This window comes from Astyanax mexicanus, chromosome 14, assembly GCF_023375975.1.
Source record: "Astyanax mexicanus isolate ESR-SI-001 chromosome 14, AstMex3_surface, whole genome shotgun sequence".
NCBI lineage: Eukaryota > Metazoa > Chordata > Actinopteri > Characiformes > Acestrorhamphidae > Astyanax > Astyanax mexicanus.
In genome coordinates this window covers 40,204,215-40,276,303 of record NC_064421.1, presented here as the reverse complement: position 1 = coordinate 40,276,303, position 72,089 = coordinate 40,204,215, and the positions used below count along the sequence as shown (strand labels likewise).

At 39.5% G+C, this 72,089-nt stretch overlaps 2 protein-coding genes across 2 annotated transcripts; one reads left to right on the top strand and one right to left on the bottom strand.

The window, feature by feature from the left end:
* The first annotated feature begins 19,178 nt into the window (after positions 1–19,178).
* Positions 19,179–26,290, top strand: ikzf5 (IKAROS family zinc finger 5). Its single transcript, XM_007230624.4, has 5 exons — positions 19,179–19,574; positions 21,127–21,290; positions 22,668–22,841; positions 23,400–23,776; positions 24,904–26,290. The coding sequence occupies exons 2-5, from the start codon at positions 21,158–21,160 to the stop codon at positions 25,471–25,473; spliced, it is 1,254 nt and encodes a 417-aa protein (XP_007230686.3). The 5' UTR covers positions 19,179–19,574; positions 21,127–21,157; the 3' UTR covers positions 25,474–26,290.
* A 1,442-nt stretch (positions 26,291–27,732) lies between these two features.
* LOC125781001 (deleted in malignant brain tumors 1 protein-like) lies at positions 27,733–63,446 on the bottom strand. The gene is made up of 12 exons (XM_049463634.1): positions 63,281–63,446; positions 63,113–63,217; positions 55,485–55,580; positions 55,352–55,393; positions 53,719–53,817; positions 49,302–49,337; positions 47,092–47,242; positions 39,479–39,687; positions 32,956–33,131; positions 31,950–32,341; positions 29,917–30,161; positions 27,733–27,770 (listed from the first exon to the last, which is right to left on the bottom strand). Exons 1-12 carry the CDS (start codon positions 63,444–63,446, stop codon positions 27,733–27,735), a joined length of 1,755 nt encoding a protein of 584 aa, XP_049319591.1.
* Between the last annotated feature and the right edge of the window lie 8,643 nt (positions 63,447–72,089).

Here is a 72,089-nt window from a genome sequence, read left to right as displayed (position 1 = left end):
ATACGATACTTTGCAGTTACATCTGTGTTACTGAAGAGAATAAAAAAATCCCATATTTTTCACCGCATATGGAATTACTCTGTAAACAGTGAAAAGAAAGTGTTTGTTCTCCACAATCCCCTGATCTAAACCTGAAGAACTGAGATGGGGATTTGAGGTGGTTTGGGATGAGCTGAAGCTTCACGGCGTGAAGAAAAAACAACTATTGTTCAGCACCTCCAGGAACTCCTTCAAGACGCTGAGAAAACGTTTTATTCCAGGTGAGACACTGAGATTAAAATAATAATCAAGAGTGTGCAGATCTGTCCTCAAAGCTAAATGTGATATTTAATCATATTCTGGCTTGTTTAAGACTTTTTGTTTACAAAATAAGTTCCTGTACAGCTTTAATATAGTCTTTAATATTACATTTACGAAATTTTTGAGACACTTTCTATAGTTTTAGACAAGATATTAGATCCTGATCCAATTCTGACAGATAACGTTAATTGGTATGTTTATTGTTTGTGAGTTACTGTACTATTTGTGTTATTTAAAACTCGGGAAGACACATTGTACTATTTGTAAATGTTGAATACATATATACTCCTGTTTAATAAACAAATGTTAAAAGAATATTACATTTACAATGTAAAAAAAATCATATAAGAAAGAAAAAATTTATCTTCTTAGCTCTTACTCACTTTTTACATTTAAGCGTTGTTACATTTGTTATATATCAGTTCAGATCAGGTCACTCAGCTCCATATCCACAGTGTCCTGGGTGACCCTCATGCTCTGTGGTCAGTCCGGCCTCTCTGTCTCTGTCATAAAGGTAAATAAGGGTCGTTAATGACCTCCTTCACTTTTGGTCTGCTGTGTGTCGCTTTTAAATTCCTCCCCCTGTCTAGCAGCCCACAGGAGGCCCAGCTGCACACGCCGTGCGGATCAATAAGAGGGCCAGGGGCTCAAAGGTCATGCCTCCCTCCCCTTATGAGCCCAATCGCTCGCCTCATTTCGCACCTAACGACGCCTGTTCGGGGAAGTGGACGGGCCAGAACACTTTAAACAGGAGTGAAGAGCACCTCGCCGAGTCTGTTCACCCGAAAAAAATACAGCCCCCACCTTAAAGATGTCATTCCATCATTTTTTCTTATTTATTTTAAAATGTTCAGTTGTGGTCTCTAGTATGAATGAATGCCAGGTGAGACAATTTTTGACTCCTGTGATCCGGTATTATACCCTGCTTTATTTCATTGGATTACTGGTCTCTGAAGAAAGACAGGATTCCGGCTCTTGCTCATGAATATTCATACATATTCAAACATATCACCTCTGATTGGCTAACAGCACTGCAGCACAGAACACGACCTGCCTTCCCCTACACTCAATTTTACAGCTCTAAAACTCAAAGGACAAAATGTTTTCAGAGATACAGCCTTAGTTATAAAGATCTAGCACTGAGTGCTGTAAAGTTAACCCTTAAACTTCACTTAACATCAGACTCTCAGCATCCCTGCGGCCAAAAGAAATGTTACCCACCACAGCGCCACTTTTGAGCGGCTTTTCGGACCCCCCGCAGATGAACTCACCAGTTGACGTAGACATGATGATTTTCCTGATCGATTAGTATTTTCTTTCACTAACTACTGCAGACAATGTAGGCTACTTTCACACCTGCCTAGATTGGTCCGAACTTTTGGACTTTTCAGTTTGGTCCGAACCAAAGTAGCAGGTGTGAAAGGGACCAAAGGACCAGATTTTGGTCCGACCAAGAGAGGTGGTCTCGGTCCGGATCTTCTGAACCATGGTCCGGTTCGCCTGCAGTGTGAAAGCGCTTTTCTGAATGGTTGGAACTTTCGGACCAATTGCAGGAAGCTGAGCAGGCGTTCCTCAACAACGGCAGCAGAAGAAGAAAAATAACCATCTATTACTGACTGCAGCCTGTGGGAAGGCGGAGTTAGACGTCCAGCGCGTCCAGTCCCACCCACTTTGTCCACGCCACCCCTTGTCAGTCTCGCGAGCTTGTAGTGTATACACAGTATTTAAGCCGGAAGACGCGGCACATATTTAAAGTCTGTTAACTGCCCTGTACACTGTTTACTTCCGTTCAGAGGCGGAGCTAAGACATGTTGCTGACAAAGTGGGTGGGACTGGACAGCATGACGCTAACAAAGTGGGCGGAGCTGGACACACTGGACATCTAACTCCGCCTTCCTGCAGCCTGCAGTCAGTACCCTCTCAAAATAACCAGAAAAGCAGGAAAAATGAGCCGTGGATACAGCTGCTTCAGGACGAGCACGTTCGTTTGGTGAATTTGAACTAACCTAGAGTACTGTGCCTGAAGTTGCTGCTGCTGCTGCTGGTATTAAAACCACAATAGCAGCAGCTCTACTGTGGAGACGAAATGAATCTGTTCATTCATTTTATCCTGATCCTGGAAAGGCTTTCCACTGAATTAACCACCTTCCCGCTGAATTGTCAACACGCCAACATCAGACGCATGTCCTTCTAAAACTAATCAGCGTCAAGTTAAGGAAAACGCATCGATACGTAAGTGATGATGAAAGGATGTAGGAGTATCACAGAAAGGTCTTTGGTGCGCTTCCTAAACTGCAGTGTGAAAACAAAAATAAGCAGACCAAAGATATACAATTCTTAGAGAGTTAACACTAACATTCATAAAACATTTTACTAACCAAACCATATTAGCTGGGGCTGCCTGAATACACTATTCACTACAGAGTTTACACGTGCACCTTATGATATATGAGGTATTACTTTCTTTATATGGGAATGGTCATGCTTGATACTAAAGCATCAAAAGTAGGATTAACTTTTAAAAACAGAAAGTGGAAAAAGAGATATGATCCAGGTTTTAAAAGGTAAAAGAAAACTCAGACCAAACATGTAGAAGACTTTTCTGATATGGCTTTTTCACATTGATATCCTGTAGACAGAGGTGTGCTGATCCAATACGCAGTACTGAAGATTAGAAACATTTTTACACAGAATCGAACAGATGGAAAACTGCCAAACGGCTCCACTGCTTTGTGAATAAGTCATTATGCTAAATAGCATAGATGGATGAACTGGAGATCATTCTCCTGCTGATTGGCTATTATCAATAATCAATACCTTCATGGATCAATCCTCTCATTAGTTCACATTAGTGTGAGACTTCCTTTTAGTCGCGCCTCTTAGGACTGTGTCATCTTTCAGACATGGACAGGGACAGTGCAGTCCAAATACATTGTTTTTTAACGTAATCTCTAAAAGCCACATCTGTATCCTATTAAACTCACTAATCTGTACTTACAGCAAATCACTGATACTTAGATTAACCATTTCTATTCCACCTAAACCTTTAGTTTAGGCTATAAATGTTTTAATTTGTAACTAAATAAAAAAATGAGGAAAAATCCAACTGTTATTCCATTTAACAATTTAAACCATTGTTAGCATTAGCATGCTTAGAATTATTTTTTTTACATTTTTAAACATTCTGGCAATGTTTTGTTTTGGGAATGTTACTTTTATCTTCATATTTCCAGGACAAAAAAAATGTCTGAGCCTGTTAGCATGCTAACTTATTATATTAGTAAAATCCGGTTTAAAAGTGTGAGCACAACACACAGTACTACTACTAATAAAAACATATTAACCTTTATTTCCAGAAGTTTCTAGGGTTTTCCTAGAAGCCCATAGGATTCCCTACTGCTTCTATAAGAACCAATTTTTTTAAATCAAAAGGTTGTTACTTGCATTTAGCTACCATGCTAACTTGCTAACTTTGTGAAAATAAAGTGAGAATTTGAGCACGAGCATGATAATGTTTTTACTCCGCCACATACAGATAACCTAGCAACAATGCAGCGCTTACAAGCCAAACAGCGCAGCTACAAACAGAGCAGGAACCTCTCGTCGCATTTTCTCGTCTTCTTTAACTCAAAATCTTTCAATAAACAGCGGTAGTGGAACTGTGGTATGATCGCAATAATACACTTGAGGTTTGTGCTATAATGTGTAATATTGGCGCCGCTGTTCTAATCTACAACTGCAGCACAGCAGTGCCAATATAACACTTTATAGCACTCCCTGTATTGTGTATTATTGCTTAATTAAGAACAAGTTAAAATATTATTTTTTCTGATCCAGGATGTTGTTATGCCTTTCTAGGAATACCTGAGGAATTAAAAAAAATATATATTTATTTTTTTAAGAGGTTCAAAACATTGTTTATGTCTGTAGTACAGTTCACTAAACCATAATGTGGCAACTGATGCTAGCTAGCTCTGATTAGCTTGGAAATGCTGAAGAGGTCCCGAAGTACAGGGGTTGGACAATGAAACTGAAACACCTGTAAGTTTACTCTGGTGGCCAATCTTCATCAATTGTACATTGCACCAGTAAGAGCAGAGTGTGAAGGTTCAGTTATCAGGGTAAGAGCACAGTTTTGCTAAAAAATTTGCAATGCACACATACCAGGGTGACATACCAGAGTTCAAAAGAGGACAAATTGTTGGTGCACGTCTTGCTGGCTCATCTGTGACCAAGACAGCAAGTCTTTGTGATGTTTCAAGGGCCACAGTATCCAGGGTAATGTCAGCATACCACCAAGAAGGACCAACCACATCCAACAGGATTAACTGTGGACGCTGTAAGAGGAAGCTGTCTGAAAGGGATGTTCGGGTGCTAACTTGGATTGCATCTAAAAAACATAAAACCACAGCTGCCCAAATCACGACAAATTCAATGTGCACCTCAACTCTCCTGTTTCCACCAGAACTGTCCGTCAGGACAATAAATTATTGTGGTCTAAAACCAGGTGCCTCAGTTTCATTGTCAAACCCCTGTATGAATTATATTAGCATGATATCTTTAGCATGACAGTTTAAGTGTGGCAGTGTGTTGCATGTGCTTTGCAGTATCAGCCGTGTAGCACCGGACCTAAAGGTTTTTTTGACAAGGGATGCTCTAAATAGTCCGTCCTCAGACAGCGCTATCCATTAGCCCCTTTCAGCTGTGAGTTTGAAATGCGTGCACTGGGGCAACCGTGCGTTGGGAGATATCATTCAAGACGATGAGCTATGGCCCGGCGATGACAGGCACGAAAAATGCCTCCACTTTTCAGGCTGTACAAATGGCGTTTGGGCGTGATAACTCAGCGACGGACACTTCATTCCCCGTCCGGAGAGAGCGGACCCAGTCAAAAGCTATTATAGCATCTTCTTTATTAGTGGCCTGTGGTTTTGATGCTTGGGCCCCTCAGATAAATACAGCGCAAATGCCACTTCACTGGGAAATATTGGCCCATCGCTCTGGCGCATGACCGGGCCCGGATGGCGGCCTGTTTCAGACGTTATAAACCTTTCTAAAGTCACACAGTGCCGCTGCCGCGCATCGCTCATGCTGGAAGGACCATCATTCGCAGGCCAATAGAAGTGATCAGTAGCGTTAGCCCCCCTCGGGCCTCGGCTAGGCATCGTAGTTGGAGGAGCTGATTATCACTTCATCATTGGACGATCGCTTGCTTTGAGGAATAATAACTCACATTAAAAGGGCCGAATGGCTTTGCATAGATCTGCAAACGCCAGCCGTTTAAGAGGAATTGTGTAATACATCAGCGCTGAGGCTGTGCTGCGGTCTCTGTGCGTCTGTGAGCAGTAAGCGAATGGGAGCATCACCTGTGCAGCTGGAATTTCTCTGCGGGCTGACGGGGTGCATTCAGGCTTCATAAGGTGACAGAGGTTTTATCGCGCGTCGCCTCGTAAAGTCTCGTCACGACACTTTTATTAAACAGCTATAGCTATTCCCTCACTCTGTGTGTGTGTGTGTGTGTGTGTGTCTTCATCTCCCCTTCTCTGTGCCTGTCGCACTGTCTCTCTCTGTCTCTCTCTCTCTCTCTCTCTCTCTACCTGCATGTATGTCTGTCTCATTTATACTATGTTTATATATGTGTCTCTTTCTGTATATTATGTCTCTCTCTATATATGTGTCTTTATATCCGTCTCTCTCTGTATATTATCTTTTTGTGTCTCTCTATGTCTATATGTATATGTGTCATTGTTCTGTATGTGTCTATTTATGTGTGTCTGTATGTGTCTCTCCCTCTGTGTCTGTCTCTCTATGCATGTCGCCGTGTGTGTCTCTCTATGCATTTCTCTTTCTCTCTGTGTCCCTATATGCATATGGCTGTGTGTGTCTTTATGCATGTCTGTGTGTTTGTGTGTGTCTCTATGCATTTCTGTGTGTGTGTCTCTATGCATTTCTCTGTGTGTGTCACTCTCTAGGCATGTCTGTGTGTGTGTGTGTGTGTGTGTGTGTCTCTCTATGCATTTCTTTGTGTGTGTCTCTCTCTCTAGGCATGTCTGTGTGTGTGTGTCTCTCTATGCATTTCTCTGTGTGTGTCTCTCCCTAGGCATGTCTGTGTGTGTATGTGTCTCTCTCTTTATGTATGTGTCTCTCTATACATGTGTTTCTCTATATATGTATCTCTTTGTATGTGTCTCTCTAAGCATTTTTCTGTCTGTATGTGTCTTTATGAATGTCTTTTACTCTGTATGTGTCTCTCCGTGCATGTCTTTCTCTGTATGTGTCTCACTATGCATGTCTCTCACTGTATGTGTCTCGCTATAAATGTCTCTTTCTCTGTGTGTGTCTCTCTGTGCATGTCTTCCTCTGTATGTGTCTTTCTATGAATCTGTGTGTGTGTCACTTTCTATGCATGTCTCTCTATGCATGTCTCTGAGTGTGTGTCTCACTATGCATGTCTCTTTCTCTCTTTCTCTCTCTGTGTTTGTGTCTTTCTCTATGCATGTCTGTCTCTGTATGTGTCTCTTTATGAATATCTCTCTGTGTTTGTGTCTCTCTATAAATGTCTTTCTCTGTATGTGTCTCTTTATGAATGTCTCTCGCTTTGTGTATATGACTTTACAAGTGTCTTTCTCTGTATGTTTCACTTTGCATGCCTTTGGGTGTCTCTATGCATGTCTCTGTCTGTGTGTTTGTTTCTCTATGCATGTCTCTCACTGGATGTGTCTCTGTATATGCACGTCTCTCACTCTGTGTCTCTTTCTGTATGTGTCTCTTTGTCTCTCTTAGAATGTCTCTCTGTGCCTGTCTGTGTGTGTGTGTCTCTTTCTGTGCATGTCTCTCTCTGTGTGTCCTTCTATAAATGTCTGTGTATGTGTCTCTCTATGAAAGTCTCTTTCTGTATGTGTCTATTTGTCTCTCTCTCTGTATGTAAGTCTCTACATTTGTCTCTTTGTATGTCTCTGTATATGTTTCTTGATATATATTATTTCATGATTCTCATAATTTTCCCTACTTTGGCTCTTCTCGCCATTTTTAGTTTTTTTTCACTGTTCTCCAGCAGTTATTTAAACCAGTTTACTACTAAAAAACAAAAGCAAATGTACTAAAAGATATAGTCATGAATAAGGAAACGTGAGTGTGAGAGTGTGTGTGGTGCTTCTATCACTGCTAATCTGTCCCTTTGTCCGATCGTATCATGCCTCGCTCATTTGCGAACCCCCCACTTGTTCTGTCTGGCATAATGAGGGTATCTCATAGCCGCTGTGTGAGTGTGTGTGAGGGAGGGGTGAGGGAGGAGTGTGTTGTTTGCCCATTTAAAGTGTGATTCACATAATAGTGTTCTCATCAAAAGGTAGCAATTACATTCATTACACGGGCGGCGCGCGAGCGCGGGCGAGCAAATGAAGTGGCACGAGAATGAAAAGCTTAATAACACGCTTCCTTTCTCCTCTTTCTTTTATTTGTCCCTCTACCACACGCCCCCCGCCGAGCCAGGGTAGGGGGGCGGCAGAGAGAGCGATAATTAGAGGTGGTAAATCCAGGTCCAGCAAGTAAATCCAGTAAGTGAAACACTGGGGTGGATTTTCACTTTTAGGACTTGCATTCGTTTGTAATAATAACCCCGTGACCTTCAACCTGTAACGGTAATGATATGCTGTTCTTCTAATTAAAAAATTCCACCCCTAAAATGATGTTCCAGTACAGTGGATTTTTACTTAATGGACCTGGATAGGCCAACATTGGTAATAATAAACAGTCCTATACATGCAGACACTTCCAGCATGTAATGGTAATGATGTTCTCTTTTTCACTAAGTAAAAAAAAAATCCACAATTTTTGTTTATAAAAAATGTCTGAGAGAATTTTTTTTATTTTAAATTCACTACTGTTGGGGATGAGCTTATAAGCAACAAGCTTTAACCTGTAGCGGTAATGATGTGTTGATCAACAAAGTAAAAAAAAAAAATCACCCCTAAATTTTTGTTTAAACTAAATTTTCATTGAGATTTTTATTTTCTGGACCTGGATTTGTTATTATTGGTTTTAATAAACAATGACCTGTGATAATAATAGTAAAGTGTATTACTTACTTTTAGACCTTTACCCTGTGGCAGTAATGATGTGCTGTTTTCTAAAGTAAAAATCCATTTTACAGCACAATCCTGAGGTATATATTTTTTTTCCATTATGCGCTTGGATTTGCCATCACTGGTAATAACAAACACTTCCAGCCTGTAGTGTTAATGATGTGCTGTTGTTTATTACAGTGAAAATGCAGAATTGTGTTTCAACAACATTTTGAAGGTGAATTTTAACTTCAGGGACCTTGATTTGCCCTTAAAAGACCACTGAAGTTGTGTCTCATTTTTCAGTCGGCACCATGTTATTTATTCCCATATTTGGGGTTCCGTGTCTAAGAGCAGCAGAGAATGCGATACACTGTTTTGGATTCTTCTTCTTCTTCTTCACAGAGCTGCATTAAAGTATTTAAACAGGTGAAAACTATATCAGTCTGGTGATTTTGAGTAGTGTTAGACTGTGTTAGAGTTTATAAAAGGTAGATAATAAGAGAAAGTGGTTCTCAGTTCAGGAGGGAGCAGCGTTTTACCGCAGGTTTAGTATTTAATTACGGTAAATAGTAAAACATGCTACACAGTGTTTAAAGCTGGTTCTGGGTTATTCTGTGCCGCTGGGTTAGTGATTTCCTGCTGTAACACTCCCAGCTCGCCTCAGAGAGGGCAGTTTGTTCATTAGTTGGATCAGCTGTGTGTAATATGCAGTAAAAATACAGTAATGTTGCAGTAATGATGTGCTGTTCTCCCATCTTAAAAACTGTACCTCTAGAACTTCAAAGAAATTCTAAGGGGGATTTTTTTAATTCTGGTCCTAAATATGCCAGCACTGGTAATATAAAATAATCCTACATGTGCAGAGTGATCCCTAGCCTATTATGGTAATGATGTGCTGTTCTCTAAGATAAATATTTAAACTAAAATTTTATTCCAACAAAACCACTGGCAATATTAAATGGTTCCGTTTGTACATAGTGATCCATAGCCTGTTACAGTAATGAGTGAAAACCAACTGTAGAATTTTGCTCAAAATTTAAAAATCTACTTTTTTCACAAATTATTCAACAAAGAAATCCTACAGACTCAGATGCACAGACACTCCCAATATGTTGCGGTAATGATTTGCAGTTCTCTAAAGTAAAAATCCACACCAGGATTTTTTTAAACACAATCCTGTTGTGGATAATTACTTTATGGAGAAGAATTAGCCATCACTGTTAATAACCAACACTTCTGCACATGCAGAGTGAATTTGTAACGATAATGATGGTCTGTTCTTTCAGGTACATATCCACTCCAGGATTTTGTTTCAACCAAGTCACTGTCAACAGTGACCTCCTGCAGCGGTAATGATGTAAAAATCCAGCATATTATTTCCACCATAGAATTTTTAACAGTGCTACAGATGCAGAATCACCTGCAAAAAGGTTGATTTTTAATTTCTGGACCTGGATTCGCCATCCCTGACAATAACAAACAGTCCTGAGTGACCCCCCAGCCTGTAGCGGTAATGATGTGCTGTTCTCTATAGCTGGCCTTTTCAGGCCGGATTAAAAAAGCCTTTCTTCGGGACTAATGTCCTGCCCAGCTATTTAAAAAGCTCCAGCATACGACCACAGGCTTCAGAAAGGGTACTCAAGTGTGTGTGTGTGTGTGTGTGTGTGTAAGTAGGTACTGAGGGGTGGGGTGTGATGTTGGGGGGTCTTCTCCAAATTAATATCCAATTCCTTCTCTCTTGTTAAGGTGGAAATGAATTGTTTCAGCTTCTTTAAATCCACAAACAGCACACAAATCAACGGCTCTGGAGAAGACCCCCCCTCCACCCCACCCCCCACCAGGTCATTCAGGAGCTTTTAAAAGTGAATTAAGGAAAAGGAAGAGAGAGAGAGAGAGAGAGAGAGAGAGAGAGAGAGAGAGAGAGAGAGAGACTGACTTACAGTCATGAGCAGGTGGAGGCTGTAGGCCGGCCTGCTGGGGATGTAACAGATGCTAATTGAGAACAGCTGAAATGAAACTAACACAAATCAAACTGAGCAGCCCCATTCACACACACACACACACACACACACACTTACACACATGAGCCAATTCAGGCTATATGTTGAAGTGGCTACTTATACAGCCCTTATAAGTGTGTATAAGCTAATAATTACAGTATATATATTTTTTATGTATTAGCCTCACAGAGCTAAATAAAACAAACTACAACAATTCTGTTATACTGTTTCTTATATATAAATACATCCGATAATATAATATATAATATATTTTGTAACACTAATTGTTTTAAACATGTGATTTACATTAAGCATATCACTTACCTTTACATCTAAAATCCTGGGAGGAAAACGTACACATGAACCATAAGAAATATATAATTTTACAAAGCATTGCATTCCCTACAATTCATAGATTATATTGCATTTAAACAGCTAATTTAAGTAACTAATATCTTTGACATGGAATATACTACATTTATGGGATTCACAGAAAATTATCTACCTATATAATATTCATTGCATATTATAAACAGTTTATTGAATTATAGTCATTCATATATATATATATATATATATATATATATATATATATATATATATATATATATATATATATATATATATATACATATATTTATTCATTTATTTTTGTTTTTTTTTTTACATTCATATAAAACCAAGAAATAGGCTACAATGTTGTTGCACTGTTTTTACATTGAATATTATGGAATAAATACATTTTATAGAAAAATACACTTTTACAACAGAATCCACTCTTTACATTGCAGATCGGGGAGTAAAACCAGTAAATTACAGCAAAATACACTTTTTGGAATAGTTTTGGAATAATGAGAAAGATGGAATTAAATCCATTCATATAAATTTACATTCTCCTCAATTACAAATATACATAAATAAATACATATCATTTTCACGGAAAATCATGCAATGAAAATCCACAGTGGAATACATGGATTTCCCAATAAAAAGTGTAAAAAATATATTATTATATTAAAATATTATTTTATAGCTGAAAACACTCTAAAACTTTCTTTTAAAAAACTGTAGAGCAAAACAGTAAATAAATCAAAATAAAACACATATAATATATCTGATATAAAAGCACAATAAATTTAAAGAAATGAGTGTACTGGCACTCAAAAAGACAAAATTCTATTTATTTATTTTTTTTTTGCATTTTTTTGTTCGCTTTGTATTTTGAATACTACAGTAGAAAGCACTCTTTTTATATATATAAAAATTGTAATCTAGTTTTATACCAAGTCAATCTAGATTAAAGTGTCTGGTAAATGTGAATAAATAAATAAATAAATAAATAAATAAATAAAATAATAAAAACGTCCTCAAAATTGAGGCACAATGTTAAATATGTTATTAAAGTAACTCTTACAGCAAATATTGTGGTTAATGATACGTCAAATGTAAGCATTAAATATATATACATATGGAGTTGCATGCAAAATAAAGAGTAATGATCATAAAACTTCATCATTTAAGTATTGCATTATTTGTTATTAATGAAATCTATTTATTTTACATAAAAAATAGAAGAATAGAAAAAATTACTTTTAACCATGGATTGTACGTATCTTATGATATGACAAGTGTTAATATTAACACTAACCTTAATCACTAAGCATTTAACCTCTTCATATTCTAGCTTTATACGTAATGTAACACCACAGTAACATAAGAAATGAGCGTCTCAGAAATACCAGGTTCACAAACATCATTTTATTCATTTGTTTTGGGTATTTCATAAATGTGGCGTATTTTAAGTCGGAAGGCCAGAAGGCCCTCAGAGCAGCTGCCTGTGTGAAAGGGCTGATTAGTGTAAATTAAAAGAGTCAGATCAGCTTTAATGGTGGGGGTGGGGGAGCTCAGTGTAGCTTCGTGTAATGCTGAACTCCTGCTTTAGACAACAATAAGTTCACAACAAAAGAGCCCCACTTCACAACCCAATTCATCTCTTTCAACTGACAAATTATTGTCACCCTGCCTGAATTATTTAAAGGGAAGTGGCTTCGCAGGAAACCTGAGCATAATTAAATTGCTATAAAATAACATTAGTGTTGACAGGCCATTAGGGACTGCTGTAATTGACTGCTCCAGGGGTCGTAGTTCAACTCTACAAGGCTGGCTGTCATGTCTGAATTTGTCCCCAACAGTAACTTAAAACCTGCACACAAAAAAAGAGGACATTAGGTCTCATCACACATCTGCATGAAATAATAAAATAATAAAAAACTAAAATTCCTCTTATACAGTCATTAAACAGCATTATACAGAAATACAGCACTAATTTCACCTATTTATACAGGGCCTAACTAAAGAGATAACTATAAAAAAAAACAGATTAAAATATATTAAATAGTCCTTAAATAAAAAAAAATACATTGATATTATAACAGCCAGGATAACGTTCACTGAAAAGCTCACTTTACAGCTAATAGGTTTCATTACAGGCTTTCTGAAGCGCGCGCTGTTAAATCCATAGCTTGATTTTTCCTGCCATCTAGAGGCCAAAGAGCAAAACTGAGAGCTAGATTGTTCTACATAAAAAATATATATAATTTTGACAGTTAAAGCTACATTTTGTGAACAATAATTATTTTATTAAAGTCATATTTTCTGCAACTCAAGGTCAAAACAGCAAAAAAATGGTATATTGATTAAAAGAAATATTTAAAAGATTATTGATTTATTAAATATACAGCTAAAATATTAGTCAGCAACAAATTTGCTGTATAAGCTGGTGCATGAGTGAAAACACTAAATTATTTATTTATTTATTTATTTTAAGTCATGTTGTTCTCTGTTTGCATCATTGTTCAACACACACAGTAGCAGTCAAAGTTTAAACCTTAAACCATACCTTTAATTCTGTGATTCCTCGTGTCTTTTAAAATGTTCTGCATTGTAGATTAAAACTAAAGTTATTCAAACTATGAAGATATATAAGGAAAATATAAGGAATTTAAGAAAGAAGTTTAAACAAATTAGAATATGTTTTATATTTTAAATTATTTAAAGTAGCCTTTCATGAACTTGTTAAGAATTAATTACTTGAATTTCCTGTCTCTTAATGTGTTCGAGAGTGTCAGCTTTAAAGTTGATTTACTGTGTGTTTGAGTAATGTTCTAATCCATATTATGTCAAGAACTATTTAACTAAGTAAAGAACAAAAATACTGTAAAAAATGAGTCAATATGAAAATATCAAGAACTTACAGTCTAGCAAAGACTGTCAAAAATGTTAGGATGAAACTGGCTCTCATCAGGACCACTCCAGAAAAGGAAGAGCTAGCCAGAGTTACCTTTGTTGTACAGGATAAGTTTATCGGATTTACCATTTGTAGAAACCGCAAGTTAAAAGCACCCCAGATAAGAGCAGCTAAATGCTACACAGAGTATTTTGGATTGTTTAACAAAAATTCATTTAGGGGATGAAGTTGACAAAATTGTGGCCAAACATTTATTTAGACTAGTTTATACACTACAAATACAATTATATGTATATTTTCATATATTTAAATTGGTTTTTACATTTCAACATTTAAAGCACTAAATTGTGAAATCCCATCATATATTAAATTGTATGAAATATGCAATCGTGAAATTATGCAAATTTGAATTCATGTAACGGTGGGGACAGACGGGAGGCGGATTTAAACAAATAAACAAACAGGGAAATAACGAATAAGTAAATGTACATAAACAAACAGGGAAAAACGTGAAACAGATAATAACAAAACAGGGCTAGGGATATATACAGGGATAAATACGTGAATATGTACAAAACAAAGAATGAAACAAACAGGAAATGAACATGGCTAGAAATAAACAAAAGCGTGAAAATACAAATAACCAAGGAACGAGAAATCAGCTATAACGTAAACGTGGCAAGACAGACAACACGGGAAGGTGCAAAGACCGACGGATAAACATGGACTAAAGTGTACTATATATAGGAACATGAAACACTGAACACCTGGGGAAGGGGCGGAGCTACAAATTAGACACACATGACGGAAAATTACAGGAGAAACAGAGGGGAACAGAGCGAGGCCGTGACAATTCAACACAATATTTGACAATATTGTCAGCTCTATCTTTTTTACTTACTTCAAGTCTCCTCAAAAGTTTTAAATTGTATAAAATATAAATATCAGTGATTAGGGTCAGTGATGGGAGCAGGAGGGGTTGAACATGGTCTCATCTGTGGTTCTTCACCGCACACAGGGCTCAGATGGGACATGTGTGAGATTAAGGTGGGCTGTAATGATGGGGCCCAAATTAAAGGCACAAATAGGTCCATGTAACACCACACAGTAAGAAACCCACTCAGAGACAGTGCCCACCTGAAACCCACCTAAAACATATGTAGACTAGATTCCACCCATATTAGGTCACATGAGTTAGCTGAGGAGTTAGGTCCAAGCCCTGTGTTGCTAGTTGCTGTGTCACTGATTGTCCATGTGTGTTAGATCAAGCCTATTTACACCTCTGTTATATATGTTTGCCTCAGAACAATAATCCTGTGTTCCATTTACCTTGGATGTCAGAAGTTACAAGTTCCAAGAAGGAACATCCTCACAACAACAGAAGTTGAAAACAAAACCAAAACATTTTCTATGCCCTCTGGTGGTTGGCTGCAGTAACTTCTAAATTCTACACAATTTTCTTGATTCTCCTTTACAAATCATTGGTTGTACAGATCAGCAATTACAGTTAAATATAACATATAGCAGATGAACACAGTGATATTTAAGAAGTGAAATTAAGTTTATAAGATTTACCGAAAGTGTGCAATAATTCTTTAAACAACATTAGGCAGGTGCATAAATTTAATCGTTTTATTGATTAGAATACCTTTAGCACTATTTATTGGAACACAAAATTAGTTTGGTAAGCTCATTGACCTAGATCCTTGACCTTCATACACAGGTGGGTCCAATTATGAGAAAGGGTTAAGGAGCCAGTAGGACATTTTTCTCCTCTTTGCATCTTCTCTGAAAAGTGGCAACATGGGAGCCTTTAAAACACAACTCTTAAATGACCTGAAACCAAAGGTTTTTCAACATCATGTTTTAGGTGAAGGATACAAAAATCTCTTTCATAGATTTCAGCTGTCAGTTTCCTCTGTGAGGAACATAATGAGGAAATGGAAGAACCACAGACACAGTTCTAGTTAAGGCCCCAAGTGGCCCCAAGAGGAGAAGGATGGTGAGAACAGTCATAGTCAACCCACGACCAACTATTTAGCGCACTTTACACATGGAGAGGCTGTATGAAAGAGTAATGCAGAAGAAGTCATTTCTAATCGCCACAAACAGAGTTGCATGAGGTATGCTAAAGCTAAAGCACATTTAGACAGGCCAGCCTAATTTTGCAATAAGGTGCTGTGGACTGCTAAAATTCAGTTATTTGGAGGGCAGTATGCATGGTGGAGGTCCCATGGGGGGCTGGGTGGTCAGTGCAGGTTCTGGGAATCTTTTTAAAGTTGAGGGTTGAATGGATTTCAGTCAGTATCAGCAGATTCTTGAGAACAATGTTGAAGAATCAGTGAGAAAGTTGAAGTTAAAGCGCAAGGGCTGGATACTTCAACAAGACAACAACCCTAAACTCTAAACACTGCTCTAAAACTACTAAGGAAGTTACATTATGGAATGGCCATCTCAATCCCCAGACTATTAATGAAAATCTGAGGTGTGATTTATGCACCTGCATAATTTTGTTGTCCTTTAAACTTAATTTCACCTGCTTTCACAGCTTTTTCTCTCTGCACTTGGGTTTGTTCACTAATCCTGCTGTGACAAGCACATGGCTGACCTCATACTTCTTCAAGCTCTGCAGCAATGCTGGCAGCACTCATACATCTATTTATTAGAGCCAACATTTGGATATTACACTGAACACATGGACTCAACTTTAGAATTGTTGCTCTATAAAGATGGCCTAGGCTGTAAGAAGTTTGCTGACACCCTGAAACAGAGATACAGCACGGTGGCCAAGGTCATACAGTAGTTGTCATTCAGAACAGGCCTTCTCTGGGTCAGCCAAAGAAGTTTGAGTCCACATGTTCAGTGTAGCATCCAGTAGTAACGAATCTCTAAGTAACACACTAAAGGTAAGGGTGATGGACTGGCCAGGCCTCTAGACTTAAACCCTATTAAGCACCTTTGGGGCATTCTCAAATCGAATATGGAGGAGCACAGAGTCTCTAACATCTAGCAGCTCTTTGATTTTGTCATGGAGGAATAGAAGAGGATTCCAGTGGCAGCCAGTGAAGCTCTAGTGAACTCCAAGCCCAAGAGAGTTAGGGCAATGCTTGAAAATAATGGTGGCCACACAAAATATTGACAATTTCGGCACAATTTGACCATTTCTACTTAGGGGTGTATTCCATTTTGCCAGCAGTTAGCCAGCAGTTAAACAATATTGTATTTTTCTTGTCTGTAGTATTTGTTAAAACCAAAAAAAATAAAAGCCATATGTAACCGCCCTAATGTCATTTAAGACTAGGAGATGAAAATGATCCATTTGCTACTGAATAAACTTCAACCTGCCAAATGAAATCCAAATAAACTGTAATAAGTTTGTTGACATTTCTGTGTTTGAGCCTGTTCCTCTGCCATTTGATTGGTTATCATTGGCCGCAATGGTGTGTGTTACATGAAGACTCTCATTACACTGCAGCTCAGAGAAGTGTTACTGTAGTGGATACAAAGCTCTCGGTCTAACCGGTCATTTGTCACACTCTCCTCAATAGCTTTCCTACAACTCTGACACAAATGGGGCAATGCGATCTTCAGCTAACTCCCCGGCTATTTAAATATTAAACACTATAAAACATAAATGAGTCAATCCAGCTATTTAAAGATATGCGGTTGGTTCAAGTAGTCATCAAATTGTTCTTGGCATTTGACTGTATATGTACAGCACTGTATTTAATGTGGCAATATTACAAATGTTGACAAACATGTGGTGACGTACATTCTATATCGGTAATACTGTAAACGCTTAAGTGTCAGGTGCCCTTTAAAGTCATTAAATGTCACTGCGGCTCCCAGTTTTCATGTCACTGAATCATGAACATGTTCTATTTTTCTCCACTGTTTTATTTAAGACCATTTTTACAACCCTTACCAGTAAAGGCTGACAAATCCCTTGACAAGGCTCTTGACAAGTATAGCAAATGTCAAAGGTTTAGATTGTCTAAATAACATGACCAGCATGACCATCATAACCCAGACATCTCTCCTTTTACAGAGGTTCCATGAGTCTACCCTATCTATCTATTTGAATGTAATCAACAGGAAGATGGATGGTCACAAGCCATCGAACAAAACTAAACTGCTCAAATTTCTGCGTTAGGTCATCTAAAAGCAGTGTGTAAGACCGGTGGAGGAGAACATGCCAAGACACCTGAAAGCTGTGATTACAAAACAGGGTTTTTCCACAAAATATTCATTTCTGAACTCAATAGTTCATAAATTAGGATTGTTGCTTCTAAAGTGAAATGAGCTTGTTTTTTGTGCATCATTTACCTTTTTTAAATCCAAAGTAACACACAAAAAACACATCTCGATAACCACTATATTTCCATATTTTATTGTATAGTTTCAATGTTTTATGTTTTTTTTTTTCCTCATAACAAGTATTAAAAAATCAGGGACTGACAAATTAAAGGATAAATAAACTCCTTGATTTAGGCTGACTCCACCCTCAGCTCAAATTTGAAAAATGCAAGGGGCCATACAAAAAATAATAATAAAACAGTCACTTAAAAGTAAAGTTATAATATAACGAGAATAAAGACGTCATATTACGAGAATAAAGATGTAATATTACAAGAATAAAGAAATAATATTATGAGAATAAAGTCGTAATATTAGGAGTATAAAGACATAATATTACGAGAATAAAGTCGTAATATTAGGAGAATAAATACATAATAGTACAAGAATAAAGACGTAATATTACAATAATAAAGACGTAATATTACAAGAATAAAGTCATAACATTACGAGAATAAAGACGTAATATTACAAGAATAAAGACGTAATATTACGAGAATAAAGACGTAATATCACAATATTAAAGACGTGATATTACAAAAAAAAACGTAATATTACAAGAATAAAGACGTAATAATACAAGAATAAAGACATAATATCACAAGAATAAAGACATAATATCACAAGAATAAAGACATAATATTACAAGAATAAAGACATAATATTACAAGAATAAAGACATAATATCACGAGAATAAAGACGTAACAATACAAGAATAAAGACGTAATATTTCAAGAATAAAGATGTAATATCACAAGAATAAAGACGTAAAATTACAAGAATAAAGTCATAATATCACGAGAATAAAGACGTAATATTACAATAATAAAGGCGTAATATTACAAGAATAAAAGTTGTTATTTGCTAAATATTACGAGAATAAAGACGTAATAATACAAGAATAAAGCTTAATATTATGAGAATAAAGACGTAATATTAGGTGAATACAGGCGTAATATTATGATAATAATGTCCAGATTAAATTAACAGGTTAAATGCCTTGATGACTGACCTATTATTAGCAGTAGCAAAAAAAAATCCAGTGACATAAAATAGATAGGACATATACAGATATAATATATGTTTTAATGATAACAATTAACCATTAAGGAAATAAAAATATTTTTTTTAATTTAATTTAATTTAATTTAATTTTATATTCGACCGAGATTTCCACGCTGAGTGTGGGAGGGCTGAGGTGGAACTGAGTGTGGAGAGGACTGAGGGAGGTGGGGAAGCTTAGTAACGGTGCTCTGGAGGTGCGAACTTTCAGCAGGCTTTTGTGTTGATTGGTTTGGGCTCGTTTTTAAACGATTTATCGGCGTGTTTCCTTCAGAAAAACGGAGATAAATTATTGCCAATCGCTGCTGATAAACGGCTGGCCCGGTTTAGGAAGCTGTCAGCCTTTTATCCCTGCAGTAAACGCCTGCAAACTCTGCTGTTTAGCTAACTTAGCTTAGCCTAGCTTAGCTTAGCCCAGCCCGCGGTCAACTGCGGCTCCAGCGAGCCTGCGATGGAGAGACAGCGCGGATAAATTGCGGATAAAGACCGGGAGCTGCGTCTTCTCCTCCGGCGCGGTGTGGTGGGGACGGCTGGCTGAAAAGGTAACAGTCTTTACCAGGTAAAAGCGAGCCGGCGGAGGCTTTGTTAGCTGGCTAAATGCTAAGCTAGTGGAGAAACCAGCTCACTAACGTCAGCATTTAGGTTACCTCCATCATAGCAACACCTGTTACCCTGCCAACTAAAAACCTGCTTTCTGATTGTTATGTACTACAGCTTTAACGGCTTAATAACAAACTAGATATTTGATTATACGTCATAGATAAATGTTAGCGCCGTATTTTTATAACATCTCTAAAAAGGAATTAGCTGTGTTCAGCTATTTAATTGGTTAATAAGACTGGTAATGATCTGACAATTCAACTGATAAACGTTACACTGATCTAGATGGATAGATACATACAAACAAGCAGATACGTAGATAATAGGGGTCAACGGTATGGCCCTAAAATATTTCAGGCTATTTCTGCGATATCGATATTCTTGGCGACAAAAAAATACACTACTAAAACAAAATAAATATTAAAGTGTATTGGGCAGTATAATTGCATACGATATAATATGGCACACCCCTAATTGAAATTTTCTCCATATTGTAAAAGAAAGTCAATGATCCATGTCATGATATTAATAATTCACTTCATATATATACAGGATTAAAGTAAAATAAATGATACTGGAAAGATATAATTCGTCTCTAGTAGATAATATATATTTAATGGGAAATGAAAAGTGTGAATTTTCCTTTTGCTACAAACAGCAAAAAAAATTGTACCCTTATGTCCATTATGGTCCTAAAATAATATCACATTATTTCAGGTTTTTTTTTTTATAATCATGATTTTCAGAAATATTGTTGCGATATTATTGCATACAATACAATATGGCATACCCCTAAGAGATGGATGGGTGGATAGATAAATCAATAGAAAAATACTTTCACAGATAGACATATAGAGACAATATTGATTGCAAATTTTTGTAATTTAGTGTTTTGTCATATCGTCCAGAGTAAAGTTATCGCAAAAATACCATTAAATATTGTGATATCATTTTAGGGTTATGTCGCCCGCCCCTAATAGATACACACGTAGATAGAATGCATTAGAATATAACAGATAAAGAGGCAGTGCAAAGATGTATTAAACGATATGCAAGGTTTAAGGTTTAGGTATCAGTAGATAACTAATGACAATACTGAATAAACGTGACTTTATTGTTTTTTAAATAATTAAATGTGCAGCTATAAAATTGGTCTAGAGTTGTAAGAGATTTACAGCATCTGTTTTTGACTGATATTCATTGCAGGGAGCTTTTAAGTGTATTCCAGGTCATTATTTTTTCTTTAGCTTAAATCCAATTGAATTGTACAGACTATAAAGTTGTTTCTTAGCAAAAAAAGATTGATGTGATTAATTTAGGTTAATTTTTTCACAGAGAATGTAATTAATTTGTTAATTGGGTTGACCGCACTATACATAAGCATTAAATGTATTTTATGATGAATGGGAAGTGAATTAGGTGCTTTTCAATACTCTTCAGTAAGCCAGTGAACGCTGCATTTTAATCCTTCTGTCTATTTTGTCTGTTTTAAAGGTGCTAAGCAGAGCAGAGTCCTGATCTTCCAATGGGCGAAGAGAAGCCAGAGACGTTGGACTTTGTGAAGGACTTTCAGGAGTACCTTACTCAGCAGACTCAACATGTCAACATGATATCAGGATCTGTCAGTGGAGTGCAGGACACGGACGACATCCCAGCAGGTGACCTTTAAATGAATCCTGGTTTGAGCGTAGGTTGGATTCATGTACCAGGTTCTAGTGTCTGTGTTTTATTTATAATAACTAATCCTGCTGTGCTGCATCTGGTGTGTTTAAACAGGAAAGTCAAATACTGTTGAGGTGTCTTGCCCTCCAGGTGTGGGCCTTTGGGAGTTTCCCAGCCCCACCTTAAACAGTTGTTCTGTGGTTACTGTATGGTCACAGTTGAGTTTTGTGTTTTTACCACATCATGAAAAGTTTATCATGAATTTTCATCGATGTTTAAGTCTCTGGTCACACTGTATTATAATGCACATTATCATCCGATCTATTTGTGGTGACTGGATTATCGTCCACTTATGGCCGCTTGATTCAGATATTGATCAGATAATAAACATGCGGGTTTGTAGAGGTTAATGTTACCATACAGAGAAATAACACAGGTTCTATGAGTTATGAATATGTTATGAAAACAAATGGCAGCCTGAGACAAGCCTGACATGCACAGACAGTGAAAAGTGCAGAATGTAGTTCCATCTAGCTACTTGAACTAGGAACTGCAGCTTCCTGTGACCCAGAAAGCCGCTATAATGAGCCTCACACAGCGCTACTGTATACTTCTGAATATGACCTGATTGACATATTTTGTATGAATGTTGATAGATAATGATAAATAGGCAAGCCTTAACTTACCATAGAGATAGAACGCACTACCAGTCAAATGTTTGATGCCACATTTTTGTAATTTTTTTTTTATATATTTCTATTGTAGATGAATACTGAAGTCATACAAACTATAAAGGAAAGCATAGGAAAACTTAAACTTAAAAGTGTTAAACAAACCAAAATACATTTAGCTGGCTCTTATTTGGGGTGCTGTTAACTTGGGCTGTTGTTAGCTGAAAGCCATTTCAGGTGACCACATCATAAAAATGACTGAGAAAATGCCAAGTTGTTAAAAAAAAAAAAAAAAAAAAAAAAGCTGTCATCTAAGCAAGAGGTACTACTTTAAAGAATCTAAATTCGTTTCCCAAACCCATTTTTAGAACCGGGAGCTTGGTATAAAGCTGATCTGTGAAATTACTTGTATAGACAAATTATTTTGAGCCTGTTTATGCTCTTGCTGTGTAGTTTATCTTGCTCATCAGGCTGGTTACTGTCTTCACTTCATGTATTGGACTGTAAGCTGGATGGAGTGGACAGTGTGTGTATGTGACAAGGTTGTTTGTGCAGTTTGGGCAGTCAAACAAGCAGCTTACAGACTTGTAAAGGTTTACAACAAGGTCGCACCCTTGGATCTTATATTTAAAGCCATTTTTTGGGTTTTCTGGACATTGCATTTAAATTTTTGGTTTGTTTTTGTTCTGTTTACTTTCACAGAGCTTGGTCAGAATGGCTTGGAGCATCCAGCAGTGGACATGGCCCTGGAAGATGGCTCGGGCATGTTGGTGGATGGCTTTGAGCGGACGTACGATGGCAAACTTAAGTGCCGTTATTGTAACTACGCCACCAGGGGCACAGCGAGGCTAATAGAGCACATACGTATTCACACCGGTAAGCAGCTATATCCGTTTCATTCATTCATTCATTTATTTGGAACAAAAAGTAACTTATTCTCTATTTTGTAGATGTAGATTATTAAAGACATGAACACAAAGGAGAAATCTGGTATGAAATTGACTTTGGATTTAGTTCACCTCCATTTTCCCGCACCTTTATGTGACCCAGCAATTTTGTGCAGTTTGTCCAAACAGGCTAGAATGGGTTTTAATGGGGCATATTTTTCTCTTGCAGATAAATTGCGTTTTACATCGTTATCTAGCCTCAAAGTAGCTCCACACCTCATTGGTAGAATCTGGAGAGCCCTGACATTTAAAACAAGGCATTAATAACTTCAAAAGTGCATAAGAATGTTTTAAAAAACGCTGTTTACACTGCCATCTTGATTGATTTGAAATGAGCTGCACCAAAGTAAGGAAAGGAAAAGCAGCAACTTACTATATATGTATAGACTTCTTTATAATAGCGTATCTTCAAAGAACTTGTGTAATTAATGATGAACTAATGTATGAAGTTGATCTCTCCCTTCTTCTCCCTCTTCCATTCCCTCAGGTGAAAAGCCCCATCGCTGCCATTTATGCCCTTTTGCTTCTGCTTATGAGCGCCACCTGGAGGCACACATGCGCTCTCACACGGGTGAGAAGCCCTATAAATGTGAGCTGTGCTCCTTCCGCTGCAGCGACCGCAGTAACCTGTCCCACCACCGGCGTCGCAGGCACAAACTGCTGCCTATGAAAGGCGCCCGTCCCTCTCTCTCCCACCGCAAAATGCTCAGCGTGCTGCAGAAGAGAGGGAGCTCGCTGGCCTACAGCCGCCGACTGCTCGTCAACATCAACCCCATGTCCATGGTGCTGCAGAAACCCAGCTGTGAGCAGCAGCACCTGGGTGACTTTGGCCATGAGCTCCCACCCCACGCCCACCTCCACCAGGTAGGTGTTTAGAACTATTTAGTCTGGTTAATGCAGGCTGTGGTTTATTTGCACTATTGGGGCATTTGTTTGGGCAGGTGTGAATACAGTATTTGCACTATGTGTACCAAAACAACCGCACAGAGGCCTGTAAGAGAAGGTGGTTTCATGCTGGTCCCAAAGCAACTCGAGCAGTTTGTTTGTAGTAAGGACATAATTTAACCTCGATCTGAACCGACTGTCAAATATAAACTTCTCATGTTTTAGCTAAACGGCTGTTCAGGTGCAGTTTAATCTGATTTATTACCCATATAATTACTCCAGCTATTAACTAATCACTTCTCCGCTGCTGCTTCATGTAAAACTGCACTGAAATACACTGCAATTAACCTTCTTGCTGTATTTTTATTATTTATCCTAGCCCAGACATGTCACTCCAATAATAGTATGCTCACATTTTGTTGCACTTGCACTATAAAACTAAGACAAAAAAAGGGGGATTATTTATTTATTCCCCCCCCCCACCTTCTAGATACCAGGTCTGGATCTGCACTTGTTATATGAGCAAAAAAGTATTGATGACTTCTAACATCTGTGATTTATTTTTATTTTCTCCTATACAAAAAAAAAACGTCTTTTGATGCATCTTTTTCAGTTCTGATACAGATACCAGAACATAAAGTTTGAATGTTGGTCAATACCTGATACTGGTCCGGTAACTTTGTTAAATTAATAGAATTTATACATGTACATGTAGTTTTTTTCAAATTGTTTTTAATTTGATAAGCAAGACAAGAAAACACGTAGGCGTGTCTAATTTATGCAATGGTGAAAAGGTGGCAAAATAAAAGGAACAAAATACAATATAACAATAGTCAGCATACAGACAAGTATGTTTGGTTTCATTTTGTTCACTTTCGGTCAAAAAAAGTTATTTTGAGCATCTCTGCCTAGAATACCAGCAAGTATTATAGGTATACAGAATAAAAGTGCGGGCATCAGGTTAAATGAACAGGTCGATTCCCAGCTAATTCAGTTAATTTCGGGATAAATTTTGAATCCTAATAGTGTAAAGCTCTGCTAAGAACTAGCCAGTGTGTTTATAAATTCTTGAGTAAAATTCTAATAATACTCCATTCAACCATCAGGAGACCTTCGACAGTCTCGGGAAGGACCCACAAGCTGCACCTGGAGGAAGCTCCAGGGACGGACAGGACCTGGTTTTGGACAACCCGCTCAACCAGCTGTCCACGCTGGCCGGTCAGCTTGCCAGCCTCCCTCCCGAAGCTCACGGTGCCCCTGTGTCACCTGGAGAAGAGTCTCTACCAGACGAGAAGCCCACATTCCTCGTGCAGCAGCCTGTGACGGCCCCGGCGGCCGTCTCAGCCAGCGCAGACCAGGCATCGTCCCCGATCACCCCAGAGCCGCGCCCGGCAGCACACAGTGGCTGCAGCCCCGGCGCGGGCCCCTGCAGCGAGCGAACCAGCACCCCCAGCGGGACCAACAGCCAACCGGGGACCCCCACGCCGGCTCAGGACCCACAGTTGCTCCAGCACTGCCCCCACTGCCACATTTATTTCCCTGACAACATCCTCTACACCATTCACATGGGCTGCCATGGCTATGAAAACCCATTTAAGTGTAACATTTGCGGGTACAGGTGCAGAAACAAGTACGACTTTGCGTGCCACTTCGCCAGAGGTCAGCACAAGCAGTGACTGGAGGAGGACGGGGCATCAGAGTGGCACTGGTTGAGCACTGACGACTGCTGTGTTTCTGTTGGGGAGCTTGTCTGCCAATGAGAGATGGGAACACGCTTTGTATTTTCAATTTTGTGCAATTTTTTATTTGTTTTGTGCCGATTTTTGTGGAAACCTTTTCGGACAAGACAGCGGGGCAGCTACTGGACATCCGTGCCTACGTGATCTAGGTGTATCTCATGTTACATTATTGGTAATAGTATTGGATTGAAAGTCGTGGTTCATGAAAAAATCATTTTGAGACCTGTATTTGGGTCTATAAAAGAGGCAGGAAGGCATATAGATAGTAGTTTTTAACAAGAGTGGTGTTTGTGGGTATTAGCACATCTGTATTGATACATGTTGAAAGCTGTATATTCTACATGGACTCAGTTTTGTTTTCAGGAAGCTCAAATGAATTCCAGTCATCCTCAGAGCATCTGCACTGACATTTTGCCCCAAAAATCATTTTGTTTTTTAATCATTAGGATTCAAAAACAGTGCCTGGAATAAGTTCCATACAGCCTTGTTAAAGATGGGAGTGTTAAATGCAGGAGAATAGCATCTTCTGCTATCATGGTTGTTGTACTATCTAATAAGTTAGTAAGAGTTAATATTTAAAAGGTGGCTGATTTCACCTCAGAATATCAATGTAAGGAGACATGCTACCTGTCTTTTATACCATTACTCATTACTGGTCTGCTGGCAGTCAGAAAAAAAGGATTGCTCATGTGTTTTGTATTTGTGTTGATGTATTTATTCTGTCTGTTCACTTAAACTCAACCTGAAATCTAAATGGACATTTTTCATTTTTTGCCTTAACAAGTTCATTGCCTTCGTCAAATTAAGCACATTTCTTAAGTACTGCTATAATATTTGCTTGAAGCGGTAAGTGATTATGGGTTTTATCCACCTGTACACAAAATTAGTCACCTCACTAAACATTCAGTGAATCATCAGTTTTGTTATTGGTTGCACTTATACAATACCAGTTAAAAGTTTGGACACCTTAAATTCAGTGTTTTTTCATTATTGTAACATTTTCTGCATTGTAGAATCGTTTATAAGTCACCAAAACTATGAAGAAAAACATGGAATTACTTAGTAAACAAAAAAAATGTTAAACCAGAATATGTTTTATTTTTTAGATTTAATGCAGTCTCAGCATTTTGAGGTAGAGTCACCTGGAATGGCTTTCAGTCACCAGCTGTGCTGAACTTACCAAGAGTTAATTACTTGAATTTATTGCCTCTTATTGTGTTTGAGAGCATCAGTTGTAACGTAGCGAAGAGGTAGAGTTGGTATACAGTGAATAGCTCTATTAGAGGTACAAACCTTACCGTGAAAAGAGATTCTGGTCCAGGCCTAGACCAACAAGCACCTGGTAGGACAATTTTTAAAGACAAGTTGTTGTTGCTGAGGAGTTGCAGATTTAATTAATTTTTTCAAAAATAATTTCTATTACAATTAGAATTTGCAGTAATGTTTATTATTAAACATGAAACCTTTTAATGTAATGCTTGAATAGAAATTCTCAAGATTTAATTTAGATGTAATATCAGGCAGCAAAATATCAAAAATGCTGCAGCTGCATTAATTCCACTGGGAGGGGCACTTCAAATGAATCCATTTTGCTGATTTTTTCACAAGCAACAGTTTTAAAACACATCTTACAGCAAGGACTTGTTTGGTCTGCATCCGTCGCTGTAAAACCAAACTAATTCCCTCAACCACCCCCCCCCCCCCCCCACCCGAACTGTCGTGTTATTGTTTGTGTGTGGCGAAAGTGTGCAGAAGTAGAGTCACTCTGAACTATGGGAGCCCAAAGAGAGCCTTGATAGTTGAAGTTTAAACTGAGAATCTATTTTATATATTTTTTTTCATAAAAACACATCGTCCTTAACTGCAAATTCAAATTAATGGATGAAATCGATTTACCACCCAGCTCTTATTGTTAGCGTGGTGCTAAGCGGTTTATCTGCAATGCTGTAAACTCTATGAAGTCTGTACTTGTTGAGTTGTTACAGTATTGCAATGTACTTTTATAGTACAAGTAAATGTTGTGCTTCATCACAATACATGAAAATTAGTCAGATGAGTCAGAAGAAAAGGAAGAAATGCAGATTGTCTTTTGAGAATGCTTTTAATCACAGTAAGTATATTAGTACTCTGTTCATAGAGCGATGATTGAACAACTGATTAGAGATTGGAGTGAAATGCAGCTCGGCTGCTGTGAGATCACTTCCCCACGTCCACCTTGGCAGCAGACCTGGAACCTGTGGATAGAGAAGATCATAAACACTTATTTTATAATGAAGTGGGTTTAATGTTCAACAGAAGACTTGTGTTTCATATATAAGTGGTGTTAATCACTTAAGAAATGTATTTTTTAACATAAATATTCTGTGATTTATCATTATTAAACTCATGAATACAAATGTAACTGCTGGTACCTTCCTTCCTGTATTTTTGGGAGGGAGGCAATAATACAGCATTTTTTGCACTATAAGGTGCACTTAAAATCCTTTAATTTTCCCAAAAATAGTCAGTGCGCCTTTTAATACAGTGCATCAGGTATGAATTTTACCAATCAGGTTGTAAGAAGCAGTAAAGCCACTTCGGTGAAGTACAGCATCATACAGGGGTTTTTAGTTTAATTCTCCAGCACCAAGACTTGAGACTGGAGTAGCATTAGCATTGGCCGCTAACCGCGCTCACTTTTTCCCTGTTCATTGGGGAGTATTATCGGCCTGTAGCCTGCTCCTAACCCTGGCTAGCACTGCTGGTTAGCTGCTAATGCTAATGCTGCAGCCTTAGTGCGGGAAAATGTTAATAATCTAAGCTTACTGTAGATAAACGGAAGTGCTTTACTCACCCAAATAAACAGTTTTGGGAAAGTAATCTGTAAAGATTAACACCCAGTGCTGGTTTGACTTTACAAAGAAAGTCTTTTTTTATTAGAGTTTGTTTATTTAGCTTAGCTTTACTTAACTTAGTTAGCTACTCATATTTTAGCATGAATAAAAAGTAATCAACTCGAGAGTAGAGATACCGTGTTAACATTGTTACTGTATTTTTCGCATTATAAGGTACACCATCAATAAACATCTATTTTCTGGTCTATTTTCATCCATAAAGTGCACTGGATTATAAGGCGCATTATGCGACACTAGTAAGGAACAGCAGTGTCGCCTTTTTTTCCTTCTAATTTAGCTAAGCTAAGTTAGGTAAACAAACCTGTAATTTAAAAAAAAACATCTTTTAAAGCATAGACTGTATATAGCTGGACAGAGCATCGTCTCTTAAAAGTGAAGCCACCACAGGTCGGGCGCCCCCTGCTGTTCGGCTGTAGAAAGCTGTGTAACTCCACCCATCCCCATAGGTTTCAATGGCAAAACAGACAACTTTCAATCACATTTTTTTCTAATATACTGTAATTCTACCTCCATTATTTAAATGCAACAGCTAGTGGAACCTCTGCTTATATTGTCAAATTTTTATATCCCCACAGAATTCGGTTTTTAAAACTTTATTCGGCTCTATTCAAAAAAGATGTGGTTATGGTAAAAGGGCTGCTTATGGGCGGGACCAATAACAGACCGTCAGCTCCGCTCCGCCCCGCTCTGCAGCCTGTGACCGCGAGGCAGCCCTCAGGGGCGGGGTTATTCAAATGAGTAGGTGGTCTCTCCACAGCCTTTCTCCCTCCTCTGGTCACTACTGCGCAGACTCTGGTCTCTGAATCGCCAAAATGGCGGAAGATTTTGGCTTCATTTTCATTGAATGAATGGGAACGGCGACACGGCGTCCATCTTTATATACAGTCTATGTTTTAAAGTAAAACAAGCACTGGATGTTAATATACACAGCTTGTTGTCCTGTATATTTGGGTGAGTAAAGCAGTTCCTTTAATTAACAGTAAGCTTATATTTCCGCTAATGCCACCCGGCAGTCCAATATACTCACCTGCACTTAGCGCAGTAAGCGGGTAATGCTACATGCGATAATACGCACCTCTGAACAGTGAAACAGCTAGCATGATAAGACGGGTAATGCTAATACTGCTCCAGTAGTGCTTGTGTGAAAAAGAGTGTAATACATGATAATTTGATTTATTTTCTTAATATCAGCAGCGGCTGCTCCTCTGCTAAAGCTCTGTTAAACTTTTACCCCGGCTAAACTTTTACAAAACTACCTTATTGTTACACTATGTTAACCTTTATCCCAAAAGTACACAGAAATACCAGCATTTTAACTTAAATGTACAATTTTGATCATGATTAATCACAGAATATTGTTGTGATACAATACAATTATTTTTTTAAGTGACAGACCTAATATAACCACACACCTAATATAAATATAATTAAATTAGCTTATCATTCTGTTATTTATTCTTTTATATTATAGAAAATGCTCACTGACCTTTCAGAGTGATTGGGCCCAGTGTGACTACTTCAGTGTGGTGGGCGGAGTCGAGGGATCTCTTTGTGCGATTGAGGCAGCCCCGTCGGCAGCGGGAGCCGTAGTCGTTGTCGGCGCAGACCAACACCCTACAGTGCAGGAAGACGGAGGCATGTGTCCGCAGAAACTTGAAGGCTTTGAAGCTGAACTGGGCGTAGTAGTGCCGGCCGTTGGTGTATATCTGGACTGTGTTGTCCTGCCGGCAGCTGTAATGTGAAAATAAAGATTAAGAATGATCATCAAACACACACAAATATATCTATATATTAATCCTCCTGAAATCCTCATATACACTAACTTAATTTTTTCTGAAGTATCTGTGAGCAGACGGGCAAATAGTGGTCCTTGAGTGGTATAAAGCCTCAATCAGTGGACAACTTTTCAACAAAATACTAAAAAAACTGAAGATCTGATTACTGTTCCACAAACAAATTTTAAATAACTGATAAAATTAGATACAAACTTGATGAGTATTTTACTGTTTGCTAGTTTATCTAGTTCACTAGAGCCAGAATATACGTAGGGCAGCGTTGTCTACAGCAGCTCAACACTGCTTACTTACATAATTTAATAGTTTGACTTTAATTCAGTAAGGACTTAATTAATTATTTATCAATTCTTAATGACCAGAATTGAGTTCACGCGGTGTACAGGACTACAAATTTATTTAACTCTTTTAGACCTAAATTATCTGCAATGATAGAAAAAATGTAAAATGCTGTTTTCTTTCTGTAATGCACAAAAAGTAAGAATATTCTACTATAAAATCTATATGGCAAATAAATCTAATTAATAAATAAATCTAATCCGAAAATATTTAATAGTCTTTTCCTTGGCATTAGAGGCCTGTGCGTATTTCGTATGGACCTTTTTATTTCAAAAACCATCCATAAATAGTAAAAAAACATGATTAAAATCACATTAAACAAGTAAAAAGTGCTGTTACTTTGCCTTAATGGCTCTACTGTTTTTTTCAGTGGAGAAGGGAGGGCCAAATTACTGTTTTATTGGTTTATAAACTAGTTCATTGGCTGGTTCATGCTCTATTCTGATGAACAACAACTCTAATATAGTGTTATCTGCAACAAAACATAAAGAAAAAACATGATGTTCATTATAGAAATGCAGGGTTAAATCTGGACCAGCTTAAACATACAAATTTAAACAGCTTAAAGGATTCAATTAACCAATACAGTATCAATAATTACATTGTTAAAGGTAACATGACTACTTTTTTAAATAACATTAGTAATATTTACATATTTTATAATTTCCTAATGATTTAACTTATGTCATTTTGTTTGGGTAAATCATTCAACTTAAATGCTAATTCACAATTTGTAACTCACGCTCACTGAAGTATATTTTAGCTGCTGTATCTTAGTAGATTTTACTTAAATAATGTAGCACAATGTTAACTCTATTGGTTCCCAGCATCATCTGTTTGCATAATGGGCGTGTCATCCACCACTAACTCACCATCAGTGTGTAGTCTTGCCCACCAGGGAAGACTACAATCTTCTCCCTTGTGTGTTCAGTTATATGTTGTATAATGGTTGACTGCCCACAATGTTGTAGGCCATAAGAGCAAGTTACTATTTTCTTTTACTGTGAAGTGTCACTTTATGTTTTATAAAAACTGCAATGAAGAATGTCAGAGCTGGACTAATTTCCCCATGTAACTGGAAAACAGTAGCGTTACTATCCTGGACACACTCACATTATGCAATAAGAAAAAAATTGTTTCGTATTTTATTAACTTCGGGGACATAAGTTGCCAACAGTCTAAATTACAATTTAGAGTTAAGCTATTAAGTCTGTACAACTTATCTAATTTAAGTAAATAAAACTACCTCTTAAGTAAACATAAACAGTAGATATAACAGTAACTAAACAAGATTAAATTTTTCAGTTTTTAACTCAAGGCAATCGAGTTCCCAAATTCAGCAGCAATAGCCCTTGTCCACATACAGCTCTGCATCTGAAATTCTTACCCGTTTCGCAAAAGGGTGTAGACGCGAGCATCAAAGTTGTGGTTGGGAGAGGCCACACAGGTTTCCAAAAAGACGTTCAGGGTGTTGTCGGCTCTGGTGAGCTGCACCTGAACATACAGGTTCTGATTTAGCTTGACCTCATAGGGATGTTCCAGTATGGGGTAGGAGAAGCTGGGGGAAGGGAAGAAGGACATTTTGGCATTGAAGCGGCCAGTTCCAGTGATGATGCTGTTGATTGTCTGTTTGGCTTTGTAGACTGTCCCCGCCGTGGTGTCCTGCTCCATGTGGCAGGTCACGTTCAGCAAGAACTCATCAATTGTTCGTGTGATCTCACCCGATTGGGAGGGTGCCGCTCGTACATTATTATTGTAGACAACACGTCCGTTGTAGAACTAAAGGGAGGGAAGCAAAGTGGTGTTTGGTGATTATTATACACAACTTAAAGGACCATTAAGGATTATATTTTCTGTAGTATCTCATGACACAAACAGGATGTATCATCAGATATTATGGAAATGTAGTGAAAAGTTTAAGCCCTGGCAGCTCCTGACAGCAGAGCGTCAGTCAGTGAATTCTTATTTGAACTGTCTCGTACGTTATAAAAGTCTGTGCGGGTTTTAGCCTCCAAATCTGCCCACAGCCATTCCACACTCAGTGTTGCCAGGTATGGAACAAAGCTGCATGCAAACAGTGTCTGAAGCCATGAATAAAGATAAGCTGGCTGTTTTTTCTGCTAAACAGGTAATCACTAAGCTTCAGTAAGGTTGCTAACCATAGTTGGGTGGGTCTGTGTCTTTTGGGCAACCTGTGTCAGCTTTATATCTAGGGAGGTATCGATGGGGCAGAAATTTCTATCAAGTATTTGGAAATTGGACTTCTTTAGCCATTTCACGCACACACACACACACACACACACTCACATTTATTACTGATTGCATTGTTTTATATTAAAGTAGGCATGATTAGCTGTCATTTTATGACTATAATTCTTAAGATTCTGTCTTACCTTTTTGTTGGTTCCACACTGGTCAACAGTGAAGTTGAAGGACACCTCATGGCTGTTAGCAGAGGGTCTGCAGCGATGGTCATCCACATAAAGTTTGTGCCAGCTGATGCCCAGAGATTCCAGGTATGATCTCCGAATCTCAATGATCATGCGGTCTGAGGAACACTTTACTTGAGCTGCTCAACAAAGAGGTTCATGCTAATATTAGCTTCGCTGAGAAGGCTGAGAAACCTGGGCTTCATAATATCAGAGAAACTCATCCACAAACACTACTGGTAACTACTGGTAACTACATACTTCAAACACCTGGAATCTCGTCAACACCTACAGTTGCAGTAAAAAGTATGTGAACCCTTTGGGATTACTTGGATTTCTGCATGAATTGTTCATTAAATTTATTCTTAATCAGATACAACAATAGACAAACACAGTCTGCTTAAACCTCTACCATACAAAATATTATATCTTTGCATGGTTTTATTTAGGACAACATGTTAACATTCCCACTGAGGGGAAAAGTATGTGAACCTTTGGATTTAATAACTGGTTGACCCTCCTTTGGCAGCAAAACCTCAACCTGTAAAGGGGTGCTTGCGCCATGGTTCTCCTGCCTCTAGAGGGAGACCACCTTCTGCCACTCACAATAATCAGGCTGATTGATCCCACCTGGTTAGTGCCTTTATAAGGACTGCCCACTGTTCAGACAGTGCAGAGAGCTTAGTTTGAAAAAAAGAAAGAAAAGTCTGTGTCTCTTTGAAAGAAAACCAAAGAAATAACAAATACTTCAAATAGTTCATATTCCAGCCTCCTTAGGTGGTCTCCCCTGAGACTGCTTTCTGTTTTCTTTCTGTTTTGAGGTTTTCAGTGTTTGTTCCTATTTTTTTTTAGTAAAAGACTCAATATTGGTCTGTAAAAGATACTCCTTTTCCTGTTTCATGAGTATCCGTATTTGAGTTCCTTGATACAAACTGAGTGCCTGCGGTTTGATCGCCTTTCCCTTTAGTTTGTTTGGCCCCTTTGTTCTCATTTTCCCGCCTTTTTCCTTCTCCTTTGTCTAAGCTGCAGCAATGCTGCAGCCATTTTGTTTCTCCTTAAATAAATTCCCTCACTCTGAAAAACACACCACAACCCCTAAGGGCAGTTTTTTAAAAGCATTTCACAGTGTGACATCCAACACCAACCCCATTCTTTTCACCACTCTTTGCTTTTGTTTATCAAGTTTTTTGTATTTATTTTGACCTTGTGGTAATCTGGTCTGCTCTTGAGTTCACATTGGTGGAGATATCCATTAGGGAGTGAAAAATAAACATAGCAGCAATTCTGAGCTAATTCTTACCCTCTATTTGGATTGCTGCCCCGTTACAGCAAGACTCTGCTATCAAGATGGACTCAGCAGACAAGGCTGCATTACATTAGACCATTGCTGCGCAAGGGGCTAGGTTGGAAAAACATGAGGAGGCCCTTTCCCAGTTGGCTGAGCGCCTTCAGGAACTGACTTTGGCTATCCAACAAATAGCCAGGCCCCCACTAGGTTTCCATCTGAGCAGGCCCGGGTAGCTTATATGATTTGCCTCTTGACTGGTCGAGCATTGGCATGGGCAAGCATTGGCATGGTCATGCATGTGCCTTCTCTGAAGAGTTTACTGCCGCCATGAGAAGGACCTTTGCTGGCCCTGTGCGGGGCAGGGAGGCAGCCAATGCACTCCTTAACATTTGACAGGGTACCCTCTCTGTCACTGATTACACTATCAATTTCCACACACTGGCAGCAGAAAGTGGGTGGAATCCTGAGGCCCTTGGGGCAATCTACCAACAAGGCCTCTGAAAGATGAGCTGGCCACTCCTGACCCCGCAGACTCGTTAGAAGACCTATATGAGCTTGCTACCAAGCTCGATAACAGAATGCGAGAACGATGCAGAGGCAGTATAAGAATTAGTCGTGGAGCTCGTTCCACTGCTTCCCCCCAGGGCATCATTCCTCTGCAGCTCTTGATGCGCCTGAACCAATGCAGATTGTCCGTGCCCATTTGACCCCTCAGGAAGCTGAGCAACAACGCAGGGAGGTCCGGAGTATGTATTGTGGTAAGAAAGGACACAAAGTAGCCCAGTGTCCTTCTAGGCCGGGAAAAGACCAGGCCTACCCCAGGTAAGGGGCACCAGGGTAGGACCTCTCTGAAGCCCCAGCGCTACTGGAGTTTATCTTCCCATAGCCTTGGTGTGGGTTAACCCCCCATGCTTTTAATGACTCTGGGAACTTTATGGATGTCTCTGTGGCTAAAGTACTGGGGCTGCCTGTGAAACCACTGCTTACACCCCTCCCTGTCTCAGCCATGGATGGGAGTCAACTCAGGTCAGGGGCAATGGAGAGACAGACTAAACCTATCCTTATGCAGGCTGGCCTGCATACAGAAAAGCTGTCTTTCTTCCTCACACAGGCCCCTGACCTACCAGTAATTTTGGGGTTCCCTTGGCTGCAGAGGCATAATCCCCAAATTGACTGGTTATCACGGTCTATCCGTCAATAGGGGCCACACTGCCAGGGTTCCTGTTTTAGGTCTAAAGGTGGTGGAACCACCTCAGTTATGGTGGACTCACAGGCTGACCTCCACCCCACCCCCCTACCATGATCTTAGGGAGGTATTTAGCAAAAGGAAAGCAGAGGTTCTGCTTCCTCACCGAGCTTTCGACTGTGCTATTGACTTTCTCCCAGGTACTTCACCTCCTCAAGGTCATCTGTTTTCACTTTCCTGAGAAGATGGCCATGGTACATTGAGGAAGCCCTAGCACAAGGCTTCATACGGCCTTCTACTTTACCTTTTGGAGCAGGATTCTTCTTTGTAGGTAAGAAGGATGGGGCTCTACGACCCTGTATCGACTATAGAGGCCTCAATAAGATAACAGTCAAAGACCGGTATCCTTTGCCACTCATGACAACAGCTTTTGAGGCATTGCAGCAGGCCTCAATATTCACAAAATTGTATCTCCGCAGTGCCTATAATCTTGTGTGGATTAGGCAGGGAGATGAGTGGAAGACGGCATTTATCACACCGACTGGCCATTATGAATACCTGGTCATGCCGTTTGGCTTAGTAAATGCCCCATCCGTGTTCCAAAGACTCATTAATGAGGTCCTTCATGAGGCACTTGGCCTCTATGCCATTGTTTATTTAGATGACATTCTCATCTTTAGTAGGACCACTACAGAACATATTCATCATGTTTGTCGGGTCCTCCAGCTGCTCCTGGAAAACCACCTCTATGTGAAACTGGAGAAATCCCAGTTTCATGTACCCTCTGTCAAATTTCTTGGGTTTGTGGTCTCCAGGGGCAGCCTGGCCATAGATCCTGCCAAACTAAAGGCAGTGACCAAGTGGCCTCATCCTACCTCACTCCGTCTAGTTCACCCCTGTGCCTACTTTTCTCACCAGCTGACTCTCAACGCAATTAGGATGTAGGCAACAGAGAGCTATTGGCCTTTTGTTTCTCCTCAAATAAATTCCCTCACTCTGAAAAACACACCACAACCCCTAAGAGTAGTTTGCATTTAAGCATTTCACAGTGTGAAATCCAACACCAACCCCATTCTTTTCACCACTCTTTGCTTTTGTTTATCAAGTTTTTTGTATTTATTTTGACCTTGTGGTAATCTGGTCTGCACTTGAGTCCACCCTGGAGGAGATATCCATTAGGGAGTGAAAAATAAACATAGCAACAATCCTGAGGTAATTCTTACCCTCTATTTGGATTGCTGCCCCATTACACAACCAAATATTTTCTGTAGTTGCAGATCAGACCTGCACAACAGTCAGGAGAAATTTTGGACCATTTCTCTTTACAAAACAGTATAATTTCAGCAATATTCTTGGGAAATCTGGTGTGAATCGCTCTCTTGATGTCAGGACTCTCCAGAAGGTGTTTTTTCTTCTGTTGAAGCCGTTTGGTTGTTGATATATTTCTATGTTTTGGGTCATTGTCCTGTTGCATCATCCATCCTCTGTTGAGCTTCAGTTCGCTAACAGATAGTCTTTTTGGAAATGTATTTTTCCATTGATGACGGCAATCTGTCCAGGCCCTGAGGCAGCAAAGCAACCTCAAACCATGATGCCCCCTCCACCATGTTTAACAGTTGGGATGAGGTTTTAATGGTGTGCTGTGCCTTTTTTTCCACACATAGCGTTGTGTGTTCCTTCCTAACAACTCTACACTATATTTAGCCAGTACTGCTGTGAAACATCCAGGTACTCTTTTGCTAACTTTAACTGTGCAGCAATGTTTTTTTGTGGACAGCAGTGGCTTCCCCCGTGGTGTCCTTCCATGAACTCCATTTTTTTTAATGTTTACCTTATTGTAGATTTGTTAACAAAATTTTAGCATGTGCCAGAATCTTCAGCTGACACTCTAGGATTCTTCCTCACCTCATTGATCATTCTGCACTGTGCTCCTGCAGTCATCTTTACAGGATGACCAAGCCTAGGGAGAGTAGCAACAGTGCTGAACTTTCTCCATTTGTAGACCGCCTGTCTTACCATGGACACATGCATATCAAGGCTTTTAGAGATACTTTTGTAACCCTTTCCAGCTTCATGCAAGTCAAAAAATCTTGAATGATGGTCTTCTGAGAACTCTTTTGTGTGAGGCATGATTCACATCAAGCAATGCTTCTTAAGAACAGCAAAATCAAAACTGGTGTGTGTTGTTTATAGGGCAGGGCAGCTTTATCCAATAAATCTAATCTCATTACATCCTGGCTCTAATAAGCTCTTAGAAAAGTAATTAGCATAGGGGTTCACTTTTTCCACCCTGCACTGTGAATGTTAACATGTGTTCAATAAAACCATACAAACATATAATTTTTTTGTGTGGTATTAGTTTCAGCAGACTGTGTTTGTCTATTGTTCTGTGTTTGTCTATTGTACATTTATTGACCAATTTATGCTATTTCATGGAGCTGCCAGTAGACGACAGTGGAGCGCAGTCTATTGCTGTGATTGAGTGTAGGTGTGCCCCAATTCAGGGGCTGCATCCTTCGAAGGAATCATTTGAAGGCTGACTACGTCATCGCGATGCGACTAAACTGTCCCATTTCAAAGACTCCTTCGAATGTGGCCAACGAACGCAGCCTTCTTTTCCTCCGAAATGAAGGATGCACCGGGTGTATCCTTCACAGCGTACAGTATCCCAAGATTCATTATGCGCCGGCTTATTTCAGCAAGAAAAGGGCGGAGTCAGCAGAGGAGTTGGCTGTATTATGTAGTATATGTAGTATTATGTAGTTTATAGATATATAAATACTTACAGACATTATAAATATTATTTATATATTATACCATTAATATGATTTTGTTTATATTAATACATATATATCCATATATAAGTATTATTCAGTTTATATATGTAGTATCATGTTTATGTTGTTGTGTATATGTATATATGTATAGATGTATATATTATGTATATATATATGTATAGATATATAAATACTTATATATTTATTTACATAAACTAAATAATATATATAAATATATGAACTAAATAATACTTTATTCTAATTTATTCTCTTTTTTCCAACTTCATTGCAAACACCATTTTATTTGTTTAAGTTCAGTTCCACCCATTCACATTTAAAATATTTAAGTAACTGCACAGTTAATTAACCTGGACTTAATTAATTTGGTATTTTGTGGTCTGAAGCAAAACTAGAATCAAAATCTCTGGCTCGTTTCTCAGCTTTGACTTTGGTCCTGTTCTCAAACAGGAAATACTCAGTTGGGTAGACTTTCCCATTTCAGTACTGCCATCGCACCTACCTATTCATCGAAGGACACACCTTCGCAGACCGCGTCATTCAAAGGATGCAGCTCCTGAATTGGGACACACTGTGTGACTAGCTGTAGTAGCCTTGAATTCCCCTCTCAGACCAGAGAGGCATTCGTGAACTCAAGTTATGGGTTTTTAAACCTGTTTTTTAGGGATATTATCTACTAAGAGGTCTCAAGCCTGTGATCTGTAACACATACCTCCACCATGCCCAACCATATCTCATTGTGTATCCAGGCTGGAGGTGCCAACAGGGCTCCTACTAGAGCCTCCTTTCAATTACAGTACAGTACAGTACCGTATTATGTCGCCAGACTGCGCTACACAGTCTGGAACCCTAAGTGTTCTTTTAAACCAGGACAATATTAGCTAGTGGTTCGTCCCACATAGCTGGTTTTAACACGCAGGGTACAGTCTGATATGTTCACCTCTAAACAAAAGACCTAGCGCTTTGCGTGGTTAGTAGCTAATGCTAATACTCCTGGAGAACTAAACTCAAACTCCTGTATAATGCTGTACTTCGGCAGAGTGGCTTTACTGCTCCTTACAACCTGACTGATTTAATTTATACAGTGGATTATAGGCCACACTGATGATTTTTGGGAAAATTAAGAGATTTTAACTGCGCGTTATAGTGTGAAAAATCACTTACAGTCACTTTTTCCACCTGAAGCTCCTATACTGTACGTCTTTTAGCTAAGTTTACCTGTGTTTGAAGGCAGAGAGCTGCTGTAGGAGGCTTTAAATCCACGAGCCACGACTGAGTAGTCACTCCTGAACAGGACAGTCAGGTAGGAGGAGGACGAGTGGAAGTCCTGGAGGCCGCTATTGAAGCACAGGTTGCCCAGCAGTGGTGAGGCGGTGGTAGAGCCATCATACACGTTTACATAGTCACAGTGACAGCAGTCCTGCAGTCTGAGCAAACAGAGAGTCGTTAAAAGCTGAAGATGACAAACTGGAAGTTCAGAACCAACGTTTTAACATACCTTATAAAGGGGGCCAAGGATTTCAAACATTTTTATTAAACTGGTTATTTATTATCAATTTGTATTTATTAAAATTTACTTATTTACTTAATTTACTAAAATTTCTTATTTTAATAAAACTTGTACATTTTATATTTGGCATTTTGAAAACACTTTACAGTAAGTGTAAAAAAAAATAACATACTTATGGCAGAATGTCTTGACTAATTATTAATTGACACTAGTTAAGACATTATTAAACATTAAAAAATAATTACAAGTCATTATTATTTACAACCTTTTTAAAAATTTAAATCTAGCAATGTTTAGTAATGTTCTTAATGTCCTAACTAGTATATTTAATAAGTAGGTAAGTCAATATTGACCATTTAATAATGTTTGTTACTGTTATTACTGTTAGTACTGTTATTTGTGACCCTTATCAGAATACAGGTTGCATTCTTTGGCACCTATAAAGGAGGTTCTCAACGCCTGAATATTATTTTTTGTGGATACCACATATTTTGATAAAGATATTAACTCGTCTGTCTTTGCAAGTGTAACTAGCAGAATATCTTCCCTACTGTGAGTACCGTGTGGGCGTATATGGCCACCGTACTTGAGGCGCTGTGACTTCCGGTAATCCGCCTCAGGCAGGGCCGCCGCTCTGCATACGCAGACAACGCAGCCAGCGTTAGGCCTCAACCATTTTGCAGGTGCAGGGAGCCAAATTGACTGAGAATGAAATGTGTTGAAATTATGACATTATTAAATTTAAAACCCAATGTGAATTATTTATGATACGCTCATCTTTTTTGTCTTTAAACATTGCATGGGGCACCTACTCTACTACTTAAAAGCGGCACGTTATTATTTTTGTGCATAATATAATGCCCCCACCCCTATTGCCTGAAATGGCATGGCTCGGTTTGCTCTGTTGGTTGTTGCCAGATGTGACATTTTCCAGTCAAATAAATAATCAAAAAATGCATGGAGGCGCTAAATCTTGCGCATGTTTAACCATTTTTAAAGTGTATGTGGCCATTCTATACAAAAACTTGTCCAGTGCAATATTTGTGTAAGTTAAAAACTTAAAATAAAATAAACAAATAGGATGACAAATCGTAACTTATCTGGCAACCTTAGTCCTAACTAAAGTAGCAACGCTACTTGAGTTTGGCAGGAGACAAGTTCACCGCGCGAAGTTGCTACTAAATGGTAATTCAACTATGAAGCGACGGTTTGAGTCTGGAGCAGAAAAAGAAGAAAGAAGAAAAAGAAGCAGAAAGATGAGGCCCATGCATCCCTTTCTGGTGAGTAACTTCGATGATAAAGGTTTAAATAGTTTTGATTACTTCATGTTCAGTGGTGTTGCCTGAGCTAGTTACGTTGGCTTTGCTGATTTGGTAGCTTTAAACGCTTAACTAGAAAACAGAGTAGCCTACCTATTGACTAATGCCGTCAGTGCACTATCCAAATGGTCTGTATGACAGCAGGATCAGACAGCTCTATAGATTTTGACAGGCTGATATAAATACACCACGAATATAAACAATAATTTCATAACCTTCAAGGCTGGCTTGTGTAAATGACGTGTCCACTGCTTAAAATAGACATGCATCGTTTCATTTATTATTTATACATTATAAATAGTACTCTTGTGCTGTTCTTCACTGTTATTGGCCTTACTTATAACGTTGTAAATATTCACAGTTACATGTGTAATTTTAATAAATAGTAAAATTTTGCGTAAACCTTTTGTGTTTGTGTGTGTGTGTGTTTTTTTTTTTTTTTTTTTTGGGGGGGGGGGGGGGGGGGGGGGGGGCCTCCCTGACCAGTTATGCTTAGGGCCTCCAAAACCTTAGCAGCGGCCCTGGCCTCAGGTTTAAATCTTCTGTATTAGTATAAAAGTGAGTCACTAAGCGCTTTGGTACTCATAGCTTTTGGGTTTGGCTGCGTGACTCTGCTGCCGGGAGGTGTTTGTTTTGAGGGTTGCTTGGATACGGATGTGCACCGTCCCTTCACGTCTCACACTATAGGAGCAGGCTGTATTGGCACCAGCATAACTGTGTGGTGGTGTGTAGCTGGGTGTTTTGGGCAGACAGATATAATCCTGAAGCTGTGGGATTGATGTGCCGGAATACGGGTGTGTTTTGAGGTGGTGTGCAGGAATATAGGTGTTTGCATGGTGGCGTGCCTGAATACAGGTTTTGATGAAGCCCCTATTTCTCCATACTGATTAAGATCCAAAGAGCACTCACCTTAATAAATTGGTAACTTTTTTATCTGAAGGTTCTGGTGTGGAGGGCCAACATCTCTAATTGTAGTTGGCCTCCAGTGAACTAAACCCAGGAGCCTTGGAGTGGTGCCACTGCTGTTTTGCCCTTGATCAAATTTGTTTACTTTTGTGTTTTCCTTTTTTTTTATTTTTTGTATGGTTGAATTGTGTATGTAATATCATTGTTTTTCCTCTTTATAAGTGGACCAATTTAACTATTGTTGGCTTTTTCTTGTTTTTTGGTTTATTGGTAATAAGTGGGTTTTTGTGTTCTTTTTTGGTACATTGGCTGCAGCATTTCCAAGGGTCTGCTTACCGTTATGATAGCCTATGTTAAAGTGCTACTGATGGCTTTCTTTTTTTTTTTTTTTTTAAGCGCACCCCAGTGCAGTATTTCTTGGGTGGTTACCTTCAGAAGGCTTCCTCTCTCCTCTGGCACACCCTTTCACACTTGGCGTGCAGTGGTAGTAGGGCTGGGCGATATGGATAAAAAACTATATCTCAATATTTTTTTTCTGAATTGCGATATACGATAAATATCTCGATATTTTTTCATCCCATAAGGTAATATCAAAAAGATACTTTTGAGACAAAGCTACATGTTCCAAATTTTATATTGGTACTTTTATAATTCAGTGCTGGTGTTCTATCGAATTGTCCTACCCATTGATACATGCTTCCCAAAGGTACTGAGCATGCGCTGACCTACACAATTTAATTATTTCTCGTGTTTTTTATTTATAATTAATCTGTTTTAGGGGGGGTTATGTGCATTGAACAACCTGGACGCACTGTCATTGCACCAAAGTGTAAATGTACTAATAATTACAATTATTATTATAAATAAATACAAAAGCAGTTTGTAATGAGCTATAGTTGCCATAACTTTGCCATAATACAATGATTTATGCAGTAAAAACCTAATAACGTACATCTACTGGAATTTCTCTGGGTACATGCCCTAAAATAGTGCTTCTTTTGTATTTTTACAGTTAAATAATTATTAGGGCATCATGGTTTAACAAGGTAGGACAATTCTTCAGAACACCGTAGCCTAGCAGTTTTAGCAGTATTTTATATAATCAACAACTGAAAGTAATTTCAAAATATGCTTAATATAAACATATATATTAAACAGTTCCTCAAATTAAATCTTTTTTTTTTCACTTAATGTATCCTAAAAATATATAAAAAGGGATATATAAAAAATTTCATTGTGCTTTTGGAAAAAGAGCATCTAAAGTGCTTAAGAAAAAGTAAATAAAAAGTGCAGTTTGAGTTTTCTGTAAATCTGGGCTGAAACGGTGTCAGGTCTATTCTCATACACGTGTGAAGGAGCTGATTGGTCAGTTCAGGTTAGAGTGGGTGTGTCTGCTCTAAAGATCAGTGTTTAGTTCAGTGGCAAGGCTGGACTGGTAATTTGGCGTACCGGGCATTTTCCCGGTGGGCCGACAGTCCTCAGGGGCCGATGCTGTTTAGATTTTTTTTTTTTTATTCCCTTTTTTTTCTAAGAGACCGGCCCAAAATATAGAGGCGGCCGCCTGTTGGCCCATCGTTAATACAGACAGTGCACTGAACCAATCAGGATATAGGACAAAAGCAGCCCCACCCTCTCTCTGCGTGATCCACTGAACTCCCACTACGTTCAGTTTTGAGCGCGTATGTTAGAGGAGAGGCAGTAAGGAGAAACAGAAGCAGCAGAAAGCTAGTCTGGAGAATTTACGTGCAGAGAAACTGAAGAGTCTCACTGTAGCTGCTACAAAATGTGTAAAAATCACTGACATCTTCGCTGCTGGAACCTCCGCGTCTTTAGAAGCAGCAGACAGAGATGCAGGCTTGTGACAGAAACCGAGAAACAGACAGAGCGGAAAAGTGTAGCACGTAAACAGGTAACGTTATTAACACTAGGATAACAGAGCCTTTGATGTGATGGGGTAACGTTAGCTCTATTACATGAGAATGACGAGCAATGGCGATTGATTATCAATATTAATCGGTATTTGCATACTTCCCAAAATCTGGCAGACATGCCCCCTTATTCAGATAAAATAACAAACGGTCAAGACTGAGAAGTGTTGGATGAGCAGCAAGTGTACATTTTAGGCTGCATCATAGCATTTTAGATATTTAGGTTAAAGGTGTGCTGAAAGGCTCCATAGTAGTTTGAATTTGTAGTCTCTATGCTGTGGTTCAACATGTTTTAAAAAACACTCAAGGGAAATAACAGATTTTAAAACTGATAAATGATAAGTAAAGTTAAGCATGACTAAAGTAATTGTAAAAAAAAGTATAAAAGTAATATTAGCTAAATAAATGCACACCCTGAATAAGAGTAAGACAGTGTCAAATGCTTTTAAGACAGAGTTGTGTTGCATGAATTCATAAAGCAGCCCTGTTTGTAGCCTGATACAAATACATGTTATAGCTGTTTAAAGGAGGAAGCACCTTTAACCTAAACAATTAGAAGTGAGCTGTTATATCAGAAAAATCAAAAATATATATTAGAGATTATTTCTACAAAAAGGATAAAACATCAATTGAACTACACAGAGCAGACAAAAAGTGGTGGAGTTAAGAATAGACACTAAATTAGTGCTGGGCGGTATGACCAAAAAAGATTCTTCCGGTTTTACAGTAAATCACAGTATTTTTATTATTATTATTATTATTTTTTTTTTTTGCATGACTGGGCTTTTATACTGTTTGGAGTACATATAATATCAAACACTAAAGCTTTAAATTAAGGCTCTGATTAGTATTGGATTTACTTTGCCCCACAAAAGAAAAACAGCTAAAGAATGTAAACAACAGACCTTAAAAAGAGATACATCAGCAATTTTAACACGGTTTCCTTTACAAATCTAAATATTTTAATAAATAATTCAAGCCATTAGAACCATTACAGTATTAAAATCAGCCTCAATTCCCTACTTTCACCCAGCTGGAAAAAGCGAGTTAGAGTTACAGTATTTGAACACCAAGCATGTTTCTATGGTTCAAAACGGTGTGCTGTATGAACCGGTATACCACACAGCACTACACTAAACTTCTTATATTTAATATGTTGATGATACATTATGCTTCTCTGTAATCCCACATTCATGAATGTGTGTTTAGTGAGGGGGGGAGGCGGGGCTAGGGTAGGGGTAGTGTGTTTAGTGAGTGAGGGAGGCGGGGCTAGGGGAGGGGTAGTGTGTTTAGTGAGGGGGGAGGCGGGTCTAGGGGAGGGGTAGTGTGTTTAGTGAGGGAGGGAGGCAGGCCTAGGGGAGAGGTAGTGTGTTTAGTGAGGGAGGGAGGGAGGTAGGGCTAGGGGAGGGGTAGTGTGTTTAGTGAGGGGGGGAGGCGGGGCTAGGGTAGGGGTAGTGTGTTTAGTGAGGGAGGGAGGCGGGGCTAGGGGATGGGTAGTGTGTTTAGTGAGGGAGGGAGGCGGGTCTAGGGGAGGGGTAGTGTGTTTAGTGAGGGAGGGAGGCAGGCCTAGGGGAGAGGTAGTGTGTTTAATGAGGGAGGCGGGGCTAGGGGAGGGGTAGTGTGTTTAGTGAGGGGGGAGGCGGGGCTAGGGTAGGGGTAGTGTGTTTAGTGAGTGAGGGAGGCGGGGCTAGGGGAGGGGTAGTGTGTTTAGTGAGGGAGAGAGGCGGGGCTTGGTAAAGCTGTACAGAGAGACAGCGGGAGAACTGACGGGGCCTCACTGTAATGCAGCGTAGTCTATATCAATTTATACGATATTGTCTCGTCTTATATCGCATATGATAAAAAATATATATATATATATATATATATATATATATATATATATATATATATATATATATATTTAAATTTCGATATATATCGCCCAGCCCTAAGTGGTAGTGTTCACATGCACTTCTCTCTTGTAGTATAGTATTTGTGTTCGGTTATGTGCTGTATGTAATTGCAGGTTCCTAGAGGTAGGCGTGAGGTGAGTTGAAGTAGTGCCAGGCTCACCCCCTTATGGCATTTGTTCGTTGTTGGAAAAGGGGTACAGCCAGTATACCCGATTTATTTCTTTATTTATTTATTAATTTTGTAAGTTGATTATTGAACACTTGCTCTCTCCCCTCTTTTATGTAGGCCCATTTGCTTAGATTTTAAGAAGTGTTAATAAAGTGGTAATTGTATCTATGACTGAAGAGCAATTTTTTTATTATTTTGTTTAATAAATGTTGAAGGTCGAAATGAAATCTGTCTTTGATTTTTTTAAGGTTCCTTATTGAATATTTCCAAATTAATCTGTGTGCTGTTTTGGGTAACTTAAATTAAATTAAATTTCTTGGGGTGAAATTCCCTAGGTGGCGTAGTTGGCTACTACTCTTAAGGGCCACATACGCAAATTCAATTGAGTGGCATTCCAACTTAATCTACAGGGTTTAATATGATGTGGGCCCACTCTTTTCAGCAATAACAGCCTCAACTTCTATGGGAAGGCTTTCCTCAAGGTTTAGGAGTGTGTTTATGGGAATTTTTGACCATCCTCAGAAGCATATTTGTGAGGTCAGACACTGATGTTGTACGAGAAGGCCTGGCTCATAGTTAGGTTGAAGTCAAGACTATGTGCAGGCCATCCTCAAACTGTTTCCGCAAAGTTGGAAGTATGAAATTGTCCAAAATGTCTTGGTCTGCAAAAGCATTTAAAGTTCCTTTGACTAGAACTAATGGGCCGAGGCCAACTCCTGAAAAACAACCCCATAATAACCCCCCCTCCACCAAACATTACACTTTCACTAATGTTTGTAGAAGCAGTCTGCTTGCCTATGTGCTTGGTTTTATACACTTCTGGCCATGCAAGTGACTTAAACACCTAAATTCAGTGATTTGGATGGGTTAGTAAATACTATTGACACTATAATGTAGCATCGTGTCATACATGTTAAGAAAACACAGTAATATACTCCTGAAGGAACCTGAGGCAGGAGCGTAACAGGCAGGCAAGGTTAACTGATGTTTATAAGTTTCCAAAGCTTCCTTGCTCCTATTTGCCACTGTAATGTGTGTTATCTAAATAAAAAGACAACAAGAGCACAAAAATCAATCCATTATAAACCGTTTACTTATACTTACTCAAGATCTACGAATGACAGAAAGATCTTCTCCCCTGGCAAAGCAGAGAGTCTCCACACGCAGTGTGCATTATCAGGGTAATAGTTTGGGTAGTTGGGGCTGAAGAGAAAGCCAGAACCAAGCAGGCTTCCACCACAATTGGGGGCAGTCACTGGAGACCAGAAGAAAAAGGGAAAGGCAAATCCTCTTAAACTTATTATTACTAGAATGAATAACTTATTTTAATCTTTCTTTTGCTTGTTTTAATATATGATCTACTAAAAGAGTATTATTCCATTAAGGCAGATCATTTGGCCCAGTTCAGAAAATAAATAACTGATAATTTAATTTTTGTCCAAGAAATAATGTTTAAAACATGCAAAAATATCTGCCATTGGACTGAGATAATTTCACAAGATTGAATTACTTAAAACAAATAAATAGGTTAGAAATAAGTTCAGTTCAACCATGCAAATTTTAGATATTTATACTAGATATGGGTGTATTTAACTTGCAGTGATTAACATACATTTGGCTGTTACGTGTACATAATTAAGGTCACAAACTTGAGTAAATTTAAACATTTGACTTGTAATAGTGTAGAACCACGTACATGTAATTATAAATTGAGCCTAATAATTGTTTGGACTTATTCAACAGCCAGAAGAAAAGTATCGATAAAGATACATGCCAATTGACATGCCAATGATAATAATAATAATAATAATAATAATAATAATAATAATAACCAAATCTAAAATATTATTTTAAATATTAGGTGATAACTGATCAGTTTTTGTCATATGTGTATTTGTCATGTGTATATAATTCAGACATTGCACGCATATTTTTTTTCTAACAACAGTAAATGTAATGTGGAGTAACATGATTCATTTTAGCAAATGTGTCCCCCCAATGTTAAACCCTCCCGCTCTGCACTCTCCGCGTCATTGCTCCGCACTCTCCGCGCCGTTGCTCCTCTCTCTCTCTCTCACGCCCTCGTGCTCTCCGTGTTGTTGCTGCTCTCTCTCTTTCTCTCTCGCCCTCGCGCTCCGCTCTCTCCGCGTCGTTGCTCCTCTCTCTCTCTCTCTCTCACACTCGCTCCACACTCTTCGCATCGTTGCTCCTCTCTCTCTCACCCTTGCGCTCCGCACTCTCCGCGTCGTTGCTCGTCTCTCTCTCGCCCTTGCGCTCCGCGCTCTCCGTGTCTTTGCTCCTCTCTCTCTCTCTCTCTCTCACTCGCGCTCCGCACTCTTCGCATCGTTACTCCTCTCTCTCTCGCCCTCGCGCTCCGTGCTCTCCGCGTCGTTGCTCCTCTCTCTCTCGCCCTCGCGCTCTGCGCTCTCAGCGCCGTTGCTCCTCTCTCTCTCTCTCACCCTCGCGCTCTCCGCGTCCTTGCTCCTCTCTCTCTCGCGCCTCGCGTCATTGCCAGTATGTTATGAACTAGCTAACGTTCATTTACAGTGATGTCTGCTGTTCATGACACATAATGTGAACTAATTCACGTTCAAGATCTTTATTAAAAAATGGGTTGCGTTCAGTTCAACGTTCACGGAAAAATGAGCATGTTCAATGAACGCGTTCTTTTGAACTTGTTCACGCACAACACTGCAGACACGGTCTGTCAAATTACCTATTTTAAAAACTACTTTAAAAAGTGTTTTTGTCCCGTTACTGCCCGCTTCTGCCAAAAATGGCTTCTTTTATCCCGCACCTGCCCGCCACATACACATTTCTGCTGCTCCTGCCCCGTTGTCTTAATATGAATTGAATCAATTACATTTAGCGCTTTAAATTTACTTTTGTATTTATTAAAACAGCAATTCAGTGCTGAATAGTGCTATCACGTTTCCTACCACAGTCCAAACACATTCCGTCAGGTGAATTGGAGATGCTGAAAATCTCCCATCGGTGTTGTGTGTCAGTCCATCCTTTGCTTTGAGATTTTTCTTAAGGGTTTTCCCTGCATGGGAATCATAGCGTGATTATTAAAATTTTCTTAACTATTTATCAATTTGCTGGAGCGGGACTACTTGTTAGTGTGGTCCCGCTCCCGCATCGCCTGGATTAATTAAACTCCCATAAGTTCCCACATCTTCAGAAAAAATACTGGACAAAATGAGTAATGACTAAATCTATTTAACAGGGGTAGGACTAAGTTTTAGGGGCAAGAGCTGAAATGGAACTAGGCCAAAGGCTGTGTTTTGGCTGTGATGCCAAAAGACTGTTACCTGTTGTGGGAGATGCAGTTGTGTTGAGGCAGTAATCTGGAACAAACAACATGAAAAATACACATTAAACCTTTTTATATTTCCTCCCATATTTCTGGACACCTTCTTGCTTTCAGCAGAGCATTTCTAGTGAGAAGCTGTGTTCTTTTGTTTGTAATTCAGTCAATTAAACAATCAATTATTTTCACTCAGAAAAGCAGCATTTACAACTAAAGGGAATTAAACAAGAAATAAAAGTGCATACAATACATGTTCATATTCATAACAAACTAATAGTACAACCAGTCAAGGTAAGTGGCACACAAACAAACAAAAATATTTATTTAAAGTAACAGTGTGTAAATATTGGGGATTACCATATTTTTCACACTATAACGTGCACGTAAAATCCTTTACATTTTCAAAAAATCGACAGTGCACCTTTTAATCCAGTGCGCCTTCGGTATTATTTTTTCTAGTCAAGATGTAAGAAACAGTAAAGACACTAAAGTACAGCTTTACACAGGAGTTTCTGTTTAGTTCTCTAGCACTGAGAATGGAGTAGCATTAGCCGCTATCCGTGCCAAGCGCTAGCTCTTTAGCTGAGTCTTATCAGCCTGTAGCCTGCTAGCACTGCTGGAGCAGCATTAGCATTACCCGCTAACGGTTAACCACTAATGCTAATGCTCCAGCCTTAGTGATGGAGAAATTCGGGAATCTAAGCTTACTGTAAAAACTCAGAAATAGTTTACTCTCCCAAATAAACAGTTTTCAGGAGAGAAATCTTTGTAGATTAACATCTGGCAGTCTTTTTTTATTTCAGTTTTGTTTACTTACCTTTACTTAACTTTGCTAGTTACCCCTCTCCCCACCACCACCCAGCAACAAGACCTGCTGAATTAGAAGTTCCTCATCTAATCTCTAATGTCTCTAATCTAATAGATGCACTATATATGCATTTTATAGACGTTCATTGATAGTGCATCTTATAATCCACTTATAAGTATAGTGGATCCCCAAATGAGAATGTGTAATTGTGCTGGGCATGGAGACGAGTATATTTAATGTAGGTTAATAATAAATAAATAAACTGCTATGTGAAATTCCGTCTGCTTGAGTATAGTATTTTGTTTATTTATGAAATACTGTATCTGAATGGGGCATGTACCCTTTACATTTCATAATTATTTTTTAAAGACCCCCCCCCAAACATTTTTTCCGGAGGAAAGTGCAGTGACTTAGCTCTAAGACATGAGCTAACAGACACCTGACAAGACACCTGTCTTGAAAGTGATGCACTGAGACATGGAAAAGTGGCACCTGCAGCTTAGTGTGGGCAAGACAGTGTCCGCAGCATACCATCTCAACAATCGGTAGGGCAAGAATGGAAGTGGATGTGTATGTTGGCAATAACCACCTGGAGTTCCAGCAAGCTATGCCCTACCTGCCAGTCCTTTCTGGAATCCCCCCAGCTAGTCTCCGACGGGAAGCAGCTACCCTCACGCTGGCAAGAAAAGCCCAGAAGTATGACGGGCACATCCTGCACAAAGTCACTACAAAACCGACTAAACCAGGAAGACTCAAGTCTCTTCATCCATACGACAAGGTTGCACAAGGGATGCTACAGACTATGGCCTTCCCGCATCCAACAATTCATCAGGGATCCAGGTGGAGGTGTAAATCAAGCTTTATTTACACTCGGAGTACATTAAGGGTGGCCCTCATTTACAATGCAGCCAAGCATTTACATAGGGAAGGAATTGACAGAAACAACAACAACAAAAAAGTAGATAGAATAAAATAAGTAATAAAAAAAGAATAAAAAAACAGCATTAAAATAAGGTATAAGATTTAAAAAAAGAGGATAATAAGAGCACAATTGCCCTTGCTCTGTCTGGGTGGGTAGATGGCACTCTCTCCCCACATCACTCTTTGGGTGATGTCAGTCAGCACAAGGTATCTGTGAGCTGATGTATTGGAATCGAATCACTGCACTTTCCTCTGAGCGCACTGTTACCTTTTTTCCACCAAGAAAGTGCTGGTGCCGTTTCCTGCAAACATTTTAAGAACCGGCCCGTGTTTCCACTGCTTTAAGGAGTCACTCACAAAGTACATGAATGTGGGCGTCAACAAAATTCGGGGGACGATTTAAAAACAACATTGCAGAATCCAAGCTCCTCTTGAAACTATCCTCGGTGGAGCACCATTGATAAATTTTCGTTCGTTTAGCTGCTTCTGCTGCTCTTAGCTGTGAATGGAGATAAGGTTTGCCCCAGAGACGCTTCAACGCCCCACCCTTTGGCGTCACAGGTTCGCTGGTTCCAGACCAGCAAGATTGTGTGGCCAGAACGGAACCAGCTTTTCTGGCCAAGAACCTGCGTTTTTGCAGTGGAAACGCAAAGAACTGTTCGGGAACCTGGCAACAGCACCATGCCGGTGGAAAAGCGCCTTGTGATGGTACTCAGCATCAGCAGCAGTTCAAGAATAGTTGGTGACTGACTTCACTTGTATCGGAGGAGGCATGTGCTAGTCTTCATACTCCTGGTGTTGGGGCATCACTAGTGATGGGGAAGTCCTGATAAGAGGGTTGGGTAAATGTTTTAAATAAAATCAAAAGCAAGTAATAAGGTTTCAACATAGGGGAGTAACTGATAAGCTTAAATATAAAACAGTTAAATAAAATGATTATGAGCATATAATAATAATAATAATAATAATAATAAGGCGAAAAGAAAAAGTTAAAAGTGTGTGTTATGTCAGCCACTTCTTGTCTGCCTGCCATGGACTCTAATACAGTGACTCAGAACTTCCCAGAAGCCCCTCACTATACGGATAGACCAAGTGTTATCCCGTTCTTCCTGTAGTTATTCAATTTACTTTCTCTCGCTCACTAATAGCACTCAAGTTAGCCCTAAGTCTCCGGCCAAAGCCATGTCCAGTGACACCACCCATCTCTCGCTGGAGGAGCACCAGTGCTGGTTCCAAAATTGCCTCTGCCTGTACTGTGCGGGTTCCGGGCACATCAAGGCTACCTGTGGACTCCTTCCACAGAAATATACTGTGCCAATTCGGGGACAGCGCATGAGATGAGGCATGAGATGACCACTTCTTGTACTAAGAGTTGAGTGGCCTTTTGCGTTAGAAATGGTAATTTTTTTCTGATGCTATACAGCACAAAGTGTCAGGATTGAGCAATTAAGGCCACATGGTATGTAAAGGAGAGCTGTATCTTATCTCAGCTCTCCTCCAGCTCTTATCACAGCTTATCTCCAACTGTTAATGCTATGAATTGTTATGTTCATGAGATGAGTTTGTAGCTTTGTATTCCGTATGTGCTCAGGGCCAAACTCCCTGCTGGTAAATTAACTCTGTTACACGTCCCTGGTCCCATATAGCTCTAGTCTTTGTTACTGATTTACCCTCATCCAATGGCTACACTACCATACTTACCATAGTTGACAGTTTTTTTACGAGGAGTCAGATTCATCCCCTTTAGTTCACTCCCCACAGCCTTCCAAACAGCCCAAGCCTTGTTTGAACATGTTTAGATATTATGGTATCCCCAAAAATATCCTCACTGACTGCGGTTGCCAGTTCACTTCCCAAGCTTGAAAAACATTTTTTAAACACCTTGGTGTGTCACTAAGTCTCACGCCAGGTTTCCACCCTACCTGTAACGGTCAATGTGAAAGAGCAAACCAAGAGCTAGGCAGATTCTTAAAACTGTACTGTTTCAAAAATCTGGTATCACTTCGTTTCAATGTATGTTAGGCTACCAACCACCAACCACCAACCATGCTCTACTGACATTTCTGCCGTTGACGACTGGATGAGATGCAGTGAATGTGTCTTGGAGGACACACATCACCACATCTACGCTCTCCTGCAGAAGTACAAGGAGCAGGCAGAGAGGTATAGTAGTGCCACCAATACTATACATCATTATGTCACTTATAAGTTGAAACTCACAACTCATTCCATGTCTCTCTGCTTAAGCATGTAGTTCCCAGTCCCCTGTCTGAGGCATGCCCTGACAATGTGCTGCTGGCAGCAGAGATGGTGGGGGCATGTCCACATATTTTGTGCAGGAGATCCTGGATTCTCGTTGACACAACAGGGCTCTCCAGTACCTCATTGACTGGGAGGGTTACGGGCCCAAAGAACATAGCGTCTCACATGTTTCTGGCATTTGTGACAGTGTGAAGGTGGTTAGAAGCTCAAAGATTTTTTTTCACAGATAATCATTACTGTTTCTTACTGAAATTACAAATGAGATACAAGTAGTCAGCTCAAGCTACATGCTTATACATTAGTTTTTTAATTTGCTTTTATTATTTTGATCAATTGTTTGTCATTTTAAGTAGGATGAGTTAAAAAGAAAACAAAAAAACAGAAAACAATCATATATTTCACCTTACAGGTCTACCCCATAACCCACCATTATAGTCGTGGCAGCAGTTTCCATAGTACTGGCAGGAGCTGTCGCAGGAGCAGCTTCTGAAATTATAGCCACAGTTCCACCGGCAGGAAGTATGTTCTGTATAACAGAGGGGGAAATAAGTTTTTGCACCCATGCAGCTGTTGAATCGTATCATTAAATTTGAGCAAAATAAAAACATAGGTCACTTTAATTCTCCAAATAATTTTTCCACGTTTTAATATCACGATTATTAATAACATTAATTTAAATTATTAATAATAATTTATCCAAACCAACCTGGCCCTATGTGAAAAAGTATTTATCTCCTAAACGTAATAACTTGCTTATGCCGTCCTTGGTAGTAACAACTGCAATCAAGCGTTACCAATAATTGGCTAATAAAGTCTTTCACATCTCTGTGGAGGAATTTTTGGCCCACTCTTCTCAGTTTAAGGTCACGGTCATGTTGCTTAAGCAGCACTGCTGAGGTAATTTCATGATTAGAAAAACACGGCTGATGTAAATTCAGGATTTGAATAGAACTGCTAAGTTGAATTCAGGATTAGAATAGCACTGCTGTAGTGAATGTAAATGCTTTGTTTGCATGTCAGCTGGGATATTAAAAATGTTGAAAGCAATACCATACTACATTTAGGCTCATTAAGTACATCACCAGCATGAATGTGTCTGAGCAAGAAGAGGCAAGTTAATCATAATAACCACTTAGTGGAAATTATGATGGCAAAGATTTTATTCTGAATTATTCTAAATAAACATAACATATATAAGGAATGGAACAAAATATTGATATTGTTATATACTGTACTCTTTTCATTTATGATACTCTATTGATACATAGGGTAAAATTGTGCACCTTGCACCCGTGCTGTCAAAGTAGCATCTGAGTTTATGAATAAATCTACACTGATGGGTGTGGTGGTTTGGAAATTAGGTGTGTTCAGGTAAATTTCTGTCTTTTTGCTATTTTGTTGGTGGAAAACAGAGGTGCACCACTAACTGAAATGAACCTAGACAAAAGCTGGCTTATCTTCACAGCATGAACATGCAGGTCATATAGTCTGCTGAGACGCACAAAGCACAGCACTGTTAATATGTTAATATTATATTTTTGCATCAATATATTTTCTTTCTATAAACTTGTGTTACACAGTTTAAAGATTTAGTGTAATATAGTTGTAGTCTGTTCTACCTATACATTGCAATAGCAGCAGAACTGTTTTAATTTATTGTATAATAATAGCCACACTTGAACGAGTTAAAAAGCTACAGTGTGTATGTGTGTTAAAGAGCCTTGAGCAAGCTAAACTATATTTGTTGTTTGTCCATTTGTGTGAGACTGCCGCCTATAAACCCATAATTCCTGGTATTTAATTATGTATGAGTATTTTATCCTTATCAGTAACAGAGATACTGTTTAGTATCAAAGAGAATTGTCTTGGGTTAATATTTAATATCACAGAATGAGAGGCGCCCTGCGATTCCCACCCCAAATTTCACATTAAAAAAAAATAAAATATACAGTTATATGTAATTTTTTGTTGAACAGCAACAATATCACAGGAGACTGTCTCAAGAGCTGGTGTGGCCCTAAAGCGAGTAATCTCTGTACACCATGTAAAAAATTAGGTACCTTGTGTGGTGACAGGTAAAGGGGTTGTTGTCTCACAGTAAGCTACAAAAGAGAAAATGCGAAGATATTAATGCACAGTCACAAAATCCACCTTAAAGATTTAGATTTAAATGAATGTAAAAAAAATTCTCACTATAGTAGTCAGGACAACAGTTTCCACTCCACAAGCAGTAGCTGGTGCAGGAACAGTTGTAAGAGTAAGAGCCACAGTTCCACCTGCAGGAAGGAGCTAAGAGGAAACATAGATACCAGTCAACACACGTATCTTTATTTTCTACTTTTTATGAACATTTACTATTATAATAAATGTTTTGAAAGCTGGAAATGAGGTGTGTTCATCTAAATTTCTGGTGTATTGCTATCTTGGCAACAGGGAACACAGATGTACCACTGACTTGAAAAGTCTAGACAACAGTCAAACCTTCATTGCTATTTTGGCAATGTAGTTACACCCAAGCTTGTTATGCACACAAGGACATGCAGCAGAGCTTAAATCCAACGTTTACATCAACAATAAACAGAATAAAATAACATTGCAGTTCCTGTAGATGAGTTTCCTCTGCTGAGAAGCACAGAAGCGCTGCACGTTGAAATAGCAATCTGCCAAAGTCAGAGCACATCTGACTCTTAAAAGGAATGGCAAGTGATACGCTGATTGGATTATTGCATGTTACGCCCAAACACACACACAAGATTAATTTAAAGAATTAACACATGTGATTGGCACGTTTCGAGCCAACTTTTCCTGTAGTTGCGACAGCAAAGACATATTGACACGGCCTAAATCCAGCCTATAGACCGCTAAAATAGGTCCCATAGTGTTTAGCCTCTAAATATACCACTGCAGTCCTGCATGAATCTTTAGTCTTCTGTATACCCACATTTTGCCCTCCAGGTCTAACCAGAGATGGAATTAATTAGGAGACCAGCCACAGGCTTAAATATTAAAGTTCTCATAATGCTAAACTCAGAATCCAGTCAAGGATAAATTCCCACCCTTCAACAAAATCAGCTTGCTGCTTACAATGCAAAGGGAGGATAGTCAACATGCTAGTGGGGATGCCCCACCCCCTTGATGTGGAGACCTGTGCAAGTGCAGTGGCCATATCAAGCTGAAAAAATCACACTCTTTTTGCACCATGTAAACTAACACTACAAACTATTTAAAAGGTTTTTATCAGATTAATGATGTTAAATATATTGTTAAACTGGTAATTAGACTTTTAGTTGTTCAGAGTGTTTTGGTCTCTCCCCATTCAAACAGATATGAGTGGATATAACAAAAGTCTTTATAGGCAAGTCAGTTCACTCAGCAATCATGGCAATGCCACCAGGCGGATATATCCACTCATATAAGACCAGGCTTGAATGAGGAGAGACCAAAATGCTCAAACATCTAATTACCATTTCAGCAACATATTTTACATCACTGATCTAATATGACAAAAAATATGACTAGTTTGAAGTGTTTGTCACCATAATGCACAAAAAAATTGAGATTTTTCTGCTTGTTATAGCTTTTGCGCTTGCGCAGATCTCCTTATTGACGGGAGCTTTCCCCACAAGCACACTGACAGTCCTACACTCTCAGCATTGAAGGGCTGGTCTTTATCCTTGAACAGACAGCTGAGTTAAGCGTTACGAGGACTCCCAGTCATAATTCAGTCAGTGACTGGTCTTCTTATTAATAACATCTCGGACATAACTGCCTGCTGGCGTTTCAAAGATGTCTAGGGAACTGACTATTAGACTTTGGTCTAATGTTTATTTAAATAGCAGGAATAAATGTGGTTTTCAAAAAATCTTATCTATATAATTTCTGTGGTAAATAAATACGTTCAGAACACTATACATTTGTATACTTTTTTAAACATTACTGGGTTGTTTAAGAATGAAAATATTGCTATAGCTAAGCTAATGCTATTGCACTGTGAATTGAAGCCATTAGACTGTAGCATTGTATCCAGAATTTCTAGATTTATCTGGACCTTTCAGCAGGGCAGTAATGTAGATTTCAGTGCAGTTATCTGCTACTCGTCTAGCTAATACTCACTACAACACTAAAACAGATCTTTCACTACAACACTAAAACAGATCTTTAGATAGCTTCTTAGCCTCGCTATAACTAATCCTACAGGCCTACAGGTATACCATACAGCCCACCTATAACAATGTCTGGTTAGCAGAACATTTTCTGAATCATACAGTTAATGTTCTCAGAATTTTCTGTCGGTCAAGCTTTTTGGATGTTCTTTAAAGATTTTTATTTACCATTTTTAAACAGTCAGGTAACGTTGCTTTATTGTCAAATGTGTCAATGTTTTAATTTTTAGTTTTGTAAAGGTTACTTTTAATGTTTTCATAATGTCGATATGCATTTGCCTGGGAATGTCATGTGTGTTTCAGAATGTCGTGGAACATGATTAATGTAATGTTACATGCATATCTTCCTGGAACCTGGAAAAATTTTCTGTTAGCTGGGTGGATGACAAACCAAAATTTTATACAACCAGAGCCTGTTTATTACAAACACTAAAGCTATAGACTCCCAGCTTAATGATGTTTATGATTGGCTTGTTTGTAGCCAGTGACGCAGTGATGTTTATGAGAAAACTGTACACAGGGCAGAAGGTATAGAGTAATGAAAAAATAGCACTGACGACAACTGACACAACTTGGGGAAAAAACGTCAGCACTTTGAGAAACTATCTATATTATGTGTAGAAGTGTCGGTGGGTTGTTCAGTTGGAGCTTCTGTGGTCCAATCTGAATCTTCTATAGATTTGAACTCCCAACTTTTGCGACTGCAGATGGTGTGCGACCACTGCACTACTTAGATTGTGTGCAGTGGCTTTGGAAGAGGGCCTTAAATGTGGCAGTGGAGAAAAATAATGGGAAAATCAGACAAGGAACCTGCTACATGGCATGGCCTAAACAAAGAAAGTGGAGCCAACCAATTTAAAGAAATGTAGGAAAGGCTTCTTGAAAAACAGAACATAGGAAATACTGAGATTGTTTCTTTTTTGGGTTTTTTCTCTGGGGTTTTTAGGCTGACAGCATTTTAACAGCTAAGACTGGTCTGCACTAATTACTCCTGGGGATTCTGGGAGTTTTTGGCACAGATCAACCAGCTTTTCCACTGCAGTATCCAGGCCCTCTGCTGGTGGTTTGCGGCACATGCTGCTTTTTTTTACAGGCAGAAAGAGGGATATGTTCTGGCCATTCCAAAACCCTGGCTAAAGTGGAGTTTAAAGTGTCAGAGACCATATGTGTAAATGCTTCTAATACTTTTCTGAAGATAATCTCTTTCTGATAACACATTATTTTTCCAGATTAGCAATTTGAATGGCGAGTATAATCTCAGATATTTAGTGCCATGGACTTCACGAGTTTATACAGAAATCAACATGGAGTACAGACTAAGGCCCAATCCTATTTCACCCCTGGAACCTAGCACTTACACCTAACCCTTTTTTTGAGAGTAACCCTTCCCCTTGGAACAGAGTTCCAAGGTGAAGTGGTGAAATTCTCCCCCTAAGAATTGGGACAATCTTTTAAGCACCCAATATGTAATCAGGAGCCCCTGCTGTCTGTTGCACAATGGGAAAGTAAGATAGCTAGCTACTAAGACAAACCACTGATTCTTTTACCCCTCGGTTTGACTTTTGCCTCTGAAAAATCTTCGTATGAAGGGCTAACAAGCCCTATTCCATCCCCCTACACCTCCAGCCTAACAAAAATCAGAACATGCACATGCAAAAGGGGTAGGGGTAAGGGGTAGGGCCAAGGGGTGAAATGGGAATTGGGCCTAATATTATGCACTGTTTTACTCTTCATAAAAAAAATTGGCCCCTACTTTACACAAATGCATGTACCAAATACTCATTATATATATACAGTGTTGGGAGTAACGGCGTTAGTAACGTTAGTTTTAACGCCGTTACTCCCAACACTGTATATATATAATGAGTATTTGGTACATGCATTTGTGTAAAGTAGGGGCCAATTTTTTTTATGAAGAGTAAAACAGTGCATAATATTAGGCCCAATTCCCATTTCACCCCTTGGCCCTACCCCTTACCCCTACCCCTTTTGCATGTGCATGTTCTGATTTTTGTTAGGCTGGAGGTGTAGGGGGATGGAATAGGGCTTGTTAGCCCTTCATACTTCATACTTTTTTTCAGTAACGAGTAATCTAACTAATTACTATGACTGTAAATATAACGCCATTACCATTTCCGACACGCCGTTACTGCACGTTACTTTAGCCGCTCTATGAACTTTTTTTTTTTTAACTTCGCTTTGCCCTGGTTAACCCCTCTTCTTTCCGGTGAACTTGAGCTTCTGGTCGCTGTGCCTGTGGGTTTATGTGGTTTGGCGTAGTGAAGTGAGGCACAATTGTGATGATTTGCGTGCTCTAATCAATTCAGTGATTGCCGTGGACAGCCCAAGTTCCCAATTAAGGACGTTAAGCTTTTTTAGCTGCTCCGTTTTTTGTGGTGCTGCTGCTTTCTCTTTTAGAGCTTAGATTCTCTGCCCGAACCCGACCTGACCCGAGGACTGACCCGAAATCGGGCTCCTATTTTTATTTTATATAAAGCTCTGGTGTGATAATCACAATGTTGCTAAGTAACCAATTATTATTGTTCACTAAAGCGAACGAAATAGCGAAAACTGAAAGTGAAAAAACATTTGTGTTAACTGAAACTAATAAAAACGGTAATTAAAAGGAAAAAAACATAACTATCTCGAACTGTATTTTGTGTTTATAAAACTAACTAAAACTATCTGAAATTACTGATAGAATATCCTAATTTTCGTGTTTAATTTATTTATAATCGCTGTTGTACAGCGGAGTTGTACAGCAGGCGGTGTTGTGCCGAGCGTGCAGCACCTCGTGGTCCGTTAGTTCTTGTGTAAAGCGCTCGCGCTAGCCGCAAAATACGACAAAAAAACACAGAGAAACTTCAGAACTATGAATGGGATTACAATATGAGCGCCAGGCAGATGAAAGAGAAACAGGAGATTCAGTATGTGAGAACATTTACCTGTGAGTAGCTCATACACCAGAACAGGCAAATCTCTCTCTCTCTCTCTTTCTCACGTGTATTAGATTGATCTCTCTGATGAGATGTGTGAAAACTAATAAAAACTAGCAAGCCCACCCTAAAAACTTACTGAACAGAAAAAAAATAAAAACAAAATCAAATTAAACTATAATAAAAATGAAAAATGTAATCACGTAGCTCTGGGTGCACGTGAACGCCTCCGCGTTTGACTTGCAGCGCTGTGTGTAGCTGTTCTTAAAAATCATTTAAATTAAATAATAGTTCTTTGCTTTTATGTTAGTGTTGATTAACATAATTCTGATCATATTTCGCTCATTCAATCAGCCCGAAAACAGACAGTTCATGGGGCGGATCGGGTCGGGCTCATAATGACAGTTCATGGTTCGGGTTGAGTCGGGCTTGGGCAGAACGTGCACGGGCTAGGGCTGGGTCGGGTCGGATTTTTTGGGCCGATCTAAGCTCTATTCTCTTTTGGTGAAACTGTTATATTAATACCATTTTAACGGTCATTAGATTGTTGTTTTTGTCCATTATTTTGTTTTTTAATATATATATACATATTTCCTTTGAGTGTGGCTTGGTTTGTTTAATTTCATCCCCAATTGCATTTTTCCATTTTTTCCGTTTTTTTCAGTATTACAAGTTTTAGTAATTTTCTTTGGTTGCGTGGAGAATTTCGTTTTATTTTTTTGAAATTCGTTAGATTATATTTTTGACAACATTTTGGGTTTATTTTCGTTTGTTATTTTTCTAATAATAATAGTAAATGCATAATTGATTTACTTTTTTTTGAGGGCGAATAATAAAAAGTAACGATATAGTTACTTTTACTGGTAACTAATTAATTTTATAGTGGAGTAACTCCGTTAGTAACGAGTAACTATAACTAATTACTTTTTCAAAGTAAGTGCCCAACACTGTATATATATATATATATATTGTCCTCACTATTAAAGGCCCCAAGGCCAGATTGTATTAATAAAATATGTATACTAAAGTAATAAAGAACATTCTATTTTTTGTTATTTCATTTGGACTTTAAACATTTCTAAAACAATTATTAACATAATTTATATATTTGATCATATTTTGAAAAGTGTACTTATTTAAAAAGAAATGTTTTTTTTTTTCAGTACAGCTCTGGAAAAAATTAAGAGACCACTTCAGGTTCTGAATCAGTTTCTCTGATGTTGCTTTTTATAGGTTTATGTTTAAGTAAAATTAACATAGTTTTTTTATTCTATAAACTTCGGACAACATTTCTCCCAAATTCCGAATAGAAATATTGTCATTTAGAGCATTTATTTGCAGAAAATGAGAAATGGGTGAAAAAAAAGATGCAGACCTTAAATAATGCAAAGAAAACAAGTTCATATTCATAAAGTTCAGAAGTCAATATTTGTGTCAGGATTGGGTGCAGGAAGGACAAGGAGGCAGACACAAATGCTTGTTCAGCCGACCAACAATGGTTGTTCAGCCGCGGGTATCACGGAGCGTTGTTGTTCAGCCGCGGGCATCACAGAGCGCGGTGTAGCAGCCCCGAGAGTCACAGAGCATGGCGTCGTGGTTACAGGAACCTCGGAGCGCGCGTAGTAGCCGCGGGAATCGCGACGGCCTGCCTATATTGTTGTGGAGGCTTGATGATATCACTCCTAAGGACTGTTTTCACTGATTAAATATACAGACACCTTTCTGGGTAGGCTGGTTAGGGCCCAGGAACGACAACAGTCAGGGTAAAAGTGAATGAACTTCTTTACTGTAGTTAGAGAACTGTTTGGTACATTGGCTGGCTATAACTCCAAATTAGTACAATGGGTAGTAACTGTCCAGCCCCATGCTCCTTAGTAGCAGTCTGATATAATTTGGTAGCTTCATCATTACATCAAAAGGCATAGAGCTGATACTGAATGTATCTATGCAGAGCTGAATATGGCTGGGTAACTCAAAGTAGCTGATTATGGTCTACAACAAAGAAAAAAGGAGGAATCAGCAGCTATATTATAAACACTTAATACACAACAGTAAATAAGCACAGTATACATGAGTTTAGCAGGCAACTAACATGCTAACAGGTCACAAACAGTTAAAGCTAACTGCAAAACAGCCACAAACTAATCTCTTCCTCTCGTAATACAATTTCTTCTAGTGTCTGAACACACAGAGTCTACTCACAGGTGGTCAGGAACGCATATCAGCTGAGAAAGGTTTAAACTGCAGTCTCTCCTGGCAGCCTTGCTTTAGCTGCAATTCCCCAAACAGGCTGCTGGTGCACCCTTGAAATCAGTGTGGAGGGAAACAACACCCCAGTTTCTGCAGCCTTCATAACAGCCGCACCCAAATTGTCCTAACAATTTGCAACACTAGGAAGGCTGCTCTGTGGGGCCAAGGTTATCCTGATCAGTCACCTCAGGGAGCACAATAAGCCTAGCAACAGGTCGAGTGTAGGTCTTCCCATGAATACGAACGTCCACTGACCTCACTTGGCCATCTTTACTGGGGTGCACCTGCAGCACTTTACCTATAGGCCACTGTGCCCTAGGCTGTAGAGGGTCCACTGCTAGCACTACAGCTCCGATACTTATGCCCGATAGGGTCTTAAACCATTTAGCCCTAACTTGTAGGCTAGGGAGGTAATGGCGGATAAAGACTGACCAGAAATGATCCGTCAGCAACTGAGCATGTCTCCATCTACGTCGGCTCAGACTTTCTTCTGCAGGGTATATCACCTGTGGGAGGGCGCTGTCTAGCCGCCCCGTCAGCAAGAAGTTGGGAGTTACTGGGTCTGCATCAGCCAAATCTGTAGAGACATAGCCCAATGGTCAGGAATTTTAAATGCCTTCAACCTCCACCAGGACCGTACCCAGGACCTCCTTTTGAACAGGCTGTGCACCCACTGTCTTAGCCAGAGCCTCTTTAATCGATCGGACTTCACGCTCCCATACGCCCCCAAAGTGGGGAGGAGCCGGAGGATTGAAGGTGAATGTAATCTGCTGCTTTGCCAATAAACGCTGCAGTTCGGGTGACATGTTCTCAAATGCCTCTTTAATTTCTCTCTCTCCTCCCTTAAAATTTGTTCCACGATCAGAGCGTAGCTCTGTAGGGGTTCCCTGTCTAGCTATGAACCTCCTAAGTGACAACAGGAACGAATCGGCATCTAGACTGTGGAGTATTTCTATGTGTAGTGCTTTCGTGGTCAGGCACTTGAAAAGAATCCCCTATCTCTTCTCCAAACGTCGACCCACCTTCACCTGGAATGGGCCGAAACAATCCATACAGTCGAATTAAATGTTGGTTTAAACAAACGTAGCCTAGATTCAGGCAGATCAGCCATCTGTGGAATTACTGGCCGTGCTCTCCACCTATGACAGTCAGAGCAAGCATGCTGAAGACGCCTGATTGCTTCTCTGCCTCGAAGGATCCAGAAACGCCTCCTCATCTCTGCATGCACTCTTTCAGCCCCTGGATGTTTAAGTCTCTGGTCATAATCCTGAATGAGTAACTTGACTGCCGGGTGCTTTGGGTCCAGCACAATTGGGTGTATCATAGTGGTGTCTAGCTCTTTAGATCTTCTCAATCTGCCACCCACTCTAATTAGACCACTGAATTCATCAAATTCTGGTGCAAGAGTAAGCAAACGGCTATCAGATGACAGAGGCTTACTAGCCTTAATGTGAGCCAACTCCTCTTGGAAACATTCTTGTTGAGTTCGCTGCAGGATAAAGGCTTGGGCTTTTTGGAAATCCTCTGCTGTGGGAGCCTCACAGTAGCTCTTGTGCTACAGACTCCATAAGATCCTCCCAAGACTTGTATTGCTGGAAACTCAACTCTTCCGACACTACAGCACCACAGAATATGGAACGGGGCAGTTCTGACGTGTCCGACTCAGGTGTTGTATTTGGATCTGCTGGCCAGCACTCAGAGGCCTGAAGGAGAAAGGGAGGCCCGTGAGTCCACCGATTAGGGTCACTGAGGTCCCTTAAAGTTTTGCCCCGGGTGAGATCATCCGCTGGGTTTGATCCAGAATCCACATAACGCCAGTCTTTCACTTCCGTGAGCTTGTGAATTTCGGCAATCCTTGTTCCAACGAATACCTTATATCGGCATGATTCTGACCGGATCCATGGCAGAACTGTAGTCGAATCTGGCCAAAACACTCGCTGATGTATCATCAGAGTCAGCTCTTTCTGTAGCAATCTGCCTAGCTGGGCTCCACTCACAGCTGCACACAGCTCCAACCGGGGGATGGACAATCGTTTCTTAGGTGCTACTCTGGAGCGTGCCATCACAAAGGAGAGATGTGTTGTACCAGCCTTATCCTCAGTACGAAGGTATGCCACTGCTCCATATGCGCTCTCTGAGGCGTCGCTAAAAATATGGAGCTCTCTTTTAACTTCTGACTGATCAACCTCAGGTGGCACATAGGGTCTTGGCAGATGGATGTCGGGTAAGAATGATAATTCTTCCTCCCACTTGTTCCAGCTCTGTAGTAGGTCCCCTGGAAGTAGAGGATCGTCCCAATCGCGCTGCTTCTCCCACAGCCTTTGAACTAAAATCTTTGTCCGGGTCACAAAGGGCAGGATGTACCCAAGAGGGTCATACTGACTGGCCAGTACTTTATAAATGATCCTCATCGTGGGTTGGCCATGGTTTAGTTTTCTGCATTTGTACACTAGAACATCAGATGGACAGTTCCAGCTAAGCCCGAGAGCCCCCTCACCTAACTCTGTCTTCTCTTGGGATAGCCACAATTCTGCTGCTGCTTTCTGACCTTGCTTCAGATGAAAGGTGAATAACGACAGCTGGCACATTACTAGCCCACTGCCTTAACTCAAAACCTCCCTTTGCAAACAATGCTCGCAATTTGTCGATCAGCTGTCTTGCTTTCTCAGGGTCTGGCAGACTTTGGAGACAATTGTCAATGTAGAAATTGTGCTCTACTGAAGCCCTCGCATCTTCCTCTGGTTGGCTGTTCTCCTTTACATGGCATTGCAATGCGTAGATAGCGCAACATGGGCTACATGCTGTGCCAAAAGGGAAAGAACAATCAAACACAATTCGCCTCTTGCTATTGTGCATGACCATATGATGTGGAATGAACCAGCTTTCTGTGTCATCACAGGGCTGTTGCTCAAGCTTTGCTACTGATCCTGACACGACCAATTTCTGGATTTCTGCACAATAGGCTGCTGCAGACTCTGGGTCTCTGGCAAGCCTCCTCTCCATGCTCCTGAGCCGTGGTAGCACTGCAGAAACTGATGAATGCAGAACTGGCATGCCTTTTTTACGTAGAAGTGTGGTGGCATATCGGTGGATTCCATTCACCTCTTTGATGACTGTCTTTGATTCCAGGAGTGCCATGGCTTCATGGTCTTGTCTTGATCTAGTGCACACTTGCTCACTCTGGAATGGGATAGTATCAATGTGCCACAATTTTTCAACGCACTGGTACAAATCTGAATCACTGTGACACATTGAGGTGTGCAGACACTGCTGTGGGTGTAACCGTCCCTCTAATAGCCTGGTAGGTCCCTGGAGTGTCCAGCCTAGCCTGGTGTGAATAGCGGCTGGTTCACCTGGTGGATCCAACTTTACTGGGCCAATTGGGGTGATTAGGTGGGGGTGGTCAGCACCAATTAAGATGAGAGGCTTTGCTCTCTCAAATGAATGAAGTGGGAGCCCTGCAAGGTGTCGATACTGTGACTGCAGCTTGGAAACTGGATAGGAATGTTCCACCAGGGCTAGTTGGGAAGCTGTGAAGGCTTCTGAAATCTGATGGTGTCTAGTTAGCTGAGAAGGTGAGGAGATCTGGAATGACACTGAGGCACCATGAAGGGTTTGGGTATCATAGCGTATTGTCCTCAAGGTAAGGCTCTCTGGGGTCCCTCCAAGTCCTAGCCTGTCCATGGCTTCTGGTAAGAGCATAGTACGCTCAGAGCCATCATCCAGAATGGCAAATGTATCTAGAGTACAATTTCCATTGTGCACACGAACAATTTTAAGTAGGACGCTTGTGTTACTGGTAGGCCTGTTGAGGTAGAACATTTGGGCAGGTGTGCTCACCAAGCAGGACTCAGCCTTTGGAGGATCTCTTAGAGGATGGTCATTGACATCATGAAGTATTCGCAAATGCTTCCTCTTGCAAAGGGGACAGGATTTCTTCAGGTTACACTGAGCAGCCTGGTGAAGTCTACCACAGCGCCAGCATCTTTTGGTTTTGCGAATCCATTCTGACACCTGCTCTCTACTGAGGGTTTGGAGAACAGGACACTGTATGAAGGGATGCTCTTGGCTCTGACAATAAAAACAGTATGGCTTGGATTGGTCTTTAAGTGAAGAATGAATTTGGTTGTTGGAGCCGTCATCTTTATCTTGAACTCCTATCAAGACTGTAGCAGCACGCTTGGGGCGATAAGCCACTCGAACATCGGACTTTGTTCTCCTGTCTTCTTTTGAAGGCTCATAGTCGTAGTTCTCACACCACGACTCCTGCTTTAACCATTCAGCCAGTGTGTGAGGAGTATCAGGTCGATGTAGCCTATAGCGACGAAATTCTGCTCGCTTTCTGGGAGGCAGCTTCTTAAGGAGTCGTGCGACATGGGATCCACACTCCAGTTCCACGCCCCCTTCTGACCCAAGAGTTTTAAGCATGCCGACAAGAGACTGCACTTGAAGTGAGAATTTCTCAAAGCTTGATGGGTGACCATCTGGTACATCTGGTAGGTCCATGATGTGAGCTATCCTTTGCAGAGCAATCTGATGAGATTATCCAAACTTTTCATGAAGGGCACGCATGGTGTCTGTGTAGGGTGTAGGTGAGTGAAGGTAGGAGTCAGCTATCAAGCAGGCTTCTTCTAACTTTTAGTGGTTGACCAACACTTGATATCTGAATAGTTCTGTATTGTCCAGTGGCAAAAGATTATCTAACGCCATTTTCAGGTGAGCAAACTCACTAGGAAGTACTTCTTCCTAGTGAGTTTGTACTTCTCTACTCCGGAAGTAAGGAATGGATGGTTGAGGTCCTCTGTAATAACGCTCAGCTCCAGAAAGGTGGGCATTAGTAGGTGCACTAAAGTGATGATTATGCTGAATTTGGTCTAAGCCTTGAGACGGTGTTTCTGAACTGTGATAGCTAGAAGCACCTTGTACAGGATGGGGCTTGAACATCACTGGTTTATCCCTAGGCCTTGGGTGAGCATCACTATTAACCACCTTGGGAGTTGAAGCTGTCCATATAGTTCTTTGGGAGGAAAGCTCATAGGGATCTAAAGCCTCAGATGACAGAGCCTCAGCATCAAATGGAATCCATGGTGGAGGAGCTGCCAACCCTTCTGGTAGATCTTCCTGAACTTGGGCGGATGGAAGATTGGCAGGAGAACTCTGAGTAGGGATGAGATGCGCTTTCTCCATTAGTACTACTAATTCTTCTTTAGCTGCATTGAGACGTGCAATATCAGCCTGAATAGCACAATGCGTCTCCTGCAGTTTCATGCTCTCTCTACGCATCTCAGCCAGTTCATCGTGGTGCATTGCTTGTGAGGTTCCCCTATCAACTGTGTATTCTGTTGAGGAATCTGGATACCATAAGACTGATGTCCAGCATGTGAGGTGGAAGGGTGCCACTCATCTACAGTAGTATACCACCTCTGTTGGGAGGAGCTTGGGTAGGGGTTTGGTGCTGCGACTGACCTTCGGCTAGCAGCCAGGTCATCTGGTGGTGACTGCAGCCTTGTAGGTCGTGGTGGTCCACTAAAGCCAGCCAAATCAACTTCATAGTCCTCAAAATACTTTGGACGCCGTTTAGGGCGGACAGACTGCATTCTATCATTCACAAGGACTGTCACAATGCCAAGAAATGCCTGTATCCGGCTCGAAGGACCAGCAAATGTTGTGGAGGCTTGATGATATCACTCCTAAGGACTGTTTTCACTGATTAAATATACAGACACCTTTCTGGGTAGGCTGGTTAGGGCCCAGGAACGACAACAGTCAGGGTAAAAGTGAATGAACTTCTTTACTGTAGTTAGAGAACTGTTTGGTACATTGGCTGGCTATAACTCCAAATTAGTACACTGGGTAGTAACTGTCCAGCCCCATGCTCCTCAGTAGCAGTCTGATATAACTTGGTGGCTTCATCATTACATCAAAAGGCATAGAGCTGATACTAAATGTATCTATGCAGAGCTGAATATGGCTGGGTAACTCAAAGTAGCTGATTATGGTCTACAACAAAGAAAAAAGGAGGAATCAGCAGCTATATTATAAACACTTAATACACAACAGTAAATAAGCACAGTATACATGAGTTTAGCAGGCAACTAATATGCTAACAGGTCACAAACAGTTAAAGCTAGTTGCAAAACAGCCACAAACTAATCTCTTCCTCTCGTAATACAATTTCTTCTAGTGTCTGAACACACAGAGTCTACTCACAGGTGGTCAGGAACGCATATCAGCTGAGAAAGGTTTAAACTGCAGTCTCTCCTGGCAGCCTTGCTTTAGCTGCAATTCCCCAAACAGGCTGCTGGTGCACCCTTGACATAAGTCCGGAGGGAAACAACACCCCAGTTTCTGCAGCCTTCATAACATATATATTAAATTATTAATTATATATTCAATAAATAAAATAAATATTTTACAGTATACAATTAGCTCTGGCCAGGCTAATGCCAGGTTTTTCCTTAAAGTAGGAGGCTAATTCTCTATTTAAGATATTTTCTACTTAGGAAATGAATGAATTACACTAGTTTACAACAGCAAGTTTAAGTAAAACTGGAGAAAAAAAGTGATGGAAGGTAGTGTATATAAAATTGCATTTAATAACATGTTTTATATTTACATTTTTAATAAACAGCTGTACTGCTTTCCTTCATTATATCTCCTTCAGTGTTAATCTGTGAGGTGTTTAATATAATCTGAGCAGCAGCGGGTGTTTGTGAATGCTCCCTTTAGTTCACGGTGGTTCAGTGAAGCGGTAGCAGCGAATATCAATGCGGTGGGTGGGGTGGGGTGGGGTGCGGTGGATGGGGTGGGTGGTTGCGTGTGTTGAGAGGGATTTTTTTTTTGCTCTCATGCTTTCTCTGAGAGGAAAATAAACTGGTATTTTGATAAATGTGTTGTACCTTATTTTTAATGGTTAGTAGCATATTGATACAAGACCACATTTAAAGACATGTTATTTGGTTCCCATTTCTAAATATTAATCACAGAGTTTTGGCAAATATATGAGCTTGCTGATATTTATTTTATTTACCATGCAGAGTTTCAGTGAGGGAGTAACTGGTGTTAGTTGTTTGACACATGCAAAACCAGGTCCAAGCAGCTGTTATGACTGTGTATTTTAAGCAAAAATAAATGTTTTTATAAAAAAAACTCTTTGTTAGCTTGAGAAATACTACAAATGGTCAAAGACCACACTATACCCTCATAGGATGGGTTTACCCAAACAGGTTTGTTATAATGGTAAACAAATGTAATTTTTAAAATGCCTCATACACACTGTAATACTAAATTGACAAAGCGTAAAAAGCACAGTTTATATATCAACTGCTCAAGAACAAAGAACATTATTTTCTAGTTGATGTTTGTATTTTACTTATTTATATCTCCCAGTCAATCTAGATTACAGAAAGATAAACTGCTAGTTAGATAAGGCCTATACGAATTAATGTGTTCTGGCTCTATTTATTTATTTATGCATTTATTCATTCATTAATTCATGGTAAGAATTATAAATTGACACTTGAGCATGTAGATGTTAATCTTATCTCTAAAGGTGTAAGTTAATAAAATGTGAAGTAGTTTACAGACTTGGTATATGTAAAAAAAAAAAAAAACACCACAGACTTATGTATTTTATTATGCAGTTTATTTTGTTTGATTTTCGAAATATATATAGTTTAAACACCTATCAGTCTATCTATAATTCAGAAAATGGAAGTTAAACTTGAGCAGCGATCTCACAGTGCCGAAAACTGTTGCACGGAGTTACAAATGAACACAGGTAAGTGGAAAATTAGTGAGAAAGAAACACAGAGGAGCATGGGTCACGTGGGAGACACGAGGAACAGGTAAACAAACAAAGAAAAATGACAACAGACAGGAAACAGGGCAAGGACGTGACAATTTAGGTGGAGGAACCTTGGTTTTTTATCACAGTTTTCAGGCATCTTGGCATCATGTTCTCCTCCACCAGTCTTACACACTACTTTTGGAAAACTTTATGCCACTACTGGTGCAAAAATTCAAGCAGTTCAGTTTGGTTTGATGGCTTGTGATCATCCATCTTCCTTTTGATTATATTCCAGAAGTTTTCAACTTGTTGTTATAGAAATGTTTTGTATTTTTTAGGTAAATAAAGGTGCATGAAAATATAAAAAGTTGCCCTGGAGTTGTAAGGGATTTACAGATTTACAGCATCTATTACTAAATAATGTTCATCACAGGGAGCTTTTAAGTCTGTCAGTTGTTCATTCATTCATTCATTCATTGAATTTTACAGTTTAAAATACTTTATCAAAATGTGATAAATGCAATTAATTTAACTATTGCATATATAAATGAAAAATTATACATTCTGGTTAGAGAAAGAGAGTAGGCTACTATCAAACTGTCACAGGACTTACATAAATGATATCCTGGGCCAAAGGACTATACCTGAGTCTGTTGTGGTGTCACGAGGAGACCATGTGGTTCCAGTACTGAAGTCTGTGGAAGGGAGAAAGAAACACATGTTCTGAAAAATGTGCTACCATTGGAAATATACATTGGTTTTATTTGGTGGAAGAACCCTGTTTTTTATCACAGTTTTCAGGCATCTTGGCATCATGTTCTCCTCTACCAGTCTTACACACTGCTTTTGGATAACTTTATGCCACTACTGGTGCAAAAATTCAAGCAGTTCAGTTCGGTTGGATGCCTTGTGATCATTCATCATCTCTTTGATTATATTCCAGAGGTTTTCAATTTGGTAAAATCTATTACTAAATGAAAAGGTATAAATTCTGGTTAGAGAAAGAGAGTAGGCTACTATCAAACTGTCACAGGACTTATACATATATAACATATAACATATATAAATCAGTGGCGATTGCTCTAAGACTGCAAGGGAAGCTAAGCTTCCCCTAAAATGTAAAAAAATAAGTGATTAAATATATACTGTTGTGTGTACATGTCACTGATTTGAACTTAGTTCAAAATCAGCTTTTCATCACTGCTAATGCCGCGGCTTTCCTCTCACTCATTCCCGCAGCTTCACAGCGCTGCTTTAAACAGTGCACAGACTTCAATAGCGGAGCAAAGCGCGCGGCCAAACGAGACGAGTCATTGGATAAATGCTGGGCTTTGTCCTGCCCATCGGACGCTCAGCGTCTCTGGGGGTCTATGGAGCAGTGGGCTGGCCTCGGCCGACCCGGATGCTCAGCTTCTGCATGATGATTGGATGATCTGTCTGAGGCGGAGTCCCTTTTTGACAGCGAATCAGCGATCTTTTAGTGTAAAAATCCGTGATGGGAGCATTTTCATTTTGTTGTGAGTTGAACCTGAGACTTTCCTAATCCTTATAGCGGCATTTTCTTTATTAAAAACGACTAGCGACAAATCCAGCTTCTATTTCTGGTGCTTTTCTGTAGCTGCTTGTGTTTGGAGATTGACTTCTATCACTCTTTCTGACT

Bases quoted from the DNA above. Each gene is read 5' to 3' on its own strand.
- ikzf5 (XM_007230624.4), top strand. From the start codon at position 21,158: ATGGGCGAAGAGAAGCCAGAGACGTTGGACTTTGTGAAGGACTTTCAG. The intron at 21,291-22,667 runs GTGACCTTTAAA...TTACTTTCACAG, and splicing joins CACGGACGACATCCCAGCAG to AGCTTGGTCAGAATGGCTTG. The intron at 23,777-24,903 runs GTAGGTGTTTAG...TTCAACCATCAG, and splicing joins CCCACGCCCACCTCCACCAG to GAGACCTTCGACAGTCTCGG.
- LOC125781001 (XM_049463634.1), bottom strand. From the start codon at position 63,446: ATGTCACCCGAACTGCAGCGTTTATTGGCAAAGCAGCAGATTACATTC. The intron at 32,342-32,955 runs GTAAGACAGAAT...CCCTCCCTTTAG, and splicing joins AGTGTGGAACCAACAAAAAG to TTCTACAACGGACGTGTTGT. The intron at 27,771-29,916 runs GTCAGTGAGCAT...CTCTATCCACAG, and splicing joins GGGCCCAATCACTCTGAAAG to GTTCCAGGTCTGCTGCCAAG.